A 60,948-nucleotide genomic window follows, 5' to 3' on the forward strand; every position below is an offset into this window, starting at 1 on the left:
TCTCTTGTACTTGTACTGGGCCGTGGTGCTTCATGATCACATCTGGGCTCCTCTGATGTGGGTTTTTCTGTCATTCACAGGTGGGGCTCCTTCTGTGTCTCATGGAAAACAAGACTGTATCTCAAGCTTGGAGCAGGAAACGGAGCCCCAGGAGAGCCTGAGTCAACACCGAGCAGCAAAGAAAGAAAATGCGAGCATAAAATCAGAATATCCCACCCCTCAGTACCCTGCACATTCTGACTCCGAGTCTGAAACTAGGCCGACAGACAACACTGTGGAACCTCCCCAGTGCACCTCTCAGTTAAACTCGCACACTGTTGATCAAGACATAATAGACTTTGATTTTCCCATAAAAGTTAAAGTCGAGTCAATGAATATAGAGTCACATTTAGGTGATACCACGGACAATATGGATGCCAGCAACCAGAGCTGGTCTCCACAGAACTGGGATTTGTTTTCAGAGCGAAATTATCAGAATAGAGTACAACAAGGAGCTGGTCTGCATCCATACAGCACTGAAGGTCCACGTTCTGCAGAAACCACGATTCAGAACCAGCCTGTAGAGTTCCAAGCGGCTTTCAGCTACACAAACCGGACCATATGCAATAACAGGCTGCACTGCACCAGCAGGCACTGTGAACTTCAGAAAAGGACCACGTCAAAGTCGAGCCCTGTGTGGCAGTATTTCTCACTGAAAGAGGGTGATTGTAGTAAGGCGGTGTGTCTGATGTGCAAGGCAGTAATATCTCGTGGTGTTAAAGAGTACACAACATCAGCACTGTTAAAACACCTCCGTATGAAACATGGCAAATGTTGATCTATGATGTTTTGTACTTTTCTACTCTTGACTCAGTAGTTAGGTTTACGATTACAAAAAAACAACAACAAAAAAAACCAAATAGGACATTCTCTACAAATGTATGAATGACACCAGTCTCTAATGTAGCAAATGAAAACTATACTGACCAAATTTGCAAAGCCACATTCACTTGATTTTGATTGATGATGCAGACCTGAGCCTGCTAAATACCTTCCCATGGTTTTTACTGAGATACAACTATAGCAGATAAAAAAAAACCTAAACATGCACAAGATTTGAGGTGCTTGCATCATTGGATATATATATACAGATGAGTGGCCAATTAAAGGGAAAACACATGACTTTGACTGTTATGTTTTAGGAGCATTTTGCTTGAATATTCTTCTGACTGATCACCTTCATCTATGAGGAAATATTTCTTTCCTGATAGGAGTGGGCATGACCTTGCCCCCATCCACAGTTCACAAGGGCCTACTGAATGGTTTGATGGGTATGAAAATAAAGCAAATCATATGCCATAGCCTTCCCGGGCACCAGATATCAACCCAGCTGAACACTTCCGGGGCATTTTGGAGAGATGTGTTAGATAGCGCTCTTGACCACCATCATCAACACACCAATTGAGAATCTTTTGGAAGAGTGGTGTTCAACCCTAAGGTACAGTTCCAAATATGTGTAGAATCAAAGGTACATTGAAGCAGTTGTAGTAGCTCATGTGGGACCCAACACCTTACTAAGGATGTTTTCACACCTAGTTCGTTTGAGTCTTAAAAACGCTCTCGGAGCGGTTCAGCGTGTATATGTGAACAAACCAAGTGATCTCAGACCCCCCCTGAAAGGACCCAAAACTAAACTGAATACTGTTCGTTTGTGGGTCTGTTTGTGGTTTGATTTGTTTGTGATATGTGAAAGCAATGAGGTCCCGGATCGCTTTGCGTTTCGTTTCGACATGTGTGCCTGGAGGCTTGCCGTACCTCCAGCCATGTTCCGTTACTGCTAAAAACAACACGAAACTTTTCAGCATGTCAGATCACACATGTGTGGTCTCAGGGGGAGAGCTGTGCACTTCTTGAAATTTACACACATAAGAATATAAAAGTGTTTTTGTTTTCTCAAAAAATGAAGGAAAGAGGCTATAACAGAACAGCACTTCAATGCAGGGTAAAAGTAAAAAAAAAAAAAAAAAGTGATGACTCGACTGAAATGAAGGATTCCTGTCCCTTCTATGACGACTTGGATGAAATTTTGGGTATAAGCTGGGGTCTGAGTTCTTATGAAGTTATGGTGTGAACAAGAAAGGGTCTGAGATCACTTCATTGCTGAAGAGGATCAAAAAACAGAACCAGGTTCTCTTTTGAGTCCACTATATTGTGAACACCAAAAGGACTGAGGTCACTTTGGGCTGCTTCCTTTCTGGTACACTTTAAGTGAACTGGGTTTGGTACTTTTAAAATGAACTATATGTGAAAACCCCCTATGACACTTTATTATTTTTTTTTTTAATTTGTCACCAGCTCATAGTTCCAACTTGGGTATCTGAAGGGATTGTTAGAAATGTTCATATAGTAAAAATGATCTAGAATAATTTTTTTTCAGTATCCTAGTCAGTATTGGTACTTGGATCAGAGAGGTTGTTCCTGGGTCGGAATTGTTACTGATAAAATCCGTTATCAAAACATATTTAAAAAGGTAAAATAATAGCTGCACTGTATTTTTTTTTTTTTTTTTTTTTTTTTTTAAAAGATGTTTGAACTACTCGGAAAGCGATCATGCTTGAACCTTGACCCATGTTATGTGGATTTGAGCTGTGTTTTGTTTTCATGGTATTTTAATATGCTTTGGACTTTATACTTCGTTATTTCAGGAATAAACTGCAGTCATGTGGGATGCAAACTTTTGCACACAATGTTGCCTTCTAAGTAACTTCTTTTGTTGGTACATGAATGAATAATTTTAATAAAACGTAATGGTGACTGCTTAGTGGTGCCATCTCACAGAGACAGGGTTCTCAGGTTTGACCCTGAGCTCAGGTAACATATTCTCCTTATGTTCACATGGGTTTCCTCTAGGTTCTCTGGTTATCTACCAATATGCCAATAAGTGGATGGGCATCCCATCCAGGGTACTGTATATTCCCCTCCTCACAACCGGTCTTCCCAGTACAGTCTCTGGTTCCATCATGACCAGGGCAAAAGTGATTACTGAAGATGGATGAATGAAATGTAATGGTTTACAATTAAAATGGCACTAGTTACTGTTACTCAGACACTGTAACATCGTAAATCTGTTTGTGTGAAAGTAACTGTTTTCTCGAGACCAAGGCCAGATATAATACAAGCACTACAACCTCACCAAATCTTATTTAATATTTAAAAAAGTCCTATCTTTGACCCATTGCCCCCCCCCACCATTATCTCCACTAAACTAGCAACAGCCAGTGAGTCTCTCTCATACATCCACAAGTACTATGAATAAGATATTACCAAGCTTCTCAGATCAGAGATCAGAAAGCCATCTGTAACATGTCCTGTTTCTCTAGTTTCTTCCGACCCTTTGCACTCTCCTTGTTTTCATCAAAAGACACTATTGTACCAGTCTCCAAAAAGCATGAGTCACCACATTTCTGGTGTATGTAGTTATGAAAACTTTGGAGGTGATTGTACCTTAAATACATTACCTACTTTTTGCTGGATCCTGTTCAGGAAACAGGTCTGCAGACAATGCTGTAATCATGCAAGTATCATACACTGTTCTATCTCTACATTTCTTCTGAAATTAGTATGAAATTATATAGAATATACATATACAGTGCTGTGAAAAAGTATTTGCCCCATCCTGATTTCTTCTGTTTTTGTGTATAGCTCATATTAATTGTTTCAGAAATGAAAACAAAAGCTAAGATAAAACAAACACAACCTGAGTAAACACAAAATACAGTTTTAAAATGATAATGTTATTTATTGAAGCAAAAAAGTTATCCAATCCCAACTGGGCTTGTGTGAAATTGTATTTGTCCCCATAGTTACTAATTCCCCAAATCTGTGAAACTGCATTCATAATGGGGTTCAACTGGAATAGACGCAACCAGGCCTGATTACTGCAAACCCTGTTCAATCAGATCAACACTTAAATAGAACTTTTTGAACAGCATGGAGTTGGTTAAAAGGTCTTACGCAGTAACACACTATGCCAAAGTTGAAAGAAATTCCAGAAATGATGACGAAGAAGGTGATTGAAATACATCAGTCTGGGAAGGGTTAAAAAGATATTTCAAAGGCTCTGGGACTCCAAAGAACCACAGTGAGAGCTATTATCTCCAAATGGAAATCTCGGCACAGTAGTGAACCTTCCCAGAAGTGGCCGACCTTCCAAAGTTCCTCCAAGAGCACAGCAACGACTTATCCAGGAATTCACAAAAGAGCCAAGGACAACATAAAAGGAACTACAGGCCTAACTTGCATCAATAAAGGTTACTGTTTATGACTCCACTAGAAGAAAGACACTGGGCAAAAATGGCATTCATGGAAGAGTGGCGAGGCGAAAACCACTGCTAACCCAGAAGAACATTAAGGCTCGTCTGAATTTTGCCAAAACACACCTTGATGAGCCTCAAACATTTTGGGACAATGTTCTGTGGATTGATGAGTTGAATGTGGAACTGTTTGGAAGACAGGGGTCCCGTTATATCTGGCACAAACCCAACACCGAATTCCACAGTAAGAACATCATACCTACGGTCAAGCATGGTGGTGGAAGTGTGATGGTGTGGGGATGCTTTGCTGCTTCAGGGCCTGGACAACTTACAGTAATTGAGGGAAACATGAATTCTGCTCTCTACCAGAAAATCCTAAAGAAGAATGTCCGGTCTTCAGTCCGTAAGTTGAAACTCAAGCATAAATGGATTCTGCAGCAAGACAACGATGCAAAGCATAGGAGTAAATCCTAGACCTGGAAGTAAGTGAAAGACTGATCTCCAGTTATCGGAAGCGTTTGGTTGCAGTTATTGCTGGTAATGGTGGCACAAACAGATTTTAAGTTAAGGAGGCAATTCGTTTTTCACACTGATGAAAGGTTTATATAAATAAATAAATAAATAAAACCTGTATTGTATGTTTACTCAGGTTGCCTTTGTTTTATGTTATATTTCATTTGAAGTTCTAAAACTATTAATATGAGATGTACACAAAAACAGAAGAAATCAAATACTTTTTCACAGCACTGTATGCTTTAATTTCACTACTGCTAAAAACTTAAAATGTATATCATCTGCTGGTGAATCACTGATTTTCATTCCTGACAGCTCTGGAGCTCAAGGATGTACAGGTGCATCTCAAAAAATTTCAATATCGTGGAAAAATACATTTCAGGGCACGAGACATGACAGCCACATGCCAGAATACTGGGCTGGATTAAAAACCTCTGCCACAGACCTGTTCTGTGCATACCGTCTGAAATGAGCCAAACCTTAATATCTTGTTTATTCAGGCAGTATAATAAGCACAAAATCCCTGTTAATATCTCCCCAAATCTGTAGATCCTCATGTGATGCCAGCAGGTAGTGTTTGCAGGCGTGTGCGTGTGTCTGAGTGTGTTCTTTGTGTAACGTAGCTAAGGGAAAAAAATTTATAATTTAAAGACTAAAGCAAAGCATTAAACAGGATTATTTATAAAACTTTGTCCTGTCCTGAGTAGTATTCTCAAATCAACACTGTTACCATATTTAACAACCTGTTACAAAATGCATCAAAATATAATGTACACTAATGTCTGTAGTATCTTAATACTGGCATATAGCTCACTGTTTTTTTATTTCTAATCTGTCTTCTGTGGAAAAGATAACTAAAGCTAGATAATCATCTTCAGTATACTGGTTCCAGTAATACGTATGGTGTCTTGATAGAAGATGTTGGCCCTTCATCATCTCTACTGAAAAGTTTTAGTAGTGTATTCCGTGGGGGAAATAAGTATTGGACAAAAGGCCTTTTTATAGACCATCAATTCACTATGTTCCTTGCCTTACCTTGCCTTTTCTTAGCAACTGCTCTTTCTAAGCATGTTCAATACTTTTTTCCTGTGTCATTCCACTTTATTACACACAACTTCATTCATGGACTTTAATGTTGTGAATTATTTATATTTACGGATCTCTTGAGTTAATACTGATGTCTGGTGAAAATTTAATTTGTACAGCCTCACTGGAAATATATTTACTGAAAACAATGTTGATGCGTTCAATACTTATTTCCCCAACTCTGTGTGTGTGTGTGTGTGTGTGTGTGTGTGTGTGTGTGTGTGTGTGTGTGTGGGTGTTTATATATATATATATATCCCGTTATTTAATTCAAAAAAGTGGAACTTTAACATATTCTAGATTCATTACACATAAAGTGAAATATTTTTTTGTTTTAATCTTGATGATTACAGCTCATGTAAATCAAAAGTCCAGCCTCTCAAATTAGTGAAAAATTTATAATACAGAAATGTCGACCTGAGAAGAGCTCTAATTAGCTAGGTAACTCAAAACACTTGCAAAGGTTTCCTGAGCCTTTAATCTCTCAGTCTGGTTCAGTACACCCAAACGCAATCATGGGGAAGATGAAAGTAAATTTTGGAAATCAAGGAGTTTTGAGGAAGAGTGGAGAGGCACAGAATCCAGTGTAAAGTTCCCACAGTCAGTGATGATTTGGGGTGCCATGTCATCTCCTGCTGTTGGTCCACTGTGTTTTCGCAAGTCGAGAGTCAGTGCAGTGTCTTCCAGGAGATTTTAGCGCACTTCATGCTTCCATCTGCTGACAAGCTTTATGGAGATGCTGATTTCCTTTTCCAGCAGGACTTGGCACCTGCCCGCAGTGCCAAAACTACTAGTAACTGGTTTGCTGACCATGGTATCATGCTATCAAAGCAACCTGGACTTCCAGAACACCTCAGCAGTGCCACAGGCTGATTGCCTCCATGTTATGCCACAGTGATGCAGTAATTCATGCCAAAGGCGCTCCGACCAAGTATTGAGTGCATAAATTAACATACTTTTCAGAAGGTCGACATTTCTTTATTATAAATTCTTTCCTCGCGGGTGCACGGTGGCTTAGTGGTTAGCATGTTTGCCTCACACGTCCAGGGTACGAGTCCCGCCGGGGCCAAGTACGTGCGGAGTTTGCATGTTCTCCCCATGTTGCAGGGGTTTCCTCCGGGTACTCCGGTTTCCTCCCCCAGTCCAAAGACATGCATGGTAGGCTGATTGTTTGCACTATATTAAAATGTGAACAAGTCTGCATACAAACATGGTTGACCAGTCTGTGTCTTGCTGCAATGTGAACAATCTGACTTCAGAAGAGAAATGTTCTTAAATAGATCAGTGGTAATACAAGTCATTGCTCTTTCTTGGAGCCATAATTTTCACAGAGCTCAGAGCACAACACTGATTCAATCTATAACAAGTTCAGCAGAGGGTGTACTTTCTGCAGCAGCAGGACATCTTTTAACTTACTACAAGCGTTACCGTCGGGTCTAGAGGCCTCATTAAATGTCTGGTCTGGCTCAACCACAACAAAAGAGAAGGTGAAGCTAAAGTCCACCATTCAGTCAGGAGAGAGGATCATTTGCAGCTACCTGCTTACAACTCATTACCCTTACAGTAAAGGCAAAACGAGAGAAGACAAATTGCCACCAATCCCTCACATCCATTTCAAGCAATTTTTCAAGCTGCCGTGAGATACCAGATAATTGAAACAAGACGATCAATACAGAAAAGTCAGTGCCAAGAAAAACCTCCTGAGATTACATTCAAAAGAACCTTGAGTTTCCATATAAGTGTACAAGCTGGGAATGGTACATTGAAACTTGCTTACATAGTACATAAAATTTTCCATGTCAAAAAAAAAGCAAGGAGCGTGTTTTCTACAATATAGACACTTTAAGAAGCATTTGAGCAGTTAAAGCTGTATTTTCTGTGTGATAAACTTAAATGCCTCCTTTGGTTTTTTACTGGACAATATCGAATCCTTTTTAATAAAAAACAATCATTCACGGCCACAGCTTACTAACACAAGGGAACAGGTTCCTTATTTGTGGCCACAATTTAGTAAGGCATTGGAATGAGATAATTAAATCCTGGCCAAGACTTAGAAACGTGTGGAAATGAGATCATGACTTAGTAAGGCAAGGAAAAGAGATTATTTATCTGTGGCTACAGCTTATTAAACAAAAGTGTGTATTTCACAGGCTTTTTTTTCTGAACCCCAGCAGCAGCATGTCAACTCCTCACAGCATTAGTAAAGGCTGACTATAAGTTCAGCTGATGCTGTTTGCTTGTTGCATTCACCTGCAACACCTCGTTAAGTGCTGCACAGAAAATTAAATCGCATTGATATTTGTTTGTAAATGAGACCTTTTAGCTCTACTCATGTTCGGTGCATGGAAATCGAAGGCTTTGGCTGAATGCATGTTGTGATGAAGTGACATGATGCAGAAAATCTGCGGTAATTAAAAAAAACTGCAAGCTCCTCCGAATACTGCGGAGTTTGCTTGATTTTGCGTTCCTGGAGGGACTGAAAATACAGTATATACATAATACCAACCAAATGTGCACACAATAATATAATAATAACAATCCATTCCAGTTGCAAAAGCAGGAAAGGCTGTGTAGTGGCGAGTGGATTTTTCAGTAGGAAAATCACAGCAAACACAAAATAGAAGTAATATATTCAATAATCGATTTTGTGTTCTTCACACTAGTGATGGAGGCTTGCGAAATGGAAAAAAAAACGAACAATGCTCTACAGAAGATAGACTAGCACAGTATTATAAAGTTATGTCAGCACTCGTGTATGTACAAATTCTTAGCAAGTTTTTATTTACAGTCAACAGTTATGGTAACCCAACCCACCTTGATGTTAATTAACCTTTCCTTACTCTAGATAGTTGTTTTTCAGCCTTCTGTTTATGTTCCCACTGAGTCTCCCTGCCTACTTGAAATTTCTCCTCATTCATTCTAAGTTCAACCAAGAGTGTGTTCAGGGAGCGCTGACTATCCTTGCACTACATAAGATAAGACTCTACCTTTAAACAAATTAAGAAATGTTCAGCAGAATCAAAGCTAATACTATATTACTTAGCGAATGCTTAGTTACTGACTGACTATTGTGCTAACCGAAACATCACATAGAATTCTTTTTGTAATTGTCTTGTTTAGGGCCTACTGTAGCTCAGAAAATGTGTTTGGACCTGTGGGGCCCTCTGCTTCACCAGTACACCAATACAGATGGTACGCATGACCTTTATTTAGCTGATGTGAATTAAACTAATAACTAATTGAGCCCACTGAAATACATAAGCACATATCTCCAGCTCTGGCACCATCTGGAACCCATTGAGTCAATTTAATGATTTGGAGTCAGCCGTGCTGGCAACAGTAACAGATCTGCCTCGTTTGGCCCAGACTCCTCCACTATCTAGGAAAGCATCATTGCTAATTGGTACAGATGTGTTATATTATTATTATATAGAAGTATATTTCTCTTGAGATCAGGTATCATTATCTAGTGTAAAAGGACACTTTCACAGATTTTGCATATAAATTTAGCCAGATGTGCTTTTGAGCAAGATAGAAAACAAAAGTAATCAGCCCCAATACAAATCAGCTCCCTGGGGAGTTTATATACTTGTATAATCTTAGGGCTATGCCACCAGGAACGTAAGGCTCCCAGTAGGACCATCCTTCAATAAACTCAAAATCTTGAGTAGCACAAACACTGTCCTGAGGTCCGACATTGTAGTTTTGAATGCCTTGTGTGTTGGTTTGATGTACTCGAATGTATGCCTATAGACCTAACACGTAATACGCATGCGCATGACATCATCGTTTTCACAAATTCGTGTTTTTGTATGTTTACACGGACACGATAACGGGATTGTTTTCAAAAACGTGCACGTTGAAGCCTGTTTACAAAAATTTGCATTTTCAGGCCACAAAACTCTGTTGCCATGTTAACAAACAGCCAAAACGCATAAAAAGTTTTTTAGTTGAAACCATTGTCGCATAAACAGCCCCTAAGTGGACCCTGCTCAGATTAGGGATCCAGGCCTGGGGGTGGTGTCCAAAGCCGAGCAGCTGGTAACTGGGCCACTGACGTAACCCAAAATGGTGTGCTGGAGCCATCTTATGTGCTGACTACCTGCAAGATGATGTGTTGGTAAAGTGCAATGCTAGTTAGACATCAGACACTTATAGACATGTCTAGCCTTACATGGACTAGATTTCTACAATAGAAACTGACTTTGGGAACTGGCTAGAACTCATAAGGGTTCTTTGCATGTCTCTCTGGGGAAACCGTTAAAATTTCTTTGTAAAATGTTTCTCTATCAGTTCCAAGTAGAACCATTTTAGAAAAACCCTTTACATGTAGTTTTCTTTCTTTCTTTTTAAATTTCTTTTGTATAGCAACATGCATTTTTAAATATAAATTTGAATGTTTACTTACACTAGGTGGCAGTGTTGTAGAATATATTCAGAGATGGAAGACAAGGGACTCCAAGCACAGCTTGAATGTATTACAATCATGTAATCAGCAGTTGTCTATGCTTTTTTGGTGTGTAAGTTAGAGTTAGAAGCTCAGTCAGACCAAATTGTTTGTTTTCGCTTTTCTTCACTTGGTTTGACAGAAACAGTATATGACATTGTGCTGTACAGCAGGAGTGTGCAATTTCTGGGCTGGAATCCAGCATGGTTTGATGGCTTGCTGCCTCATAGACACTTGATTCAATTCGCAAGTTCATAACTAAGTTTAGAAAGTGGTATGGATTTTATGGCCCATTATATACATTATGAAGTTGTCTGATATTGGGAAAACTAGATTCTATGTTATGTGTTTCTTCATAAAAATAAAAAACAACATCTGATATCCATCCACCCATTTTCCATACTGCTTCTCCTAAAAAGGGTCATGAGGGAGCCTGAAGCCTATCCCAGGGAAGTCGGGACACAAGGCAGGGGACATCCTGGACAGGGTGCCAGCCCATTGCAGGGCTGGCACGCAGGGGACATCCTGGACAGGGTGCCAGCCCATTGCAGGGCGCCATCACACACACCCATTCATACACTTCAGACAATTTGGAAATGCCAATCAGCCTACAACATTTGTCTTTGGACTGCAGATGAAACCGGAGTACGCAGAGGAAACCCCCGAAGCACAGGGAAACCATACAAACTTATCGCACTGAGAGTGGAGGAGGGATTTGAACCCCCAACCCCAGAGGTGCAAGCCACCATGGCCCCAACATCTGATATGTAGAGAAGAAACATGATTGATTTCTCATAGGCTACGTCTGAATATCCCTACTACCCTACTACATAGTAATCAAAAAGCAGTACTCCAAAGGAGTAGTATGTCCAAATTCTCAGTATTCATAAAACAGTAGGCAAGGAATACCTGGATGACCTACTTCTTCCGCTGAGATTGCGCAGTATGGAAGCGATGCACACTGCGCTATCACATAAGGCAACGGGACTGGCACAGAAGAGCTGAAGAATCAAATATGGCAGAAGGCAGCGCATTGGCGCTTTTTATGTTGTCACATGACAAAGCCAACATGGCGGATACATATACTGATCAATACATACTGTATCAATGGCCAAGCAGTAGGTACTGTCACAGTACACGATTTCGGACGCAGCTATACTCTATCCTTATCTCAGTGATTACTGCTAATTCCCTGTGTTTTATATACTACATGCTGTAAGAATGAGTGTGTGTTGCTGAACAACTCAGCCAGTGACATAAATGGAAACACAGAGCAATCTTCACTTGATTTCCACTGAATTTCTCAATATAGAGAGGTACAAATTGGAATTCTTTAGAGATGCAGAGAAACGATGCGCAGCCTTAGAGCAATGCATTCATTTGTATTTCCAAATTTTACATAAACACTTCATACAAATGTAGTAATCACAAATCCTCAAAAGTACAACACTCAATAAATATCCAAATAACACAGTAATATAAACTGACACTCACAGCATTGGGCATGCAGACCAGACAAAAAAAAGGAAAACAAACATATAAATATCATTAGCAAATGGGACTTCAAAATTACAAGAATTACAGCCCTGGAAAACATTGTTGGGGCATGCTTTATAATGCTGTAAACATTTCCTCATGCTACAAAACAGATGGTTGGTCGTGTTTATATGAGAGTGCCAGTATTTACAAGGGTTCTGAAAGAAGGAAGGCTAATTTAGGACTGGAATCCACTCCAGTTTTTATCAGTTCTGAGATGGTTTATGAGTAACAGTCCTGATGTCCAATTAATACATTCAGTGTCCAAAAACATTAATGAGAAACTTTTCCCTTAAGCTTCCTGTGTCATTTTGAAACGATATAAATTTGACTGCAGGCACCTTGCTTGTTTTCCTACAGGCTGTTAATGTAGTGCATGTCTTTCCTAATTACTGAAGTGTTGAGAATAAAATACATTTTCTATTATATCCAATCAGAAGGATATGCTACATGGGATTCTCAGAAGATTAGAATTCACTTTATTGTTACAAAACGTATACAAAACGTGCAGCAATGATCGGGAGAGACTGACAGGTAAGGTCCAGCAATTAGTATGGAATAAAAAGGCAACTGACTGACAGTCCATCCCTTAAACTCTCCTGGTTATGAGCAAGGTGTGTTCAAGTAATACAGTATTTGTGCCGGTCATGAATATCGATCATGCATTGACTATGTATATGATGAGCGCATACAGCATATAGTGCACAAAGTCTGAAGTGCGCAAATGCACTCTGAGTGCTCATCTTTAACTCCATGCAGCATTAAGTATTCACTGACATCCCCTGTAAGATCCTCACTCCTGACAGGAGCTCTGAGGGAGTTCATTGGTCAGGACATGCCATCGCTCCACCCTCTGTCCCTTATTCCTCAGACAGTCCATCCAATGGCGTAGAGCATCTCCCTGTGAGTGACAGCTCAGACATACTCCACCTGCCACCACACAGAGTGATTTTTATTAGAGCAGAGTTTGTCTCTAATGTATGTTCCTTTAGTCACAACAGATATCAAGGCAATTCCTCATTTGAATTGGATTTGAAATAATGGAGGCATACATTGTTATAATCATCTGAGGGGAAAAACACAGCATGAAAATAGTGTGGATTCAGGATTAACATCTCAATAATCAGCACAGTAGTGTGTCTTACCAGATCAATGCCATATGCACCAGTCTGTTTTTGTTCTCACCTATAAAATCATTGGATCGACCCAGGTCATAGTCCCATACAGTGACCTCCAGCGTCTTACTGACCAGTTCTGTGAGAGAAATCTCATAAAAGAACTCCTGTCGGGCAAAAGCAGGAGGAAAATGATGAAAGTGACTATTTTAAATCCTCAGATAAACAACGCGGTCGGAATTCAGTGGCAGCATGCTGTTGAATCAGAGTTCTGTGGGTGGTTTTTTGGTGTCACTGAGCGCCCTTGTATAGGCCTACAGCCTCTGAGCTCTTGAGAAGATAGCAAATGGAAGCTGAGAGCACTAGTTCCAGATTACACAATGGAGAAGTCTAGTGTTGGGGACTACTGTGAGAATAGAAACGTGCCACTCAGTCTGCCTGATGATACTCACACCAGGCAAACGCCCACACACACCAGGCAAACGGTGATAGGCAATCGGGATGAGTGAGTTGAAGAGAAATGGCAGAAAGACTAGATTGTCAATAACACTTAGCCTTCATTCTTGTAGAGCTTGTAATGGAGATACATGCCCACATACACATGCATATACATTCTTAAATAATCTGCAACGGATATCGTAAGGTCGGTACCTCATTAAATTCTGGGTTAAGGGTCTTTTTAATCACGGCCGTTTTATGTTTTGATTTCTTTTGCACATCAGGCTTCAGATATCTGCAGTAGTAAAAAGAGGGAGAATGATGGAGATAAGCATAGACACAAACAAAGTGAAAGAGAAATAGAAGGACAGTTGCACGCCACTAACACACACACACACACACACACACACACACACACACACACACAGAGACACATACACAAATATCGATTGAAGCACACAGCTATTTGCTTTTCTGCTTTTCCGGCTGTGTCCCACTGGCTTCCATAAAAATTTGATTTGCTTTATACACTGCTGATAACTGTCACTCCCTTCCCCCAAACAACACAACCACATACACACATTCTCACAACCCCTATCATGATCAAAGCCAAGATTCTTGTGTGTTTTATGTGTGCGTGTCTCTGTGTATGTGTATATGTGTGTGCATGTGTGTTTGGATGAGAGACAAAGATAAAATGACATGGACATGTGTGGGTGGGAGGCTTGTTGATTCTCTTGCCATTTTGCCCGAGGAAGGTATATTTATTTTAAAACATGATGTGGGAGAGAAACAGAGCGAATAGAAATATGTAAAGAAAACATGGGTGCATGATCCGAGCAATTAAGATTCCATTCCCCTGGTTCCAAGTTGTTATTTTTTCTCATACACTCGTCTATTCCCTAAAGACCGGTTTGAATGTTTCGTATAATCTTTTGACCTGAGCTGAAGAACCTGAGCTAAAATGTTTCTTTGCTGCTCAGTAAAATGGAATACAGATTAAATCATCCACCCACACCAGACATTTAATACACCAACACACTTTGCTCTTACATTTTGACATAGGGATCAGAGAAGCCATTGACATCCATGGCGGCGAGGTGAGCACAACGCTGAACACCGACACACAGACCTCCTCGCTGGGCTTCTCCATCTCCCTCTACAGATGGAGGCAGGAACTGGAGAGACAGCAACAGACGGCCTCTCTCCTCCAGACTGTGCAACTGCTCATGTTCCCACTGCAGAGAAAATAAGAGTAGGTGGAAAGTAAAGAGGAGGCAGTTTAGATGTAGAAAATTCAGACTTGTGAGAAACAGTGAAGCCGAAAAGGGCACCAGTTAATCACCAGTGTCAGTAGTGACACACCAGGTGCTCGAGAATAATTAGCTATATTAAAAAAATCCTGATCCAGCAAGGACACCCATGGAGCAAATTAATAATTAAAATAAATTAACATTATTCCCAGAACGCATGAAACTTTTTTTTGCCACATGGCCTTTCGTGCTGGTGTAAGTCTAATAAGAAAAGGAGACGTTGGAGACGTACGAATTAAATAAGTTGGTGCAACATAGCAGCAGTCCCAAGTGAGTTTAAAGAATTGCAGCTCTATTTTTCATACAAGGAGGATGTCAGGCCTTAAGAGGTGTGTATATATATATATGTATATATATATATATATATGTATATATATATATATATATATATCAAATATTTTGATATATAATCTCATTTGTCTAGTAAACCAACAGTACCAATGTGATCTTAACAGTTAATCAAATTGTAAAAAACTTAATAATAATAATATTAATAATAAAAGCACATAGTGGTTAGCACATTTGCTTTGCACCTCCAGGATTGGGGGTTCGAATCCCGCCTCCTTTGTGAACAGAGCTTGTATGATCTCCCCGTGCTTTGGGGATTTCCTCCTGATACTCCGGTTTCTTCTCTCAGTCCAAACACATGCGTTGTAGGCTGATTGGCATTTCTGCATTGTCTGTAGTCCGTGAACGGGTGTGTGAGTGGGTGCGCGATTGTGCCTTGTGTTGGTTTGGCACCCCGTCCAGGGTGTCCCCCGTCTTGTGCCATGAGTTCCCTGGGATAGGCTCCAAACAACCCTGTGTGGGATAAGCAGTATGGAAAATGGATGGATGGATGGATAATAGTAATAATAATAATAATGATGATAATAATAATAATAATAATAATAATAATAATAATAATAATACCAACAACCAACAGGCTAAAACTAAGTAAAAAGGATTCAATAAATCACAAAAAAATTGTCAAATACAGCAAAAAGAAAGCAAAACAAGAAATAGACTAATATAAAATATAAACAGGCAAACCTCAATACCAAGCAAATGCAGCTGAACATGTTTTAACAGTATCCTGTGACTCTGCGGGTATTTTGAGAGTACATTTCATAGTTTGGGCCTAAAACCAGAAAGCAGACTTATTCTAATTTTAAATCACAGTATGCCTTTTCAAATTAGATGGCATTAATAGCTTCTATAGAGGTAAAGATAGCATCTTATTTTATACAAGACTTTGCTTATTCCAGGATATTGAAGCATTTTACTGATGTATTGCCAGAGGTGCTCCTCCTCGAGTTCAACACTGCAGTCCAATAGCTTATCCATCTTCAGACACACATTGATAGCTGATAGATGAGAAATTGGTGCAATTCTTGAGAGGTTTTTTTTTTTTTTAAGATTAACTTGATTGGCTGCCTTAAACTGAAATGTAAATAAAATACACAAGAACCTATTCAACTGATATATACTGTACAGTCAATGGCTGGATGAGAGAAGAAGAGACCTTTGAGATTTTTAACTAGTACTTTGAAGGTCTAAATAAAAATGTAAGACATAAAAAGTAAGGTGTCTTTCTCGGAAATAAAATTAATAAAATAATACATTTGGTAACAAAATACAATTACTCAAGTGCTTTCCACACCTGCCTGTGTCTCTGGCATATATACATATTGCCATATTTAAAACTATAACAAGTGCTGTGATGAGCCCGGAAAGTTGACTGAATTAAGATTATTTATGTTATGATATTCAATCACCTGAATGGAGACTTTTTTCTTTTCTTTTCTTTTCTTTTTTAAACCTCAAAATGGCTATTTGGAGTGCAGCCTGGATTGATTTTCTTTAGCAAGAGCCTGATGAAAGCTGATTTAAAGCAGTGGGAATAAATGCTTTATTAAAGTGATTGATTGACTGAAGTTTAGAACACAAGATTTGTTTGGAAAATGGTTGAAGATCAAAGGTGACTGGCATGACTGGGAGAACTCGAAAGCAAAATAATGAGCTTTAAGTTTAACTACTGCAAGGTTGGATTGAATCGTTTAAACTTCTTGCAGAAGCCACATTTCTTTTCAGGCAAGAGTTCTCAGTCTTTACTATTAAGGCAGATAAAGAATGAATGCAACAAACTTATTGTATTGGTGAGATGAGAGATGTTCAATTATTGTGTAATACTGTTCAATATTGTGTAATACTGAGGGTTATTTAATCTGTCAGTTGAATTTGCGGTTGATACTGTGGTCCTTGATCAAGCTGGAGAAGTATGATTTCTTTTCAAGCTTGATTTAATCATTTAAGTGACTCTTCTAGGTAACAGTTAGATCCGTATGTCTCCAAATACTTTGTAATTTGATACAATGACAGTAGTTTTTCTCCAGAGAACCTTGAATTTGCCTGATGCAGTTTTTCAGTTATGCAACAGTGCTATACATTCTCTTAATTTCATTGGCATCACAGGACAAGAATGTACATAAACAGCATTCATAGAGACGACAGCAGTCAGCCTTGAGATAGTACCAGATGCTTGTCCTTCTAACAGGCTTAGTTTTGGAACACCAAGTGATGATAGCAAAGAAGATACAGAAATTGTTAGACGTTACAACATGTACTGTAAATGCTGTCTCGATGTGTGCCTCAGGTCCCCATGACTAACTCTGGTGTATGTGGGGCTGAAAGTCAAAAGGAATAAAGCAACATTGTAAACTCAGTAGTTATGTGGTTATAGTTAGAGCGTGCATCCATGTGATTGTTAAAATTACTGGTTATTTGAAGTTAGTGTTATTCATTATTAGCCCTGTGCCTAATACAGACTGATCCAGTGAACAGGGGAAGGGAAATTTGGCTGACTCTAAATTCTTTCCATTCACATCCAGCCCTCTCTAGGTAATCAATACTACTAAAACCATCAAGCCATGACTGTGTGAGAAATAGGAAATTAAAGTCATTGTCTTCAAAGAGCTGACCAACAGTCACAGATTTATTGGATAAGACTCATACATTCAACACAGCACTGCTGAGAAATAGGCTGCACAGCATTACTATCCTTAACATAACAAAATCTACAGCTCACCAGCCCTCAGAGAGACCCTATAGATTAAAATCAGGATGTATCAGGAGAAAAATAAATCCAGACAAGGAGTGAAGAATATTAACTTAAAAAGAACTTATCTTATGTGAAGACTGTTCCAGAGAATAAATCCAAATACTGTAAATACTGAACAGCCATAACATTAAAACCACAAGTGAAGTGAATAACATTGATTATCTTGTTACACTGGCACCTGTCAAGGGGTGGGCTGTATTAGGTATAAAATGAACAGTCAGTTCTCACAGTTGAGGTACCGGAAGCAGGAAAATTGGGCAAGTGTAAGGATCTGAGCGACTCTGACAAGGGCCAAATTGTGATGGCTAGACTATTGGTCAGAGCATCTCCAAAACAAAAGGTCTTGTGGGGTGTTCCCAGTATGCAGTGTTTAGACCTACCAAAAGTGGTCCATGGAAGGACCACCGGTGAACCGGCGACAGGGTCATGGGTGCTCAAGGCTCATTGATGTGTGTGGGAAGCGAAGGCTAGCCTCTCTGGTCCGATCCCACAGAAGAGCTACTGTAGCACAAATAGCTGAAAAAGTTAATGGCTATGACAGAAAGGTGTCGGAACACAGTGCATCGCAGCTTGCTGTGTATGGGGCCACGTAGCCACAGACCGGTCAGAGTGCCTATGCTGACCCCTGTCCACTGCAGAAAGGACCTACAATGGGCACGTGAGCATCAATAACTGGACCATGGGGCAATGGAAGAAGGTGGCCTGGTATGATGAATCACATTTTCTTTTACATCACATGGATGGCCAGGTATGTGCACATCGCTTAGAGGTATATCTACAGGGCAGGCAAGCGAGACAATTGCCTGGGGCCCCGCATACTGAGAGGGCCTCTGAGGGCTGATCATTTAAATGTTCATCTTAAAGTACTGTGCAGCAGCATCACAGTAAGCCCCTTAAAGCTATCTCATTTGAAGATGCATTTATCCTCTTGCTCCATCCCTTTACACTTGAAGTAAAGGGTCACAACAATATCTCTAGGTAACATGAATACATAATAGCAACATAAATCCATCAGAAGGGCCCATGCATTTATTTTGCCTGGGGCCCCCACATAATCTAGCTTCACCTTTGGTCACTTACCTGGGGAATAGATAGCACCAAGATGCACTATGGGAAGAAAGCAAGCAGGTGGAGGCAGTGTGATGCTCTGGACAGTGTTCTGCTGGGAAACCTTGGGTCCTGGCAGTCATAAGGATGTTACTTTGACACGTACCACCTACCTAAACATTGTTGCAGACCAATTACACTTCTTTATGGCAACAGTATTCCCTAATGGCAGTGACATGTTTCAGCAGAATAATTTGCCCTGCCACACTGCAAAAAGTATTCAAGAATGGTTTGAGGAAACAAGTCCGATCCATGCAGTCTGATCCCCACATTGCAACTTACAGGATTTAAATAGTCTGCTAACGTCTTGATACCAGATACCACAGCCCACCTTCAGAGGTCTTGTGGAGTCCATGCCTCAAAACAGTCAGAGCTGTTTTGGCAGCACAAGGTGGACCTACACAATATTAGGCAGGTGGTTTTAATGTTATGGATAATCGGTGTATGTATGGCAGTCTAGGAAAACCGAAAAGATGTCAGTGCAGCTGAATTCTGGACAGCAGAATCCACTTTGAAACTATACTTTAAGAAAACATAGAACTTTTTTCATTTATTTACTTTTTTTTTTTTTTAACGTAGACTTTTTTTTCCAAAATGACATGGAAACATTTTTCTTTAGCCAACTTTCTAACATTGTTTTGTCTGTCTACCTGCAAAGATCATATAACGTAGGAGCCTGTTTAACAAATGCAGCAGTTAATGCTCAAGTCCAAATGATGTCTAATAATTAAGTATGCTTTTCTCACACAGTTTTTGTACTTAGCTACGTACCATAGGGAAATGGACTATAACTATACTGCACTGTAACTGGTTGAGATGTATTCAAATATGACACATTTCAGTTCAGCAAAGCCTGTCATTTTCAGAACTATGTATAGTAAAAAATGAAAAATCTGAAGTAATTTTTTTCAACACTGACATTCAAGAGTTCAAACACTACTTGTCTGACTCCCTGTATTTGATTCAAACACATTAAAATGTAGCAACAGAGCGCTTTTGCTGGTAAACTATGATCAATTCTAACTACCCAGGCTTGAACGACCTTCCTGAAGAATGTGGAAAGAATGTTAAAATCTAAAGTTATACAAAGATATAGAGATTCACTCCAATTCAATATGAAGGTAAATAGTTGATCAAATTATGAGTATAAGCTTATGAATAGCATTAGCTGTTTCTTGTTCTACCTGTGTTCTGATATTGACATACGTTTGTGTGCATGCTGCAATAGGTATAATTAAGCATAATATCTAGTTTGGCATTAACACTGAGGAGCACTTTAACACATAATTCTCCATAAGGGATTCTGTTTGCAGGCTTTCCAGTTTCAATAGATCTGAAGAATTGGTGAAAAATACTGTATCCAGAGTTATTTTAATCATTTCTGAACTGTTGATGTTAATATGTCTATGGAATATTTATAACCACACGAACAGGTGCCACTTCACCTTGTGCCGCTTGACCTGGAGCCTTAAGTGTTTTCCTTTTCACTGTTAACATTTTTATTTAGGCTGCAAACATCTAAATTCACCAGTTAAATTGGACTAAATGGATTATTGATTTGAATGTGGATGTGACCATTGGTTGCAGTCTTTAAAACTGGGACCTCTGCAATCTGTAATTTAGAACACTATAATGCTTTTATACAGATATGCAAACACACACACACACGCACACATGCACATCATTAAAGCTTGACCGAGATCTATACAGAAGCCCATCTGTACACAGAGTTTAGAACCTCTGTGTTCTCCTTAATTAGCCCTGCGTCTGAGAGGGAGTGATCCAACAGATGAAGGGGGGCGGAGTGGTGGTGGTATTGAGGGGTGGAGATATTCGACTGATCCAACATAGTAGGGGGTTTTCTAACACACATTTCCAGCAATGCCATTTCTATTTGCAATGATGTTAGCACTAGATGTTTTTTTAAGAAACTCAGTGACACAGCTGTCCATAGTGAAAACTGAAGAAGTAAAGACATTTTTATATTGAGGCTGTCTTTTTCACCCTGTGCCCATCTTGTTATTTTGGCATCTCTTTACAAATCTGTCATTGGCTCTGTGCACACAAAGTCCAGGCAGAAAGACAAACAGAGAGAGAGAGAAAGAGAGAAAGAGAGTGAGAGCGAGTGAGACAGAGATAGAGAATGAATAATTCTAACATCCCCCACAACACTCACTGGCTCTCGCTGACTTGTTGCATCTCATTATTTCTACCTTTTTGTCATTTTGTCACACGATAATTTGTTTAATTATAGATGGCAGGTCTTAGCAGACAACATAGTTGATGCTGACTTCACCCATCTGTCACTCATGACATCTACTGCAGTCCAGCATCCTTGTTAGATCTTTTATGTGTGTGTGCGTGTGTCTGTGTGTGTGTGTGTGTGTTTCTGCCAGACCTGTCTAGAAGGTTCGTTAATGTTACACACTGGGGACAGACACAAATTGCCTGCTGAATAATGACAGACAGAGTAGAGTCACCCTATCATGCAGAGTAGAGTCACCCTTCCTATAAATAAAAAACAAATCACACACACACACACACACTGCCATCAGAGGGCACCAGCTCCACAACCAAGGGTCTGGTGGGCCTACCTTGCCCACGAAGGGGACACCAGGGAGAGAGCCACCTCAGGTGAGACACACACATTAACCCTGTCTTTTCCGTGTTTCACCAGGTCATTCAAGAAGGAAATTCTGGTGTGAACAAAAGGATGATGACTACTTAAAACACTTTTGGGGCCCAGGTGCGGCAGATAGAGTGGATCAAACAGAACCCTGAGCAGTGCCTACTCACCGCCTATTTCTTAGTAAAACAGGGACTACTCTGTTTCCAGACCAACCACAAGGGACAGCCCTGTGACCTCCTCGTTGTCCCCTATTCTAGGACCCTGTTCTTAATGCACCTGGCCCATTGGCCCACACCCACTGGGGAGCCATCAGGGGTCTCAGAACACCCTGGAGAAGTTGAGGGATCAGTTCCTCTGGCCTGGATGTAGAGATCCGGGCGGTCTGTGGAAGGTGCACCCAGTGTCAATGAACTGAGCCCCAAAAGCCAGATCCACCCCCCATTCCTTTCCTCATCATCGGCATGCCCTTTGAAAGGATTGGCAAGGATCTCTTATGGCCGCTGCCAAAGGCCACCCAGGGGCACGAGTACATCCTAGTCATCATGGACTACGCCATCAAGTACCCAGAGGTGGTGCCCCTGCAGAAAGCCACCTCCCACAGCATTGCAAATGAGCTCATGTTTTTGTTCAGCCGTGTGGAGATCCTTAAGGACATCTTGACAGACCAAGGTACGACCTTTATGTTGAAATTAATGGTTGATCATGTCGGCTGTTGCAAGTGAAGCACCTGAAAACATCCGTCTACCACCCCAAGACAGAGGGCCTGGTGGAGAGGTTTAACCAGACCCTCAAGCGAATGCTGCAGCAGGTGGTAGACAAAGACAGCAGGAACTGGGACCTCCTCCTGCCCTATGTACTCTTCACCATCCGGGAGACCCCCCCCAAGTGTCCACAGGCTTCAGCCCGTTCAAGCTCCTCTTCGGATGACACCCTCAAGGACTGTTGGATTTGGTCCAGGAAGCCTGGGAGGAGCATCCCTCCCCTTTTGCTCCCTGGTGGAATATGTATAAGAAATGCAAGAATGGATCAACCGAGTGACCCCAATCATCTGAGAACATATGGAAACCACTCAAAGAGACCAAAAAAAGGCCTACATCCAACTTACACGGCCCAGGGAGTTCCAGCCAGGTGACCAGGTCCTCTTCCTGCTCCTGAATGCTACCTGCAAGTTCCTAGCCCACTGGCAGGGCTTGTACAGAATCCTCAAGAGGGTGGGCCCAGTCAACTACCAACTGCAACAGCTCAGTAAACATGCAGACACCATCTCCTAAAAAGGTGCGTTGAACCCACACCAGTCGTGTTTGTATTTGTTTATAATCTCCACAAGTGTACCTTGGTCCACTGCAGCATGGACCTCACCCCCATGCAGCACCAGGAACTTACAGAGCTGGTGGACCAGTCTGCTGATGTCTTTGCATCCTCCCCGTGTCTGATAGATCTGGTCCACCATGACATTAAGACCCCACTGGGAGTAGTGGTAAGGCACAGGCCCTATTGCATCCCAGAGGCTTGCCATCATGCTATTGAGGAGGTCAGCCAGATGCTCCACAATGGCATCATCGAGGAGTCCCCGTGCCCCAGGTCCAGCCCCATCATTGTAGTGCCAAAGCACGATGGCAGTATTTGGCTCTTTAACGACTTCCGGAAGCTGAACGAGGTATCCAACTTCGACAGCTATCCCCCCGAGTGGATGACCTGGTGGAGAGGCTGGGGAGAGCCTGGTTCATCTCCATCCTAGGTCTAACCAAATGATATTGGCAGGTAGCCCTGGCTCCAGAGGCTAAACCTAAGACCACGTTCAGCACTGGGCTCAGCACAGTACTGGGTTCTCCCTTTTGGCCTCCACAGAGCCCCAGAAACATTGTAGCAGTTGATGGACATTGTCCTAAGACCACATAGGCCATTCGCAGCTGCCTACCTGGATGATATCATCATACACTCCTCCACCTGGTCGGACCATCTCCACCATCTGGGTGAAGTCTTGGAGAGACTCTGAAGAGCCTGGCTGACGGCCAACTGGAGGAATTGCCATCTGGGGCTGACCAAAGCACAGTACCTGAGATACTACATCGGCCGGGGCCTGCTCAAACCTCAAGAAAAGAATATAGAGGCAGTAAAGGAATACCTCCACCCCACATAAAAGAAACTGTTATGTGCCATTCTGGGGAGGGTGGGATACTACAGGAGGTTTGTGCCTAATGTCTCCTCTCTAGCCTTCCCCATCTCAGACCAAACAAAGAAAGGACAACTGGACTGGGTGCGGTGGACTGAGGACACATAGAGGGCATTCCAAGCCCTCAATGAGGTCCTCACCCACTCTCACCTCCTGCGGAAAACGGACTTTGACTGGCCCTTCACGCTCCTCAAAGATGCCTCCGAGACAGGGCTGGGACCCATCCTGTCTCAGACCTTTGACGGGGAAGATCAGACAGTCCTATTGATGAGCCGAAAGCTAAAACCTGCCGAGACAAAGTATGTGGCCATGGACAGAGAAGCCCTGTTGATAAAAAGGGCCATAGAAGAGTTGCGGTATTACCTGCCAGGTCCACACTTCACCCTCGTGACCGACCATGCTCCCTTGCAATGGATGGCCAGAGAAAAGGACACCAAAACCAGAGTAACCAGGTGGTTTTTGTCATTACAGGACTTCTTTTTCCAGGTGCAGCACAGAGTGCGGGCGAACCATGGGTATGCGAATGGCCCCTCGTGGCGATACACCTTATGGGCCCAGCATCCACCAGGAGTAGGCTCAGAGCTGAAGGGGGGGTACTGTGACAGCGAGCATGTAACCGATGCACACAATACCTGATGCGCTCCTCGCACAACTGCCACTCTGGTGCTTAAGGGACAGCTCCGGTTCAGCACTGAATGTGTTTTGGACAGCTTGGAAATATATGGCTGCAGGGCGGAGCAGCAGAAACACACACGGCTGGCGGCCAGTGAGTGGAATGGAGGTTACTCATCATTCAGCAGACAACATATAGGATATATAAAGGTTGTGGCAGCACAGAAAGGTGAGCTATGTCTCCGCGTGTGGTAATACTGATGCCTCTGTCCGTTTACCTTGCAGACGCTGATGGAGAAGATGCCAGCACCATAGAGGATGCTCCCTGGCCCAGCTGCACCCTCGGTTGATACCCGCTGCTAGTGCTATGCCCCCTAGTTCCCACCATGAGCTGGCTCTGGCTAGATTGCCGCTCCCCATGTCGGAAAGACAATGCCACTCACCACCTTCACCCACAGACCTCACACCATCACCATTCCCCTTCCCTCAGATATTAAAATAAAACACCTCTTCTTTTTGCACCTAAACTGCATCCTGAGTGTTCAGCCTGTCGCAGACTTGAATAGCCACAGGGGTCATATTCAATTAATACATTCACAGCTATTTGCACACAATTAAACGAGTTATTGCAGAAAAATCAAATGTGCACAATTTTCCACACAGCACATAGTAATTGGTCAGTATCAGTCCCTCCAGTATTTTGCGATCACAGAACACAAAACCAAGGAAACTCCACAATGTACGCAGGAGTTTGCAATTTTTCTAAATTACCACAGATTTTCTGCAGATTTTGGCCGAATGTCACGATTTCCCCTTGAGTGCAGCAGTTTGCAGTATGCTCAGAAAACTGAAGCATGTCCACATGCCTGAGCCAGATGCACGAGTGCGTAGCGAACTCATGCTTTTTTGTTTACAATGATCATGACTTTGTTTACTTTGGACACGTGTGTTTGTTATAATTATGTTCTGTCTCCACCCCCGTTTAAGCATTGGTTGTTTTATGAAGGTGTGTCAATATTGTTTTCAGCTGTCCGTATTTACCCATGATTACATTTGTGATATAAACCCCCTTGTGCAGTATTGAGTTCACCTCTTTACTAAGTGGTTGTTTCTCATTTCATGTTATTTATCGTTAGGGATGCACCAAATATTTGGCAACCGAAATTATTCGGCTGAAAATAGCAAAAAAAAGCATTTTCAGTGTTCGGCCGAATAAGTGAAAAGGCAGAATAAATTTGACGGACAATGACGTGTTTGATGACGTGACTAAATAGCCTAGCAACCAGATTGAGACGCGCGAATGTCATAACCTCGATGAGGGGATGCGCGCATTCACGAGCTACGTGCTCTTCGGATGTTGATGGAAGTTTACTGTGGACACGTGCGTTTTTTTGTTTCTGTTCCGGAGTATTCTGTCAAGTCGCAAGACATAAGGGAGTAGAGTACGGAAGCAGGTAAAGACATTTATTTAAGGGCAGGCAGACAAATCCAAATCGTAATCCAAAAAACGTAGTCAAAACAGGGTCGGGCGACCGGCAAACAGGCATAAACGGGGCAAAGCAGGAATCAAAGTCGCGGTCACAGAAAACAGGGTCAAAACACAAAACAAGAAACATGAACTAGTACTATGCACTGGGAGTGGAAAAACCAGTGGGGACTAAATGAACTAATCTATAGTTTAAACTAACTAAATCCATCAAGGACCATAACATTAACAACGTATCTAACTATACTATATCTACTATAATACTCCGCGAGGTGTACAGGGACGCGAGCGGTATATATCCCCAATATAATCAGCCGTATATAACCGAATAGAACCATTTTTTGCACTCTTATCAATGCACTTTTAATGCAATTTTTTGTTGTAGGCTACAGAGTATTACATTCTTTCAGCAGTCAGTTATAGGCCTAACATAGGCTATTCAAGGGGGTCTCAAAGATGACCATAGAAAAATATTTTTATTTTACTAATTTATTTATTTAAAGTTATATTGTGCCTTGTTGGTAGCCTATGCCTGCTGGAATGAAAAACAAATGTTCAGTGTTAAATAAATAGTTTGAAATTGTTGTTTTTGTAAGTGATTTTTTTCTTTGAAAAGCAAGACAAAATAGTAAAAAGCACATTTTGACTATTTAATTTATGCAATGGTGAAAAAAATGGCAAAAATAAACGGAAAAACGCGAAAAAAAAAACGTGTTCGGTATTCGGCCTTCGGCCAAGTTTTTTATTATATTCGGTTTCAGCTTCGGCCAAGACTTTTCATTTTGGTGCATCCCTATTTATCGTGTTTCTCGTTTCATGTTATTTATCATGTTTCTCGTTTCATGTTATTTACCATGTTTCTCGTTTCATGATAATGGCCTAGTTTCTCTTTTCATGTTAATGACCTTGTTTCTTGTTTCTCGTATTTATTCCAGCCTAGCCCTGTTTATGTCTGTTTGCCAACCACTTGACCCGTTGCCTGTTATTAGACCACGCCTTGATTACTGTTTGGATTTGTCTGCCTGCCTCGCTCTTTAATAAACGTCTTTATCTGCATTTGCATCCATCCTCAACTCCATTACATCCCGGAACATAACACCGAGACACATTGTGTGACGTCATCACAATGCACCATGTGATGTTATCACAACACACATTCAGGAAAAGCCCTCTTCAAAACAATTTCGTGCAATTGCGATTTCGCCAATTCATGTAATTTTCCACAAAAAAAATCACAAAAAACTTTTTTCAGAAATTCACAAATTTTAAAAAAGTTGCAGAAAAATCAATCATTTCCAGGGCTAACACCCTGGATGGGGCGGGAGTCCATTGGACTAGGGCACCATGCATTCACACATTCACACACTCATTTACTCCTAGGAGCAATTTATTTTAGACAATCCACCTACTGTCATGTTTTTCGTAGGTTGAAGGAAACTGGAGAACCCAGAGGAAACCCACACAGACACAAGAAAACATGGCAACAAACAGTAAACAAAGCTCAAACCCAGAACCCTGGGTTACCACCTCACCAGGTATTTATGCTTGTGTAAGTCTCTGATTAAAGTCAAAACAACAGCACTCATCCATGTATGCCTAATCATGCATTTTGACAACATGAGAATAATGTTCAAATAATCAACAACATTTGTTATCTTGAGATCACCAGAAAATTTAATAAATAACTCATGGCCTTTCTGGACTTTTGTAAATTTGATCTCAGCAAACTGATCAACAGGTGGAAAAGCTACCTATTTAACCTATTGTCTGTCTCTGTTTTTAATTTAAACAACCCCACATATTCTGATTCCAGTTATTCAAGATGGCTGCCTCCATAACGTTACAGCCTTAAGCTACAAAGTGAAGTTTTCTTTACGTTTATAGATTAAGTTGAAACTTAAACCACATCAGCAGATCTCTGTGCCATTACAGAAGAACTTAATGTGGTTTGAGGCAGATATTTACAGAAAATGTGGTAGCACTTTACAATAACAGTATGTGAATAATTATGCACTAATACCTGAATTAATACTTACTTAAATATGAACTAATCACAAACTAATGAAGAACTAACCTAACTGCGACGTGAGTCTTATGAATTCATGATCCATTTACATTGATCCTCCTTATCAAACATAGAACAATGCACTAATAATAAGAAGGATCACTGTAAACTATGAAAGTAATCCAGCACCATCCAATGATGTTTGTGTACACAGCTGCATATGGCAAATTATATAAACTATTTGAAATTATGCATGTTTAAGTTTATGCTATCACGTATCAGGAAACTTTGGACTTCACTTCCCATCAGCCACTGCACTGCACTACATGTCACATGACCACCTGCACCTGATTCATGTTTTGGTTAATGAGCACTCATGTGTATATATAGTCCTTATCTGCACCATTAGCTTGTCTTTCGTTGTCTTAGATCCCTGTGTTCCATGTTTCCTGATCTTGTTAGTCTATGTTTAGTTTTGCCACAGTATTCTGCCAAGTAGTGTTTAAGACTCACGTTGTTTGTGTCGGTGTTTGTTTCTTGCCACAGTGTGTTTAGTCAAGTTTTCCAAGTTGTGTTCGCGTCTTTGTTTGATATTACGTTTGCGTCAATAAAAGTCATTCTCTGCACCTGCTTCTGGCTCGACCTCGACCCGTGACAGAACGAAGGACTATATATACACATGAGTGCTCATTAACCAAAACATGAATCAGGTGCAGGTGGTCATGTGACATGTAGTGCAGTGCAGTGGCTGATGGGAAGTGGAGTCCAAAGTTTCCTGATACGTGACATATGTATATTCTTTCTTATAGAGAATGTTTAGTTTAATGATTTCGTTTCCACCTACATGTTAATTAATACATTAACTAACAAACATGTACTAACACATACTTAAGGTGGTCGTTATTCACGCATGAATTCATAATATGTAGTTCGTACTTAAGGTTAGCTCTTTATTAGTTTGTGATTAGTACTTGATTTAATTCATCATTAGTTCATATTTACATAAGTATTAGTTCAGGTATTAGTGTATGATTATTCATGTACTGTTATTGTAAAGTGTTTTAGGTGAGATATACTTTCATAGCTTCGTTAGCCTTGTATTGAGTATGCAAAACTAAAGACGCAAACATCGGATCACTTAGCATGTGCTGACTGATCACCTAAAGGAAAATCTCAAATAAAAGCACCAATATTTAACCTTATTTTCAGCAGAGTATAGGATGTATGAATTCCAGATTTTTTCTTCCTTTGCTCTTATAATAACCTCCACTCTTCCTTGTAGGCTTTCCACTAGATTTTGGAGCTTAGCTTTAAGGATTCATTAAATCCATTCAGTGTACAAGAGCATTAGTTCAAGTGAAGGGAAATTTTAATGATATGGCAACTTGTACAATTGTGCACTTCCAACTTTGTGCCAACAGTTAGTGGAAGAACCAGTGGTGTGAAACCAATGAAGCAGTGATTCTGCTGATTCAGAAGTCCCTTATTTACTATTCTGCTACCTTCCTCTTTAACTGACTCTCATGTTTGTTTGTTTTTTGTGAAACTCACGATTCTTCACTGTAATTGGTGCATTTTACTTGAATTCCACCCTTCTCTGCCTCTGACAACTGCCGTCACTACTGTCATTGACTGAAGAGATAAAGTATGTCAAAGTGTCTTTTGCTCATTTAATAATGATCCATTTATGATATTGCAGTGCATCGCATTTATTTATGTATCTATTGCACCTTTTAGAACTGGCTTTACAAAAATGCTTATGCTTTTCCTTAATTGGTGTCAATTGCCATTTAATAAAATTTGCACTTTTATTACATTTAAACAGTAAAACTATTTCAGAATTCATATTGAGCAGTAACAATCTGGATGTCATACATGAAAAGGATATGATGCTTTGTGCGTGCTATATTGTGCTGTATCATTATATACATTGTGAGGGTCAGGTGTCCATAAACTTTTGGCCATATAGTGTATCTTCAAACTTTTACTGTATCATCAAATTCATTTTTGAATCAGAAATTTGCAGCTATTTTATGTTGCAGCATTACTACAGCTTCTCACTAAATGTTTCATTAAATGTCTCATTAGTGCGTCAAGATAAATTTTGACTTTTTGTAAAAGACTAATGACCTTCAATTCGCTAATGATAATGAGGAGGTGTAATGAGCTGGGAAACAGGTGTGAGGACGCACACACTTGGAGAGAGCGAGAGAGAGAGAGAGAGAGAGAGAGAGAGAGAGAGACAGACATATCTTTCATATTCAGATGTATGTGATTAGCACACAGATGGCATAGGATCAGTCATCAGTCGCTATCCGATTCTGAGCATATATCAGGAGCCAAATCAAGATTTTTAAATAAATAACAACACTGCTCAGCTATAATCTTCTCCTCTGGCCATGTGAAACATCCTCCTACTACCTCCTCGCCTCCAAGTCTGTTCTCTTCTAGGTTTTCTTTTCCGTATTTACTGACAAGTTTGCTCTCTCTAATTACTTAACTCTGCCAACTTTCTCTGCCATTCGCTGTCTCCACTTTACATATTCATTCCACCTCTCACTTTCACTCAGTGTCACTCTCACTTGTTTTCTTCTTCATCGGAATGGTGTAACTTTGTTCTTGTCACGTACATTTTTCATCTTTGGGAATTAGTTGTCCATTGGTGATCTTTCTACATTCACATCTTGTTCATTAGTTTCTGCCTTTGTCCAAGCCCCTTCTCTCTCTCTCTCTCTGTCTACCGCTCTCTCTGCCTGTGTCTTTGTCTGTCTGCCTGTCTGTCTGTCTCTCGCCTCTCTGCATCTGTATATTTCAGACCCCCTCTCTCTCCTCTCAGTGTCTGTCTATCTGTCTCTCTCCTCTCTGTGTCTGTCTGTCTCAGTCTCCCCCTCTATCTCCTCTCAGTGTCTGTCTGACTGTCTCTCTCTCTCTCTCTCTTTCTCTCTCCTCTCTGTGTCTGTCTGTCTGGCTCAGTCTCCCCCTCTCTCTCCTCTCTGTGTTTGTCTGTCTCAGTCCCCCTCTCTCTCCCTTCTGTGTCTGTCTGTCTCTCTCTCTCTCCCCCCCATGTCTGTCTCTCTCTCTCCTCTCTGTGTCTGTCTCTCGCTCTCTCCTCTCTGTGTCTGTCTGTCTCTGTCCCCCTCTCTCTCCCTTCTGTGTCTGTCTGTCTCTCTCTCTCCTCTCTGTGTCTGTCTCTCGCTCTCTCCTCTCCGTGTCGGTCTGTCTCGGCCCCCCCCTGTCTCTTGTGGGATTCCCATCCACCTGTTTTTGGAGTTTTGCAGTAGCAGCATTAGCAGATAAGATGACCCAAGCAGAAATGTTGCCATTACAATTCTAAACATTGCAAAAAAAAGAGTCTGTTGTTTACTCTTGGGTAAGAGGGACATAGCGAGTAATGAAAATTAATTTAGATCAAATTAAAATTCATCTTTCATTACAAATTCCAGGCTAACTATAACTGCTTGGCTGATAATCTCTTCATCATGTCATTCTGTGAACTCCATTTCAGACTATTTTCATAAATTGATGGAGAATTTATATGTGCTTTTTTAAGAAATCCACTTAAAGATTGCACATATACTCAGCAAAAAAAGAAACGTTCTCTCACATTCAACTACTTTTATTTCTAGCAAATTTCTTAACATGTGTAAATATTTGCATTAACATAAAAACATTCAACAAATGAGACATAAACTGAACAAGTTTTACAGACATTTGACGAACAGAAATGGAATAATGAGTCCCTGAACAAAAGGGGGCTCAATATTAAAAGTCAGTATCTGGTGTGTTCACCAGCTGCTTTAAGTACTACAGTGCATCTCATCCTCATGGACTGCACCAGATTAGTCAGTTCTTGCTGTGAGATGTTACTCCACTCTTCCACCAAGGCATCTGCAAGTTCTCGATCATGTCTGGGGGACACATGGTTACATGTAATTTTCCACTGCGAGGACGATCAGCTGTCCTTCCTGTCTCCCTGTAGCACCGTCTTAGGCATCTTACATTACAGATATTGCAGTTTATTGCTCTGGCCACAGCTGCAGTCCTCATGCCTCCCTGCAGCAGGTCTATGGCATGTTTACGCAGGTGAGCAGGAACACTAGACATCTTTCTTCTGATGTTTTTCAGAGTCAGTAGAAAGGTTTCTTTAGTGTCCTAACTTACTGTAACTGTGACCTTAATTACCTACCACCTGTAAACTGTTCGTGTCTTAAGGACTGTTCCACAGGTGCATGTGCAATAATTCTTTATGGTTCACTAAACAAGCATGAATAACATTGTTTAAACCCTTTCCAATAAAGATCTCTAAAGCTTATTTAGATTTTACAAAATTATCTTTAAAATACAGTCTACTGTAAAAGGGACATTTCTCTCTTTTTTTGCTGAGTATATATGGAGAAAAAAGTCCTATATGTGACTCTCAGTCTGAGAGAATAGCCATTCCTCTGGGTTTTTTCATTCATTTTGCCCTCTGATCCCTCTGTGGTCTTTGATGTTGTTGTCATTCTGTCCAGCTGCACTGTAATTTAAAGTCTTTGAGCAAGGTCATAAGGTTTTCCTCTTATCAGCAGTCTTTATCATTTTATTAGAGGTACCGAAAAGACGAAATTGTGATACATATCACCCTTCCTCTTACTCTCATATTACTATGTCTCTGTTCTTCATGCTTCGAGAAACAATCCCAGGATTTGCTCTTTATGTTTTTATGTTTCTTGCACTAGCCCTTTATCATGATCATCCTAGTCAGCCACTGATTGTTACATCACTTTCGTCAGACAGTCTACAATACGCCAGCATCGATACAAGCAGAGTGGTTAGAATCAAAAAGGAAAGCAGTTAAAATCTAATACTGGTGTCGAAAATGCATACTCCCCGGCTCACGTTGGAGAGAGAGCTCCAATTTCATTTAGAGCTGGAAGGTATTAGACACCCCGAAAATTGTTTCACGAGTGTTCATTTTTCCTATGGAGAGAATGACACATTACACTCTATACTAAGGTTATTACATTATACTATGAATGCCACATTGTACTTTTTCTTAGACAATGTTACATTTTGTGATGTGTAACTTCCATGAAACAAGTAAGCACTTACTCTAGAGCATCTATAAATAGTCATTCTCTCACCAACCTCTATTTTTTCTCTCTAGTGAAGTAAAGTTTTTTGTCATGTTACTGAGGAAATGGAAAGAGCAAACTCCTCTGTCATGAAGACTTTCCCATGTAAGAAAACTTAACGTTAACTGAGTTGAATCATATCGGATCGAATCCTGTCGGTGCTGAATCAAATAGAATTGGACCATTAGTAAATTGAAGTATAATGAATCTTTGGTAACACTTTACAATAACAGTACATGAATAATCATGCATTAATTCCTGAATTTATTCTTAATTAAATAATGATGAGTTCCGGCATGTACTAATCACAAACTAATGAAGAGCTTACCTTAAGTACGACGTGAGTCAAGAGTGAATAACGACCACCTTAAGTACCTGTTAGTACATGTTTGTTAGCTAATGTATTAATTACGTTACAAACATACAGCAAATGATGTAAACAATTTTAACTTTCGCATGTTTAATTCATATTCTTTCTTATAGACCATGTTTGATTTAGTTTACCCCTATGTGTTAATTAACACATTAACTGACAAGCATGTACTAACAGGTACTTAAGGTGGTCTTTATTCATAAAGGTGGTCTTCACGCATGAATTCATAAGATTCACATCGTAGTTAAGGTTTGTTCTTCATTAGTTTGTGATCAGTACATGCCTTAACTCATCATTAGTTCATATTTAAGTAAGTATTAATTCAGGTATTAGCACATGATTATTCACACACAGTTATTGTAACGTTTTACCACATTTTCTGTAAATATCTGCCTCAAGCCAAATTCAGTTCTTCAGTAATGGCACAGAGATCTGCTGATGTGGTTTAAGATTCAACTTAATCTGTAAATGTAAAGAAAACTTCACTGTGTAGCTTAACACTGTAACGTTATGGAGGCAGCCATCTTGAATAACTGGAATCAGAATAGGTGGGGTTGTTTAAATTAAAAACAGAGACAGACAATAGGTGAGGTAAGGTTCACTCTTCGTTTGTCCGTGATTAGTACATGCCTTAACTCATCATTAGTTCAAGTATTAATTCAGATATTATTGAATGAATCTTTACTTGTTTATACTGTATGGTTTGTGTGTAGTACCATACACTAGTTAACAGGGAGATTCACACTCCTAATATTTCTCTTAACGGTATTATGTGTATTAAGGTTTTTAATCACCCAGTTCACTGAATTGTCTAGAAATTGCTATTTCTTTTAGTGACATGTTTGACTTTCAAAGTACTTTAGGAAATGAGATGAGAAATGGGTTTTATTCATCTTCTCACATGTTAGAATGTACACAGTGTTCTTATTCTAAGTGCTAATTCACTTTGATCCCAATGTGAAAACACTGAAGAGCGATGATGAATGCATTAAATATGCAGGCAATAATTGGTTTATGTAAGCCTGATATGTATTCAAGCTCTGAAATGTGCTGGAAACAGATGGATTTAATGATAGTGAAAGAGGGTGAGATAGAGAGAGAGAGAGAGCGAGAGAGAGTGGGGGAAGGGGTAATAGAGAAATAGAAAAAATGGGATAGAGAAGGTTGAAGTACTTCTCTGAGATAACAGGAGATCCCTCGCAGTGCCGCTCCCATTGCTGTTGGTGAGGGAAGCTGAAAGAATGATAGAAAGAGTTTGTGGTTGGAAACACTCCTTGAAATGTTTATCACACTTTTTCCAGGAGTAGTTTCAAAGTGCGTGTTTGTGTATGGGACCATGTGTGTGTGTATGTGTGTGCTTACAGGGGGTGGATGCTCTAGGCAGGTGTAGAAGCGCTTTGTCTGGTCTGGTTTCACACGCCTCAGAGCCACCCGCGACTCACCAATAAATTCATTATGAGTCAGCTTGTCTTCATCACACACTGATAACCTGAGCAAGATTATAGGACAAAGGACCATAGAAAGTGAGGGGGAAGAGAGATAGTGTGTGTATGAGTCTCAAAGAAAGAAGAGGTGGGCAGAGCGTATTTTTATGTAAAAGAAGTTGCCAAATGGTAGAAAAGTGAGAGATTAGCAGAACACAGAGCGCCAAAAATAAGCTCTGATGGAATTGTTCCTGACAGAAATGTATATTTATGTCTGGGATTAGAATGATATTCGCAGCGTTGACAGCTTTTTTATTTAAAAACCCTGCACCCCTGCACATGAACCACACATTCAAATGACTGTGCACATGAGTGGAGCTCAGACTCAGGCTCAGAGATAAACAGCTAAACGAGTTTGCTTTGTGCTCTCTTCTACCTTTCGCATCACCCTTTTTTAAAAAGGAAACCGGAAAAAGGAAAAGGCCAAGATATATTTTTAAAAATTTTTTTAAAAAAAACATTCCCAGCAATCGTTCGCAGATGTGAGATTTGGGCATATGGGTTATTTTCACAGAGTAAACCTGGGTCTGTAGTAAAGTAGAGTATATTGTCATTTTAAATAACAGGTTTTCAGTTATTGGCTAACTTCTGGGAGAGGTTATAGAACCATCCTACTGACTCTTTCACTTTCAGTGAGATGAAGCATGAACAAACCTTTTGGCCTTAAAAAAAAATCATGGAAAATATTACAGGTTTCTGTTGTTCTTGTCTGTATGTTTGTTTTTTGTTTAGTTTTTTTTTATTGATCTTGCAATGTAAAGGGCCCTAATGGTTTAACAGGTGACCTGTGATTGGTTCTAAATGTGTTTGGTTGTTTTCTAATGCAATCATACAGGAGTCTGGTAGTTTCAATTGGTAACATAATGGGTTTTTCTTTTTTCTTTTTTTTTTTACTTCTTCTGTAATATTTGCATCTGTAAAGATAATGCTCTTTGGTATGTCTTCATGGAAACACAAAAAATCATCCAGTGAGCAGCAGTTCTGCAAGTGGAAACACCGTGTTGATGACAGAGGTCAGAGGAGAATGGCCAGACTGGTTCAAGTTGACAGGAAATCTACAGTGATTCAAATAATTACTCTTTACAACTGTGGTGCGCAGAAAAGCATGTCAGAATCACCAAAACAGCCATCACAATACAAGAATTTAATAATACTGGATCTACAAATGAATATGAGTAGACTCTTGAAAATCATTATAACAATTAAATCCACACCATGGAAACCAATCCCCCTTGGAAATTTTTTGAGAGGCTTTTTAAAGGAAAGAATAATGCCAGTGCTGCTTATTAGTGCAAGAAAGATTTACAACCCTGAGCGATCTTGTTTATTAGTTCTTAAATTAATTCCAGCAAGTAGCTTATCCTGCTGGGTTATGTGCTATATCTGTGAGAGGCAGGGCTGTCTAAAAGAGTGGGTGAAAGGGGCGGACACGCTGACTATGCATCAGCTTAAATTATAGCAAGAGATGTGTGAGATGCATGTGAAATTGACGTTGAGATAAAATTCCACAATCAGGCAAAAAAAATAAAAAAATGCAAAAGAGCTTGTGAGACGTCTTAATGAAATGTTTTTTTAAACATGGATCATTTTTGTATCATTGTCATTGTAAATCAAGCACTAATGTTACTCAGAGTGCACTTTGCCAGAGGGCATAGAAAACAACAATGGAACTGCTTCTTTCTCTTAAGCCGGGCAGAGACTATGATGAGTGGCGAGGGAGGAGTGTATATCGTAAATGAAGGGGGGAATATTTTTGCCGTTGGCACAAAGTGGCAGCTAGAAAGAAAAACTTGGAAGAACGTATGTGAGAAATTGTGTTATTGATAATAGAGAATGTTTTTTTGTTAGAAAGTATCAACATATAATAATCACCTGCTGCTATGCTCTATATAAGGTATTATTTTTTATATAAGGTATACCTTTTTTTTATCAATTGTAATAGACCTACTCCTACAAATAAACCTACATACTATTATAGGCACTGGAAATATTGGGAGAGGGATACTGTCTAGCGTATTCAGTCCTAGTCATGTCTCATGGAATATTCACCTATTCCTTTACATGCTCAGACCTGCATATTTGTGATCTTTTATATTAAACCCCCCATTATCCCCCCAATTTTGTCACTGGATATTCCCACCCACCAGCCAGCTCTCCCCTATCATAGCTACTGACAGCTATCAACTGGAGAAGGTGAAGGCTATTACGTGCTACCTCACATGTGAGACATAAAGCCAGATAGTTCTTTTTGAACTGCTGCTAATGCTGATTCGCCGGGCAATGTGTCACACTCAGAAGAAAATAGCTATCTGCCCTCTTACACATACATGAGCTGACAGATTCTCATGATTGGTTAGTGTCACTGTAATTGATAGAGGAGAGAGAGAGTATACCATACCTCCCACCCAGAGAGCATGGCCATCCACAATCCTTAAGTGTTGCTCCATTCAGGAGCCTGAGTCTTTTACTTTTTACAATTACAGCAAAACAATTTCAATTAGCAAGAACAAGCTTTCAGTAAGAGAAGAGAATTTAAGCCTGCATTTTAAATGAGTATCCATACTTACTTTGTGGCCCTGCCAAGCAATAGGCTATTCACATCTGTATTTATGCCTCTAAATCTGAGGATCAGAAGATTCAGCACAGCAGGCAATGCCAGCTCAGTAATAGAGCATACTTACTGCCTCACTCTTTTGGACTGTGCAGGACTCTTTATATATATAAAAACCATCCTCACATCATCTGTACAGTGTATTTGCTATGCTATTACAGATGTGTGTATTTGTATCCCTTGTATTTATTTGATAGTTTAAATACGTTTAAACGCACTATGGTCTGCACTTATATAATGCTTTTTTAACCTTAGCAGTTCCAAAGCACTTTACATTCACCCATTCACACACTCACATCGGGAGCACTTGGGATTCAGTGTCTTGCCCAAGGACACTTCGGCATGTGGAGTCGTGTGGGCCGGGAATCGAACCACCAACCCTACGATTAGTGGACAACCCGCTCTACCACCTGAGCCACAGCCACCCATATGTGCATTAAGGATGTATGCACTGTCACAAACAGACAACTTCAGAAAAACAGTTCCTTCTGAGATTTAAGTGGCAGACACGCGCACAAACACAGACATCTACCCAAAACACTGAGAAGTGCACAGCATTCTCCGAGAAAAGGCTGAAATATTGCTGCCACAGAGATGTACCCAGGGAAGGTTGTGTGGGCGACTGGCATACATGTATTCATGGCAGAAAAGACAGAAAAGGATTTTTAGAATTGACTTCTATAGGCTGCTCAATTCACAAACCCCCACACACCTACATTCCCCTCACACACACACACACACACACACACACACACACACACACACACACACACACACACACTACCTCAGGGTCTTTCTGTGCATGTCTTCTTCCGTGATTCCAATGTATGTTAGAGTCTCATTCCAGACTGGATTTAAGGAATTCCGTACAGTTTTGGTTTTCAACTTATTAGCCTGATGAGAGACAGTGAAGGGGCTAATTTAGTAATTCAAATGCAATGACTTAAAATACAATCAAGCACAAAAGACACGTGAATGGATAAAAAGAACATTGTAGCACTTTACAATAACTGTACATGAATAATCAGGCACTGATACCTGTATTAAGTAAATATGAAGTAATGATGAGTTACGGCATGTACTTAATCACAAACTAATGAAAAGCTAACCTTTACTTGATGTGAGTCTTATGAATTCATGCTTGAGTAACGATCACCTTAAGTACAATAATACAACCCCTGGCAAAAATTATTTAATCACCACATTTCGAGAACGTTCACCCAGGTTTTTGTACTTCGTAGCAAATAAACAAATCAAAGATATGACACAAAACAATTTTTGTTTAATAGGCTGAACATTCTGGCTTCATGAAACATACCTCAAACAAGTTCAATGAAATTTGTTTAATTAATGCCATTTTTTCCCCCAGATCAAGTAGAGGAAAACATTAGGGAATCACTTTGTAATTTGCATTTCTAAAACAAATACCAGAACAAGTCTAAAAATTCAAATTAGGCTGCAGTTTAAAAAAGAGTGCATACAGACCTTAACCTTGGACTTTTTGAAAGGAAACATGGCCCCAACAAGAGCATTGTCTGGTGAAACAATGGAAAGGATTATACAACTCCTTCCAGAAGAAAATCTGATACGGAGTGTGGCAAAAGATGTTGGTTGTTTCCAGTCAGCTGTGTGTAATATTTGGTGCAAGTATAACCAAAATGGGAAGGTTATAAAAGGAAAATAAGGTTACAGTGGGCTAAAGAGAAGCAGCCATGGAGTGTGGATGATTGGATGAAAGTGATATCCATTGATGAATCATGAATCTGCATTCATGCCAAGGAGATGATGCTGGAACTTTTGTTTGGTGTCGTTCTAATGAAACATAAAGTTGACTGCCTGAAGAAAACAATCAAATTTCCCCACTCATTTATGATATGAGGTTGCATGTCAGGTAACGGACCAGGGGAGACCTCAACAGTCAATGCACAGGTGTATGTTTAAACTCTGGACACTTTTCTCATTGCATTGATAGAAAATAAGTTTGGTGGTGATGAAGTCATTTTTCAGGATGATAATTCATCTTGCCACAGAGCAAAGAGCATTAAAGCTTTTCTTCCGAAAGGAGAATCAACTCAGTGACCTGGCCAGCAAACAGTCTGGATCTCAGTCTGATTTTTAAAATTTAATTTAAATTTTTTTTAAAAATTGGTCCATGACAAGGCTCCGTCCTACAAAGTTGATCTGTCAACCGCTATTCGAGAAAGTTGGAACCAGCTTGATGGAGAATATTGTTTTTCATTAGTGAAGTCCATGCCTCAAAGAATTCAGTTCACCATAAAAGCCTGAGGAGGAGTAAGTACTAATTATGAATTTTTTTTGTTGATGATTCCATAATTTGTTCCTCACCATTGATTCCATCATTTCTTTCCTATACTTGAAAAATATGCCATTAATTAAAATTATTTAATGAAATTAGTTTGAGGCATGTTTCACCTAGCCAGAATACTCAGCTATTAAACAAAAATAGTTTTGTGTCATATCTGTGGTTTATTTATTTGCTACAAAGTAAAAAAAAAAAAAAAAAAAGTAAAATGATCATCCTCTAAGTGTGGTGATTCCATAATTTTTGCCAGAGGTAGTACATGTTTGTTAGTTAATGTATTAATTGTAGGGTGAAACTAAATCAAGCATGCTCTATAAGAATGAATATGAATTAACCAAGCATAATTTCAAATTGTTTATGTAATTTGCCTTATGCAGCTGTGTACACAAACGTCTTTGGATGACGCTGGATTACTTTCATAATTTACAATGATCCTCTGGTTGAGATTAAATTTTTGTTTTATATTATTAGTGTGTCTTCCTACGTTCTATAAGGAGGAACAATGTACAGTATATGTGTAAATATACGTCGTACTTAAGGTTAGCTCTTCATTAGTTTGTGATTAGTACATGCCTTAACTCATCATTAGTTCATATTTAAGTAAGTATTCATTCAGGTCTTAGTGCATGATTATTCATGTACTGTAATTTTTAAAGTGTTACCAAGAAAATTAACCTTAATTTGACATGTTCTATATAAAAAAATAAAGTTCCAAAATGTTCTAAATTGTATGTGGCTGTAGTCTGCAACAGGTCAACAATCCAAAAATTCCAAGATAATAATAAATAAAATGATAATTAAAAAAAAAAAACATTCAGACAAAATGGTGGCCATACAAGATATTACCAAATATTTAAATGAAAACCCAAAAAGCATTAATAATTTTAATAATAACATTCACTATTGGAAAGAATATCTGTATTTCTGCTTACTTAGTTTTGTGTAAAGGGTACACAAAGTTTTGTACTAATTGTTTGACATGTATGGAGAAAATATACATAAGGAAGTTATGAATAATGCATGTGATGATTCCGTGCCTGTACTGTGCTTTAAATTGACCCACCTTACTCGCTCCAGGCAGGAGATGAATCTTAACATATGGATCTGCCAGGCCGTTGAAATCCATAGGCTTCAAACCCTAGTGGAGGCGATAGAGAGAGATATTGTCTCTGAACTACTGGAGTTCTGGATGATTATTACTTCCGTAGGACATCTCTTATACTGTACAGTAGCTTAATCTTTTAAAAAAATAAACAGCAGAAAAAAGTGCAAACCTTGGCTCTGAGGATGGTGCAGTGAAGCGAGCTGGTTGCTCTCTCATACCTCAGTTCGAATTCTAATGTCCCGAGAGCCGCTATACATAATGGAAAAATGATCATATTAGCATACACACAGATGGATTAAACTATTCACAGTGCAATTTGTCAAGCTACAACAATCACCTTAAAGCACCTCTGGACTAAAACATCCATTCTTATTATAATACATACCAAGGCCATAACAGGCAAAGGTATCACTTCTGTTTCCAAACATAACCCAATTTAAATGTTTACTACATGTGGGAGTATATTGCTTATAGCTGAAATGTAATTAAGAAACACTGGGGATCATATCAATATACATATAGTGAAAACGGAATGCACACAATATTCATGCAACTAAAGTGCCAATTAAAATGCACCATTACACACTGTATTTATGTAATACGATTATGCTGGACCTTGCTGAATGTGTGTAACAAATGTGTGGGAAATACTCAGTACAACCCAGTAGCATCACACCTGCGCCTACATAAAATGCAGTTATGTATGTATCTGGTTTCTATGATTATGACTCATAGACCGCAACCTCCCATGAAACATAACAGAATGCAGTAATGCTCCTGCAACATTAACGATTTTTCAGCCACATTGGATTGACTTTTTACATCCTTTTTTAAAGGATGTGAGGCCTGAAACATGGTGGTTTTGCCCTAGGCATCTCAGCATATTTTAGAGGACATAATCCACTAAACCATCCCACTGTGGTCATTCTTTGACCTCATTGCATTACAGCATTTCATACTTTCTTCTCACAAACAATCCTCTTACAATAAGATTGTACATATACAATTTTTGTACATATACCACTTTAAGCTCTGCCTAATGTGATAGCATCATTTCCATGTATAGAGCTTAAGTGTATAAGATAATTAGAAATAGAAGTAATGGATGGCATGAGAGCTTACTACAGTCATCACTGTCAGAGCTGTTAATGTCGACTGATGTGTCCACACTACTGGACAATGATAATGTTCCACCACCTCCCCTGGCCCCGGCCTGCAGTGGGGAGAGGAGTGTGCTGCTCCCCACTCCAGAAGCCCCGAGACCAGGGCTAAGGGCCACTGAAGAGGCAGTAGGGTGTGGGGAGATAGGCTCGCCGGTTGGTGAGAGACGGGGGAAGTACGCGGAGATCTGTCTGATTGGTCGGATCGGGCCCGGGCAGACGTCTATGGCCATGTGTTCCTGGATGGAGATGGTGAGTTTCTTTCCTTTACGCACCGTCATAGAGCTGATTGGATAAGACAGACAGAAAATAATGATAGATAAGGCTGCATATACTTCTCATATTCAATTTTAATTCATTTAATCCTAATACTAATAGTACTATTATTACTACTACTGCTACCACTACTACTACTACTACTGCTGCTGATGTTAATATTACTACTACTACTGCTATTACTACTACTACTACTACTACTACTGCTGCTGCTGCTGCTGCTGTTAATATTACTACTACTACTGCTACTACTACTACTGCTACTGTTACTACTGCTAGTGTTACTACTACTACTACTGTTGCTGCTTTTAATACCTTACTAATTATGCCATAAAACACTTTCAGAGTAGTTATGCAAATAAAATGTTTATGTTCTACTCAAATAGCTAGGTTTCTACAGTGATGTTAAACACGTCATGCTTAGTATATGCCCAGCATAACTATTTCGTTAATGTTCTACCTAGTTAAGCATTGCTAACTTTATCTTCCTGGCCGTCTTTAGTTAACTAAAAATCAAAGTTATCTCCTTAATAGGAATTTAGCTATTTCCATAGAATATAACATACTTAAAGGTTTTATATTATTTTACATTTCTTTCTTTTTTATTTCATTTAACCATATTCTCTTCACTTAAAAGTTATTGGGAGTAAGCACGGCAGACGACTGTGGCAGGCTTAATGCTGAATTGGACCACTCTGTCTACTTTTCTCTGGAAATCCCAGATGTTTTTCCTTCGGCTCAATTTATATATATATTTATATTATATTTATATCTCAGGGATATCAAACAATTGCAACACACATTCATCCAAAAACTATATCTTTGTTAATTATAGGTGTGCAACAATTATTGGCATCCTTTTAGCCCATACTTTGTGCTACCTCCCTTTGCCAAGATAACAGCTCTGAGTCTACTCCTATAATGGATGAGGTTGATGAGGTTGGAGAATACATGGCAATGGGATCTGAGACCATTCCTCCATACAGAATCTCTCTTCAGTTCACCCCACAGGTTTTCTATAGGTTTCAAGTCAGGGGACTGGGATGGCCATGGCAGGACCTTGATTTTGTGGTCAGTAAACCATTTTTGTGTTGATTTTGATGTATGTTTTGGATCACTATCCTGCTGGAAGATCCAACCACGGCCCATTTTAAGCTTTCTGGCAGAGGCAGTCAGGTTTTCATTTAATATCTGTTGATATTTGATTGAGTCCATGATGCCATGTATCCTAACAAAATATCCAGGTCCTCTGACAGAAAAACAGGCCCAAAACATTAAAGAGCCTCCACCATATTTAACCATGAGCATGAGGTACTTTTCCATATGGCTACTTCTCTGTGTGCACCAAAACCATCTCTGGGGTTTATTCCCAAAAAGCTAAATTTTGGTTTCATCTGACCATCGAACCCAATCCCATTTGAGGTTCCAGTAGTGTCTGGCAAACTGAAGATGCTTGGGTTTGTTTTTGGAAGAGAGTAGAGGCTTTTTTCTTGAAACCCTTCCAAACAACTTGTGGTGATGTAGGTGACTTCAGATTGTAGTTTTGGAGACTTTCTGACTATCTTCTGCAATTCTCCAACTGTGATCCTTGGAGATTTTTTGGCCACTCGAACGATCCTCTTAAAAGTGCGTTGATACAATATAGACACACGTCCAATTCCAGGCTGATTCATAACATTTACAGTTGACTGGAACTACTTAATTATTACCTTGATGGTGGAAATGGGCATTTTCAATGCTTGTGCTGTTTTCTTATAGCCACTTCCCATTGTGTGAAGCTCAACAACCTTTTGCCGCGCATCACAGCTATATTCCTTGGTCTTACCCATTATTATGAATGACTAAAGGAATTTGGCCTATGACCTTTCAAAGTTATACTCCAGTGAAACAGGAAGTCATAGTTGAACAATTTCCTAGTCACCCAGGTGTACTAAACCTTTTTTAAATAGCAATGGGAATATATATCAAATCAATTTTTCTCATATGAATTCATAGGGGTGCCAATAATTGTTGCACACATATATTTAACAAAGTTTTTTGTGTTTTGTTTGCAATTGTTTGATATCCATGAGAGTATATTTGTGAAAAAAATTTTAACAAATGGTCAAAAGATTTAAAAATAAAGACAATTTTTCACAGCCTTCTTTGCTCATATTTACCAACGGTGCCAATATTAGTGGAGGGCGCTGTTTATTAAATATACCACAGAAACAAAAGTTTTTTAATGTGACATAATTCAAATATACAAAATTCATATTCAGATATGAATTCTAAGCTTCAGCTTCTAAGTTCCATTTGTGAGTTTGTGAAAATAATTTTCCTTGTCCAAAAATCACTTTTGGTATAATACAGACCCTTTTTTTATCGAGTCCAGTTGTGTATTATTATGTGCCGTCTTCAAGTCATAAGGGAAAAAAAAATTAGATGTTTGACCTGCCTTGTCCAAAATGCCACTGCGAGCCAGCACCTTATTGCCATAACTCGCATTTCAGTTGAAAACCTTCAACCTGCTCTACAAACCTGCACGTGAGCTGCACACTAAAGCAGGTGGCTAGTATCTCAGTAATTAAGGTCTGCCTGCTCAGGCTAATCTTTTTGTTTTGTACCTTCAGTGCAACCAGAGAAAATGGATCAGTTCTGAACATATTGTGAGCTATTGCTTATGGGAGTTAGCGAGCCAGAAAAAGGGAACAATAAGGCATGGGTATCGAGTGGAAAAGTATTCTTAGAGACAGAAAGTGAGAGAACGAGAGAGAAAGATTTAGACTTTATCCTGTTGCCAACATATCTTATTTCTAGCAAGACACACAAAGGGAAAACCTGAGGTTCACTGGGGGATTTATCTGGCTATTAAGGTCCTAATTTATTGAGGAAGGGAAAAAACAGCATAGAACTTAAGCCTTTATTTTATTAACTGTCACAATCACAGTCTTCCTGGAAAGGTTCGATCTACAGGCAGAATGACAGAGGAGAGGAGATGGAAAAGAAAAACAGCTTACCAGCATGACTAGCATAGAAAATACTGCTTTCAAACAAGCAACCACAGGAGTTATTCTAGTTTATACTGTAATCAATGATTAACACTGGATTTTACCTCACAACCTCAGCTATAGTTGAGCCACTGTGAGCAGAATAGTCCCAACTAGCCTTAGGTGCACACACACACACACACACACACACACACACACACACACACACACACTGTCCTGTCCATCAATTTAGCGTCCTCATTTTGACAGGTGTCACATCTGGTGGCTGTGACATACAGCTCATCATTATAGCAAGCAGGGTTAATACAGGGGTTTTGTACGAGCATGGCTAATGGGATCATGACACGCACATGCTAACAAAATTAGCGATTAGCACAGGATTATTATGCTGTTACATGTCTAGTATCAAATGTCCTCCTCACCTCTAGACAACTACCCAATATTGTTTAAGTAATGTAAGTAATCTTTCACAACACACTAAATATGTTTTAATTGTCAGTGAGTTGTTGTTGTTTTTTTCACAGTAATGGATTGTAATGGAATGGAACAAAAATGCGAATTCTTGTCCATAATAATTTTTAATGTGTTTTTGGAAATGTAGCTGTCATTTTATAATGTATTTCTGTGCTGATGTATTGATCTTGACTGACAGTATGATGATTTGTAAAGAGACTCGGGCTAGAATACAAAGCAAACTCAATTGCTATGAATATTGCTTTATGAAAACTGGGATTTTCATGAATTAAGAATTAAATCATTTCATGTTAAAGGGGCTGTTTGTCATTTCTACAGCATTGTTCTGCCTGAAGGCAAATGAACAACTGCAGTGAAAATATTGACATGCCTTCCGCTTCCCCTTAACCACCCCTCTGTTTTTATACAACCTCTATTAAAACTATGTTTACCTCATGACTAGCATTTTAAGGAGAAATTGCAGAGCTGATCAGCTCTGTTCTGGTTAGGGGGTAAAGATCATTTCTAAGCCATAGAAATATAACAGAAGCCTGAATTAATGAAACTAGCCAGATCCATTACATGGGAATATTATGAAACACATTTTCTGTAAGGTAATTCTGTGATCTTAAAAAAAATAAATAAATAAAAATGATCTAGATGTAAACCTGTAAACACTGCAAACCGCACCTTTAAATCACAACCACGAAACATTCACAAGTCACAGATTAAAAACAAAGGTTATTATTTAACAAAGAAAAACATATAATTATTGGCATGGTGCAGCTTTTTGTTTTAGGAGATGTATATTTAGTGTTTATGGAAGGAGTGTCCAGTATTAGCACTAAGTAACAGCCAGTAAGTTTTCCTTTACGGGAAGGCTGGAAAGGGGATGACTGTTTATCATTGCTATAACGTAAGCAATAACAGGAATTAAGATATAACATAATATTAAATGTAACTACTGTATAAATGATAATCATGAGGAATGTAAAAAATAATAATTACCACCACTCCGGGGTGGTAATGCTGTGGATTATTTTAAAGCCCTGTCGTGTTGTATTCTTTGCTTATATACACAAATCAAAGCCCTTGCATACAGTAAATACATGATAGATATGACACTCTTAGAAAAGGAGGTACTATAGAACACGGGGTTTACCTTTCAGAACAGTCTCCTAGTACAGTGGTTTGAGAAAGTTAGATCTCTTAACCATCCAAAGTACTTTTGAACAGCTTCTGTTTCTAAGAGTGCACACAGTAGAAGGAGTGGTGCTGGAATTTGCATTATTAGCAGGTACAATAATTACACTCCACTAATATTGGCACTCTTGGTAAATATGAGCAAAGAAGGTGATGAAAAATTGCCTTTATTGTTTAATCTTTTGATCTTTTGTTAAAAAAAAAGTCACAACAATACTCTGCTCTCATGGATATCAAACAATTGCAAACACAACACAGGTTTATCAAAAAATATATCTTTGTTAAATATAAGTGTGCAATAATTATTAACACCCCTATGAATTCACATGAGAAAAATATATATTTGAAGCATATTCCTATTGATATTTTACATTTTTTAAGTACACCTACGTGACTAGGAACAGGAAATAGTTCAACCATGACTTCCTGCTTCACAGGGGTATAAATATGAGGTAACACATAGGCCAAATTTCCTTAGTCATTCATAACAATCGGTAAGACCAAAGAATATAGCTGTGATGCGCGGCAAAAGGTTGTTGAGCTTCACAGAATGGGAAGTGGCTATAAGAAAACAGCATAAGCATTGAAAATGCCCATTTGCACCATCAGGACAATAATTAAGTAGTTCCAGTCAACTGTAAATGTTATGAATCATCCTAGAATTGGACGTGTGTCTATATTGTCTCAACACACTGTGAAGAGGATGGTTCAAGTGGCCAAAAAAAATCCAAGGATCACAGCTGGAGAATTGCAGAAGTTAATTGTGTCTTATAGTCAGAAATCTCCAAAACTACAATTTTAATCACCTACATCACCACAAGTTGTATGGTAGGGTTTTAAGAAAAAAGCCTCTACTCTCATCCAAACACTCAAGCGCCTTCAGTTTGCCAGAGACTACTGCAATTTCAAATGGGACCGGGTTCTATGGTCAGATGAAACCAATAGAGCTTTCTGGCAATAAACACCAGAGGTGGTTTTGGCGCACACAGAGAGGTAGCCATGTGGAAAAGTACCTTATGCCCACGGTTAAATATGGTGGTGGCTCTTTAATGTTTTGGGACTGTTTTTCTGCCAGAGGACCTGGACAATTTGTTAACATACATGACATCATGGACTCAATCAAATATCAACAGATATTAAATGAAAACCGGACTGCCTCTGCCAGAAAGCTTAAAATGGGTCGTGGTTGGATCTTCCAGTAGGACAATGATCCAAAACATACATCAAAATCAACACAATAATGGTTTACTGAAAAATCCACGAAAGAGTCCATCAGAATGTAACTCAAAATTTGAATGATCTGGAGAGATTCTGTTTTGAGGAATGGTCTCAGATCCCTTGCCATGTATTCTCCAACCTCATCAGGCATTATAGGAGAAGACTCAGAGCTGTTATCTTGGCAAATGGACATAGCACAAAGTGTTGACTAAAAGGGTGCCAATAATAGTTGCACACCTATATTCAACAAAGATTTTTTTTATAAACCTTAGTTTTGTTTGCAATTGTTTGCAGTGTGTTTTTGTGAATTTTTTGAACAATAAAGACAATTTTTCACAACCGTAAATGATTACGAAGGGTGCCAATATTAGTGGAGGGCACTGTACTATAGTTTCACTTTAATAATCAACAACTGCCCTATCATCACTGACTGACTGTGTAAGTCCTGCACTGTCATAAAAGGACTGAACCCACACACACTGCAACCTAGTGTGCTAGTGTGTGTGAACTGACTGCAGTAACCCTTCTGCTGTTTAGGCTTGTTGCTGTCAGCTCCACTGCTCTCTAGCTACTAGCTCTGTCAAGTCAGTGTGTGTCTGTGTGTGTGTCTCAGTGTGTGTCTGTGTGTGGGGGGCTAATTGAATGAGTGTCAGTGTAGCTGAGAGTGGATCACAGCAAGAGCTGAAATAGGACATTGGAGGGGAATCGCTGAGCATGAGAGTGAGGGAGATGGAGGAATGGAGTGTGTGTGTGTGTGTGTGTGTGTGTGTGTGTGTGTGTGTGTTTGTGTGTGTGCGTGCATGGTAATGACAGTAGGTGGTCAGCAGTGTTCATTATGGTTGTTGGCAGTGCAGGGGAATCTAGCTTTATTAGGAAGCATGCCGAATGCCTGTGTGGTTTGAGCAGCATGTCTAAGCTTGCCAAAACTGCGAATCACATCCATCCTAGCCTTGATTACTAGCAAATACATCATCCTGAAATGCACTGACACTGCAGTGGAATCCCTGGGACATGAAATGACTCAGTCATTTTCATTTCATCTAGTGATCGGGTTCAGCCCGATTTATTTTAACATGACTTCCGAGATCGTTTGGAGTTGTTCTGTGCCAAGACCGATCACATCTGGTTCGAGTCAGTCCTGCTTTCCAATACATTTCAATGTGGATAAAGATCCTGTTGGAATTTGAACCATTTAAGATGGATAATGAGTGGCCCAGAAATGGTTAGATATCCAATGGAGTCAGCTTTTTAGCCACTTCTGGAGTAATCATCTACAGTATGTTGAAATATCCGTACCAAGTTCATCCCATTTGGATCAGTGATCCTGCGAGTACATCATCCATTCCTATACTTGAGGTATCTTCACACCTATCCTCTCTACTTATCCCCACAATGTGTCTATAATATTGTTTCTCCAAGTCATATCTGCTGGTGTTTTGAGATTCAATTGATATATTGGCAAACCGCTTTAAAATCTATCACTTCTCTTTTTCATTCTTTCTAACACTCTTATTTACACACCACACAATCCCCCAATGGCACACATGCACAGCCTCTGTCATCTTTCTTACTGTCACCCTCTTTTTTTTGAGAATGGCTCACTTGGCTCTGATGAAAAGCAGAAAGCCAGCAACAGGGAGAGAAAAGGAGAGCAAGAGGGAGAAAGAAGCAGTAAAGTGCAGCAGAAACTCATTTCTGCGGAAGCTACAGATTGCAGCACAGGCTTGGATTAGCCAAGTAGAAGAATCATAAAAATACATTCACTACTCAATATGAAGAGTTCTCACCTAACACCAAGCTTTTACCCTTTGTTACACCACAATGTTACACCACTACCCTGGTGTAACATTCTTTACTCTTTCATATAGTCTCTCTTAAACTACTCTTTCACTGTAGTTACTGAATAATACTGAAATAAATGTGGGTAATGTGAATAACTGAATATGAACCTGAGTTTAAAGGGTTAAGAGAAATAGACAGAAACAGGGTTGTAAAAAGAAGGATGAAACAGGGAGTCAGGAAGAGAGAAAAGGTTAACACAATGCACACATTTGGACATTAATACTTAACGCTTGTACACTATAGGGAGGAGGAGACAGCTCTCTCTTCATATATATATATATATATATATATATATATATATATATATATATATATATATATATATATATATATATGAAGAGAGAGAACTCTATTGGAACAAACCTAAACAATCCAGTTAACAAGGGGTTAATATTTCAGATGTCTGTAATGACAAAAATAATCATAAATACAGAGAGGAAGACATAAAAAAGCGAGGAGATGGAACGAATGAAAACATGCACTTTATACAAAGACAAGCCCAGGAAGTTTTCAGAGAAAGGACTGATTAGAGGAATTCCTTCACTTACCTCTGATTGCGTGCGTAAATGAGTCCCTCATAAACAAGTGGATTCCAAAGCTTACAGGTCTGCACTAACAGGTGGTGTGAGAGAATGAGTAAGAGAGCCTGAAAGACAGAGAGAGAGAGAAAGGAGGAGGAGGGGAGAGGAGAGGAGAGGAGAGACCGAGCGATGGAGAGAGTGGGGAAGAGGCAGAGATGGAGAAGCGTGAGTGTATATCAGATGGTAAATCATCTATAGAACTGTCAGAGGAGGTATAACAGGAGGTAAGGAGAGAGGTTGTGTGTCAGTTAAGGATGACGGCAGAGAAGCAGAAAGAGCAACTGGAAGAACTGAGAAGTTCAGTTGTGGCAAAATGCTGAGTGAGAACATGCACAAGTACGCACTGCATAGGAGGAAGAATGCCATTTCTGCGCCTCTGCTACTAATTCCCAGTTCCCTGTACACTCAGCTTCTGATTTCCTCTACTATATTTCCCCCCTCCTCCACTTCCACACATTCCCTCTCTCTTTTTCCAGCCACTTTAATTCCCTGGAAATCGTCCAATATCCTTTTGGAGTGCATGCCTTTATCTGTTGTGTCAACCTTAGTGAACATCTGTGTGCACATTAAGATTCCTTCCAGCTTCCCACTGTCTCTGCTTATGACTGGAGTGTAACTCTGTGTGTGTCTGTGTGTGTGTGTGTGTGTGTGTGTGTGTTTGAGATTTATCCATGATCCAGGAAGCTTGCAGCAGTCGGACAGCATGTAAACAGCAGCTTTATGCTGCGCCACATAAGCACGTGCCAGCAACAGCATCTGTCTTTCTCTCTATATAATTTGCTCTAATGATACACGTGTGAAGACACGGCTTCAGGATAATCAGTTTCCACACCCCTCCTCCCTTTCAGTTTCCTTTCCTTCTTTCCCTCTCTTTCTGCGGTCAGCGACATCCCCCAGAGTGAGCGGTCTCTGCTTCTGTTTAATAATATCTACAACTCTGATGCAACACGTCTCTGTCTTCGAGTCTCTTCTTCGCAATGTCCCCCACACTTCACATCACTGTTCTTCCAATTTTCCTCCATGCTTCCTTGGCTGATGGATTATTATCTCTTATTTCTCTGCCACGGGTGACTGTCTGTGTGGACACACACGTGCTTGTCCAACATTTCCTCTCTCTTTCATTTCTTTGTCTTCTTGTCATCTTGCTTCTCATGCTGATCACCAGACCTCCCAGTGGAATATATTGGATATTTATTAAAAGTCATGGACCGCCTTATCATGTCAGATCGGCTCACTGCACAGATGTAATGAAAGTAAACAATAATATCCCCCTGTCCGGAAGGCTGAACAAACCCCAGCTCAGGGTGTCATATCCAATGGCCTCTGAACTTCTTGGCAAATCAAGTAGCAGCATGATATGGATCAGATCTCTGCTACCAATCAACTAGGGTGTTAACTGCATCACTTTAATTAGCATTTGTTCATTTGGCACACTGTGTGCTCGTGTCAAAAAGGTCATGAGTATCTCCAGACCCTTGAGATGCAAAGACCTCTGATTGAAGAGTAGATGCGGGTGGGTATTTCTCAAATGTCAGCAATATTGGAAGGGTCGCATAGGCCACCATCAATTGCTATTGAACAGGTTTTATTGATCTTTTGTTGCACCTTTAATACTTCATAACGGGCTGCGGATATTGCAAAGATTAATATCGCAGGACTTATTTAACCGAATTAAAAGAAGAGATTTAAAAGCGAATCGAATTACTTGATTAAGTCATAAATCTTTGCCATTGCAGTAATTAAAAAGCCACAGAAGTAATTCATATTTTACAATTGGTTTTGAATTTGGTTGATTGTCAGCTCTAAGGTGTGTGTGAAGCTTTCTACTTGTCTAACTGTGTTATTTCTGTTATTAAAGCCAGCATTGGCCAAACTTTCACAGTTTCCAAACTTTCAGCCTAGCACACCTGTTCTGATCATTACCACTGAATCAAAATGGTTTAAAGGAGCCAAACTAAAGCAGGAATCCATGCTGTGTCTGTTACATGTGTGAAGCTCTCTGCAGCAGAAGGTGTTGGGTTTAGTTATTAAAGCCATCATTGCTATGTGTTATTAAAGCCAGCTTTGTGCAATTTCCATTTGTCAGACTTTCACATTGCTGCCAGAAGCAGTGGGATTCAGCCAAGCACACCTGTTCTGATCATTACTATCATGCCTAAATGGTTTAAATCATTAGAAATAATCTAGAAACGTAGTGCTGCATTTTTTTGTTGTTGTATTGTGGCTAATCCATTCCAATTCAAATCAGTCTGCTCTGCCAAAAAACCATCCAAAAAGAACCAATCCTACTTGATTCTGGTTCAATCTAGCAGAGCTGAAAAACAAAACAAACCAAATACAACCACTGAAATATCTCTCTATATTATTCTGATTCATATCAGCTCCAGTGGTGTGAAGGCATCACACACATTGCATCAGTTTATCTGCACCACATCTGGACCTCACTGAATATAATGAAATGCAATAGAGAAGTAAAATGAAGAGAAGATTCAAGGAAAAACATGTAGAGGAACATCAACAGGAGGACAGCGTTTGAGTGACAGTGACACTATCAATAGATACTATAGACAGACATCAGGGGGTACCCTAAACTCCAACATGGCTTTCATCACGTTGAGGTGAGCAGGTTGTGTAGTGATTGTTCTGACACCCTCGCAGAGAAAAAGTAAATGTCTGAAACGTCGGAAAATCTAAACTAAGAAAAGTGTCTATGTCAGAAAGGAAGCACGAGAAAGAGAGAGGGAGAGAGGGAACAAAAGGAGGAATGCACTAGGCATGAACATGAAAGTACAATGTAGAATCAGAGGAGTGAACATTGTAATCTAAATTAAATTGGACCTGGATTGTTATCATCTCAATTAATTAAGGCTCATTAGGTCCAATAAGGGTGATTCTCATCATTACAACACTCGCAGTCTCGGGAAGCCTGATCATTGTCAGTAAGATTTATGGTGTATGGATGAAAACAGTGATAGGCAGGAGGTAGAGTTGAGGAAATAATGTGATACATAGAGAGGGATAGAAACAGCAGGTGAAAGAGCATTTGGAAGTAAATGGCATGGTATGGTGATGGTAATGAACCAGAAAAAGAGGTCGAGAAGATGCAAAAAGAGAAGTGAAACATTAGCACTGAAGGCACTGCTAGAAACGTCTTGCAGTCCTACAGTCCTCCTATGGCCAAAGTGTGTATGGCATTCTGATTTCACAGCTTGGAGAAGCACCCTGACTGCACATATTTTATATATGGATTGGCATCTACAGAATGAATATCAGGATTTACATGTTTTTCCTCATAGACAATCAGATTCAAACTTCCTTACCTTATGGAATGAAATCTCACACGCTTCTGGAAAAAGATTTCTCAAGGGTTCTTTGGGTTCCTCTCAATGGAACCCTCTCTTATATGAAACCACCTTTTGTCCTTTTGTTAAGGTCCTACATAGAATCTTGAAATGTTTCCACAGAGTTACAAAATGAACAACATTTTAGTGTTCTCGAGTTAATCTGTAGGAACCTGCTGCCGAAATGATTTTTAAATCTTCACTGTTTGGTCTATGGGCAATTCTTATTTATTCCTCTGAAGCCCTAAAGCCATGATGGTTAAAGTAGGAGGTTTCTAACAGGTCTGTGACATATGACCTCACTAAATCCATTGCATCCAAGGGGGCACATAAAGCGACATTGACATTCTTGTTGTGTATGGTTGTTATTCCACTGATAGGTGATTGGTGAGCTTCATCATTTTCCCGATTAGCCAAGTAAATACCATTACCAGGCTGCATGATGAGGATGTGGGGTGGGGCTTCTGGAGCCCTCTGTGACATAGACTAATTGACCAATAGTTTGTGGACCAAACTGTTGCCACAAAATTGAAAGCACACAATTTTATAGAATGTCTTTGTATGCTGTAGCATTAAAATTTCCCTTCACTGGAACCAAGAGCCCCAATTCTGTTCCAGAACGACAGTGCCCCTGTGCACAAACCAACACCCAGAACACATGGTTTGCAAAACTTGAGTTGCCTGCACAGAGCCCTGACCTGAACCCCACTAAACACCTTTGTGTCAGATGAACTAAAACGCTGACTGTGCCTGAACTCACTAATGTTCTTGTGGCTGAATGTGCAAATCCCCTACAACCATGCTCTAAAATCTGATGGAAAGCTTTTCCAGAAGAGTGGAGCTTATTATAACAGCAAAGGAAGACTAAATCTGGAATAGGATTTTCAAAAAGGACATATTAGTGTGATGATCAGGTGTCCACAAACTTTTGGCCGAATAGTGATTAACCTTTTACAATTGTTTTATTATTCATTCATCTTCAGGAACAACTTGATCATGGTCAGGGTCATGGTGGATCCAAAGCCTATTCCTTTGAACACTAGGTGTGAGGTAGGATGCACACTGGATGGGACCCCAGTCCATCACAGGGCACCATGCACATTCCCTGACCACAACAGATAGAAGAGTAGATTGTTCAGATAGCTGAGGTCCTTCACTATCCTCCTGGCCTTGGTCCAGCACTGCTTGCTGTAGATAGACTGCAAGCCAAGGAGCTTAGTAAGGATGGTATACTCACCTAATCGCACCACCATCTGGAGAGCCCACCTAACCTGCTTTGTGCTGTTCCCAAACCAGGCTGTAATGCTTCCCGTCAGGATGCTCTCAATGGTGTAGGTGTAAAAGTTCCTTAGCACCTTAGAGGGCAGGTTAAAGTCCCTTAAGAGTCTAATACGGTAAAGACGCTGATGGACCGTCTTCACCAGGGTGCTAATGTGACAGGTCCTGCATGATGTGTACACCAAGGTATCAAAAGCTGTCCACTCTCTACACTGGGGCCCCATTGATCTTAAGGGTTGGCAGCTCCTCTCTTTCTTTGTGCTGAAGTCCACTATCAACTCCTTTGTCTTGCTGACATTCAGGAGGGGGTTGTTCTCCTGGCACCAATTTTCCAGGCTTTTCATCGCCTCTACATAGCCTTTCTCATTGTTTCAGATATCAGGCCCAGCACAATAGTGTCATCAGCAAACTTGACAATGCTGGTAGAGTTGGTAGTGGCCACACAGCCATAAGTGTACAGTGAGTACAACAGAGGGCTCAAGACACAACCCTGAGGGACTCCGTTGCTGAGGTTGAGGGAGGGTAAGACATGTCTGCCCACTCATACTGCTCGTACTGCTTGTGGTCTGTCTGTCAGGAAGTAGGAAATCCACTGACAATGCTGAACTGTAGTAAACAAACAGCATTTTAACATTATTTCCCTTCCTTATGTCTCAGGGCTGTGTGTAGGAGGTCTGTGATGGCGTTCTCTGTAAAGTGATTGGTACAGTAACATGTCCATGGTATCAGGTAATGAAGAGGTGATGAAGTCTCTGGTCAGTCTTTCAAAGCATTTCATCACAACTGAAGTCAGGGATACTAGTTGATTGAGGTAGGCAGGCTGGGGTTTCATTGGGACAGGAATGATAATGGACAGTTTGAAGCATGTGGGGATTACCAACTGTGCCAGGGAGAGGTTGAATATCTCTGTGCTAACACCGGTGCTAGCTGGTCAATGCAGGCTCTAAGGACCCGACCTGATATGCCATCTGGTCCTGTTGCCTACCTGGTGTTCAGTCTCCTGAAAGCCTTCCTCACGTGGTGTTCTGAGCTAATGAAAGCGTTTCCCACTCTGACACTCTCCACATGCATACTGCCACTAGTACCATCAACACTGCTGGTAGCTGCAGCCTCGAAGCGAGCACCAGAGAATGCCAGAGAAGCATCTGCATTCACCTTTCTGGAGGATGGTGTTTCATAGTCCATTATCATTCTCAGTCCTTGCCACAGGCTCCTAGAGCCACCCTGTTGAAAATGTGACTCTAGTTTCTCCCACAGTGCCATTGTGCCTCCTTCACTGCTCTGTGCATGTTGTTGGATGTAGCCTTGTAGTCTGCCATGTTCCCGGTGGTGAGCCCATTGTTATAGGATGCGGTGTGAGATCTCAGAGAGTCGTGGATGGTTTTATCCACCCATGGCTCCTGTTTGGGAAACCTTCTGATGATGGTTTTCTGGATTGTATCATTGTCACTGTTAAAATCCCCCGCCACAATGAGCGCAGCATCCTGGTGATGAGTCTAGTGTTAAGTGAGAGCATCATGTAGTTCACATAAGGAAGTGTCCATGTCTGCCTGAGGTGAAATATAAATGGCACTGACTATGACCGAGGTAAAATCCTGAGGAAGGTATTTGTTATAGGCGACATTTGATGGTCAGGAGCTCCAGGTTGGGTATGCAAGAGCGTGTGAGAGGAACAATGCTCCCACTGTTGTTCAAATACCAGCTGCTGTTTACCATCAGACACACTCCAACTCCGCTTGACTTCCCAGACTCCATTGTTCTGTCCTTGCAGTAAAACGAGAAGAACTCGGCCAGCTGGATGGCGTGGTCCAGTACACCTGGGTTCAGCCATGTCTTAGTGAAGCAGATGCAGTTGCAGTTCCGAATGTCCCTCTGGAATTTAACCCTGACCCTGAGGTTGTCATGCTTGTTCTCCAGAAACTGGACATTGGTTAGCAGGATGCTAGGCAGGGGAGCATGGTGTGCACAAGCCCACAGCCTGTTCTTGATGCCAGCTTGTTTCCCTCAGAGCCACAGCTTCGGGTCTTGTCCTTTGTTCCTCCTCAGGATCTCGCTCAGCCAGCATGGATCTTGTGGGAAAAAAAACGGTGATAGGTGAGTGGATTGTAAACCAAAAGAAATAAGTGTGTTTCTATCGTATCTGGTAATAGCTGTGGTGAAAATGAAAAGGAGATTAAAGTAAGGGAAAGTGCAAAATAAATAAATAAACAAAGTGTGGTCGGGGTAGTTGTGATGGCAGCCGACCTCACTGGCGCTATCTTGAAATCTATAATATAACCATTTATGAATCTATAAGAATAGCTGTTAATATTACACAGGATGTTTTGACTCTTTTTAACACAATGGAAATTATTTGGGTTCTGGAGACAAAAATTTGTAATAAAAAGTGCATGTCTCAGATTTGATGGTACATATTTAATATTCCTAATATTGGGAATATTTAAATAAGTCTATGTTCATAAAATTACTCATAAATGTCTGTGAGTGTTTTTTTTATTTTCCTCTGAAAGTGTTTCCTGGTAAAAGTTTGAGAACTCCAAGTCTTGCAGAATCACTTTTTCTCATTGGGATCTTGATAAATTTTTTGTCAGATCAATTTTCAGTTATACTCATGATGCATGCTCTCTCTCTCTCTCTCTCTCTCTCTCTCTCTCTCTCTCTCTCTCTCTCTCTCACACACACACACACACACACACACACACACACACACACACACACACACACCAGCTGTTAATTGCTTTGTTTACTTAATGCTGTGCTGTGTCTCTCGCAGATGTTTCCATCTAATCAAATCCAATTTCATTTAATTTCATATGAACAATAATGTCTTTTGCTCTCTTTCACAGACACCTGCTCACCTGCACAACCTGGTCACAGGACGCAGTCTCATGGATTTTTAGACGGACATTGGCCACATGCATGCCACGAAGAATGGTCTGTGCTCTCCATGGGCTCTTTTGGAATTTCCAAAGGCCAGTTGCTAGGCAACAGGCGGTGTTTCTCCTGGCACCAGTGGAGAGAAGAGGAGAAAAAGAGATGGGCAAAGGGGGAAGGGGCAAGAAAACAGGGAACCAAACAGTACTGGGGTGCACTTGCTTTTGAATTCATCCTGCACTCTGTCTAGCTATCTGAGGACTAAACTTAAGTGCACGTACTTATCCTTTCAGCTAGCTCATTAACTTTATGAATTTAACATCAAAGAGCCCTTCATACTGCCAGGTTCGCATACTGTGATCTATTATGAAATGGGAATGGGGCATTTTGGATAGTTCAGTAATATTGTAATGCAATGCAATACCAGAGATGTTCATTGTTCCTCAAAATGGAATTTGAATGGAATTAGGTTTCAAGTGGATCTCAGGCATTGTCTGAAGCACATGGTCATACTTTCATCAGACGACAAGAAAGTGTCTGTAATATATATTTTTTGAGAGCATGTACTCATGCTTAAATGTGTATGTTTTTGGATTTGCACCTGGCCAGAGTAATATAATGCAAAAAGTAACTTTTTTGAGATGAATACAAGCTTTACATGAATTACAATGAGTTACATGAATTATAATGCTGAAATATTGGGGTAAATTTTAACACATCAGTGACTGCAGAAAATGCAGTATTATCTTTGACATTTTTACTAGAAATCAAATCAAGGCAAGGTAAAATGCCCAATTTGCAGATTATATTCACTTGGTTAATTCATACATTCATTTGTTACTTTCAGGAAAGTAAAAAAAAAAGAAAAAGAAAGAAAGAAATTGCCTCAGTTTCACAAATTTTTTCCTTTTTTTTCTGTAATGCTTTTTTCCGTGAAACACTTGCTGTGAACTTGACACTGTATTTTGTAAATTATGAAGTGTAACTTGTACTACATGCTAATAAGATGCAGCTGATTAAATGTTTCCACATGCTAATGAAATGCTGCTAGTTATTTTCACAGTTGCCTTTCAATGATCAGTGTTTTGTAATCAAACAAAACAACCAGAGCTTGTCAGAATTTATGGGCTAATGGAATTTTGCCTTGGGCATTTTATGTGCCCCAGCAACATTCATAGCATGTTTTGAAGAGAAACCAAGGTCAGACAGAAAGATTGAGATAGATGGGTTTCAAAGTCTCACATCTTCAGTTTATACTCAAATGCTTCAGGTCATTAAAAGAAGTCAGATTTTTAACATTTTTCAAAGATTCTCAATCTGTTGCTAAGACACTGGGACTGTTTTTCAATATGAATAATGTGAAGAATTTTCTCGCTAAGAGCAAGGTTGCAAAGTCAGACATTGGACTTCTGATCAGAAGGTCATGAGTTCAAATCCCAACACTGCCAAGCTGCCACTGCTGGACCCTTGAGCAAGGACCTTAACCCTCAACTGCTCAGTTGTTAAACATGAGATAAATGTAAGTCACTCTGTCAAATGTCAGAACTTCTATACGGTACAAAATTTAAGACATTGTGTTATTCTAGTTCATCTAGTCAAATTCTAGTCAAATTCTACTTCATCATATAGTTGAAGTAAAACTTTAATCACCTTGTTCATTATCATTATATTATCAAAATTAATTATTGGTCTTTCTGTTCACTCACATTGTACTAATTAATGCATTCTGGATATTATGATAGTATTATAAACACATCTGGTTATTTTGGACTTGGTACCATCATTCTTCAGTACTGGAATCAGTGTAAGATCCAGAACATGTTTACTGGGGTGGCCAAGGTGGGAAAGAAAGCTAGTGTGGGGTGGCCATTGCAAAGCAAGTCTTGATGCTCGATAATATAAAGGTTTCACACATGCATATTTCAGCCTCTGTTCATTTCAACATTTGAGTTATAATGGACTAATATTTAAAATGATTGTATGAAGTATTAGACGTTTCTATTTCTGTTTGAATTTGCTTTTTTAATCATTTTCAGCTCTATACCCTTTCCTAATACTGCAGTAAAGCCTTCATCAAGTCACGTTAGATGTTGTTAGTGTAACAATATGAGATATGTTTTGAACCTGAAGTGTACAACAGTAAAATCCTAAATGCCAAACTATTGTAAAAAACAAAAAATCAAAACTGAATTTATTAATCATTAGAAATATACATATAAATTGGCTTTTATAATTTCATTTCATTTAAATTTCATTTAAAGTACTCAAACCTACTGGTGATCGTTTAAGACTATTAAAGCAATTTATAGGCAAACTAGACAAAAAACAAAAAACAAACACAAGCACTCATACAGTGAACTATTATAATGTGCTCTTTTGTGTTATATTTGAAGTTGGTCTCAATTTTGGTGTTTAGCTCTAGAAAATACTCATACTTCTTATTTATTTATTTTTTTATTCAGCGTTACATCGTTAAGTGACAGAGCACATTTCTGAAAAAACATCATAAAGGCTGTCTGGGATTTTACTTCTGCAGACACAAAAGGACTATAGCAAGTTCTCCAAGAAGTCTTGAACAAACTACTAACCAGTTTCCTTAGAAAACTGCATGGCAGTGTACCTAAAAGAATGCATGTGCTTTTAAATGCAAAAGCAAATTGTGATTTTCTTTTTTTTTAGTTGTGCTTCTTCTCAATATAGTGATTATTTGAATACCTATAAAATTGGAGCTTCATAATTTTTGAAGGCATCTTCATTTCATAGGATTTCTTTAAATGTGTCAGTCTTTTACACAATCTTGTATATTACTTATTCTAAATTAATGAATACAGATAATTTAGAAATCAACCAATCAAACAAAAGGCAATGAA

The 60,948-nt window shown here is 39.7% G+C and overlaps 2 protein-coding genes across 4 annotated transcripts in view; one reads left to right on the top strand and one right to left on the bottom strand.

Moving 5' to 3' along the window:
• LOC108274046 (uncharacterized) overlaps positions 1 to 2,726 on the top strand; it is a 7,157-nt gene extending 4,431 nt beyond the window's left edge. The window contains exon 2 of the mRNA XM_017483835.3: positions 81 to 2,726. Coding sequence (XP_017339324.1) covers positions 81 to 817 — 737 coding nt within the window. The 3' untranslated portion in view covers positions 818 to 2,726. The remainder of the gene's footprint in view (positions 1 to 80) is intronic.
• An 8,969-nt stretch (positions 2,727 to 11,695) lies between these two features.
• Positions 11,696 to 58,126, bottom strand: doc2a (double C2-like domains, alpha). Of its 3 annotated transcripts, XM_053675342.1 has the most exons (12): positions 58,063 to 58,126; positions 50,553 to 57,273; positions 41,985 to 42,307; positions 41,032 to 41,111; positions 40,821 to 40,895; positions 38,219 to 38,328; positions 34,702 to 34,828; positions 34,513 to 34,572; positions 14,481 to 14,665; positions 13,641 to 13,722; positions 13,060 to 13,156; positions 11,696 to 12,804 (listed from the first exon to the last, which is right to left on the bottom strand). In XM_053675342.1, exons 3-12 carry the CDS (start codon positions 42,301 to 42,303, stop codon positions 12,668 to 12,670), a joined length of 1,272 nt encoding a protein of 423 aa, XP_053531317.1. In that variant the 5' UTR covers positions 42,304 to 42,307; positions 50,553 to 57,273; positions 58,063 to 58,126; the 3' UTR covers positions 11,696 to 12,667. The 3 variants fall into 3 exon arrangements, with proteins under 3 accessions (XP_053531317.1, XP_017339814.1, XP_017339831.1); XM_017484325.3 differs by lacking the exon at positions 58,063 to 58,126 and having other exon boundaries at positions 50,553 to 57,425; XM_017484342.3 differs by lacking the exon at positions 13,641 to 13,722 and having other exon boundaries at positions 12,667 to 12,804.
• Positions 58,127 to 60,948: the final 2,822 nt, after the last annotated feature.

The sequence above is a fragment of the Ictalurus punctatus genome, chromosome 2, assembly GCF_001660625.3.
Source record: "Ictalurus punctatus breed USDA103 chromosome 2, Coco_2.0, whole genome shotgun sequence".
NCBI classification, from domain to species: Eukaryota; Metazoa; Chordata; class Actinopteri; order Siluriformes; family Ictaluridae; genus Ictalurus; species Ictalurus punctatus.

What these genes read in the sequence shown, in the direction of transcription:
- doc2a (XM_053675342.1), bottom strand. Translation starts at nt 42,303, where the DNA reads ATGACGGTGCGTAAAGGAAAGAAACTCACCATCTCCATCCAGGAACAC. An exon ending in CTCTGACAGTGATGACTGTA is followed by an intron (nt 41,112 to 41,984) that starts GTAAGCTCTCAT and finishes CATTATGTATAG; the next exon opens with CGGCTCTCGGGACATTAGAA. An exon ending in TCTCCTGTTATCTCAGAGAA is followed by an intron (nt 14,666 to 34,512) that starts GTACTTCAACCT and finishes TTTTCTCTGCAG; the next exon opens with TGGGAACATGAGCAGTTGCA.